This window comes from Pyrus communis, chromosome 1 (assembly GCF_963583255.1).
Source record: "Pyrus communis chromosome 1, drPyrComm1.1, whole genome shotgun sequence".
NCBI lineage: Eukaryota > Viridiplantae > Streptophyta > Magnoliopsida > Rosales > Rosaceae > Pyrus > Pyrus communis.
Window position 1 is genome coordinate 34966799 of NC_084803.1, and position 71680 is coordinate 35038478.

A 71680-nucleotide genomic window follows, 5' to 3' on the forward strand; every position below is an offset into this window, starting at 1 on the left:
CCGAGCATCTGGAGGCTACTAACAACTCCTAGAAGAGGAAGATCTAGTAGGCGAGATCAGTCTATCAGGTTTAAGCCATATATGCTGTACTTGAACCAATTGTCGGCTTCACCGAGTAGGATGTTGAGGGAATAGACTTTCCCCACGATGACGCATTGGTGATTTCTGTCCAACTGGCCCATACTATCGTTGACAGAATTATGGTAGACAACGGCAGCTTAGTCAACATCCTACAACTGTCAATCATCCAGAAAATGGGCTTGGAAAACACGATCCAACGCAAAGCAGAGGTCTTGACCAGATTCAACGGATTCACCTCAATTGCCATTGGCACTATCACACTCGATGTAACTAGCCCACCGATCATCTCATCCCAGACTTTCATAATTGTCAGCGACTTATTTTCCCATAATGGGATATTAGGTCAAACTTGGCTAATGAAGATTGGAGCTATGACCTTGATCGAGTACCAAAAAATCCTATCTCGCATCCCGGAAGGAACAGTTGAAGAGATTAAAGGCGACTAGGCCATGTCTTGGAGATGCACTGTACAAGTTCTTAAGGAGTTGAAGAAGAAGTCTTTCACCCAAGCAGTAGCAGCTGAAGTCAACAATGCCCTGGAAGATGAATTAGGATGGAAACTCGAGGATGACGCCGAAGACACCATTCTTAACCCTCATCAGTTGGAAAAGACGGCTAGAATTGGCTCACGATTAAGCCTGATAGATAAACAGGAACTCATGGTTTTCCTTAGGGTACCTTGTAACCCAATGAAGTGCACTTTTGGCGTCTCATCAGGCCGATTCTTAGGGTACCTTGTAACCCAACGAGGAATCGAGGCTCATCCAAGACAGATCAGAGCGATCTTAGACATGAAATCGCCCATAACTCTGAAGGAGATCCAAAGTCTGATTGAACGAGAAGCCGCACCTAATCGTTTCCTTTCGCGATCCACCGATCGATGCAAGCCTTTCTTAAAGGCAATCAAAAATATGCAGAAGGAAAAATGAGATGATGAGTGCAAGAAAGCATTTCAGGACCTGAAGCAGTACCTAACATCACCTTCAGTACTATCCAAGCCGGAAGCATCGGAGAACCTGTACGTCTATCTGGCGGTATCAGAAGTAGCAGTAAGCTCAGCCCTCATACGAGAAAAGCTAGGGGCCCAACTGCCTATATTCTATACATCTAAAACTCTTATCGATGCGGAAACCAGATACTCGAAGATTGAAAAGCTAATTTTGGCGCTAGTTGTTGCAGCTTGGAAGCTCAGACCCTACTTTCAAGGGCATCCAATCATCATTATGACCCAGTACCCACTGTGATAAATTTTGCATAGTCTAGACGCTTTTCAACTAGTGATGAAGTGGGCGTTGGAACTCAGCCAATACGGCCTAACATACCAACCCCGCATGGTAATAAAAGCCTAGGCATTGGCGGACTTCGTAGCGGAATTCATCCTAAGCCTGAAGAATGCATCAACTCAGCCCGAAGATGCCCCAGAGGCAGCTAGGCACGCCGTAGTTGCACCAGCCCCTCCTACATGAGATTTTTGGCATTTGCACGTCGATGGATCGTCCAACTACTAAGGATCGGGGGGCAGGCCTAGTTCGTACTACTCCAGATATTTTGATGCTCGAGCAGGCGATCACTCTAAGCTTCAAGACATCAAATAATGAAGCAGAGTATGAAGCCCACTAGCAGATCTCCGATTGGAAAAACACCTAGCGGTGAAGAAGCTTGCGATCTATTCTGATTCCTAGCTGATCGCCAACCAAACCTCAGGATAGTATGCAGCGAATCATCTAAGGATAGCCCGATACCTCGAGAAGGTACGAGATTAGCTAGCGACATTCCAGGCGTACACATTCACTCATGTTCCACGAGCAGAAAACGCCTATGCAGACGCACTAGGAAGCTTAGGCTCCACACTAGACCATCAACTTAGGCGCTTTATCCCAGTCGAGTATTTGGAAAAGCTAATCATAGATGAGGAACCAGCAAACGAGGTGGCGTAGATCAACATAACCCCGAGTTAGCAAGATCCCATTATTGAATATATAGTCAATGGAACGCTCCCCACATATAGAATGAAGTCCAGGAAACTCTAGATGAAGGCAACACGCTATTACATGTGGAATGACATGCTCATTCAAAGATTCTTTTAAGGACCATATCTCCGCTGCCTATCGTTTCCTGATGACTTGAAGGTTCTTAGCTCAATCCACGAAGACGTATGTGGAAACCACTTTGGAGGCCACTCCTTAGTGCAAAAAGCTCTTAACGCTAGCTATTACTTGCCTAACATGCATTAAGGCGCCAAAGAGTATGTACAAATGTGCGACAGCTGCCAGTGCTTCAAGCCTATGCTCGCACCACCTGCCAATAAACTCCATCTGCAGACGGGCCCTTAGCCATTCATGTAGTGGGTAATTGACTTGGTAGGACCAATGCCGCCTGCTACTGGGGGCAGAGGCATGAGGATCGTGGAGATCGATTAATTCATAAAATGGGACGAAGCCGAACCCATGACTACAACTACCCAGACGGACATAGAGCGTTTCATATGGAAGAACATCATTTGCCGCTTTGGCATCCCACACTCCATCGTCACCAATAATGGTCCGCCGTTTGTGGGTAAAGACTTAGCGAAGTTCTTCGAAAAATATGGCATTAAGCATCACATGTCCACGCCCTGGTACCTGCAGGGCAACGGGCAGGCCAAGGCGTCCAACAAGATAATCTTCGACTGCCTTAAGAAGACCCTCTCAAACAATAAGGACAAGTGGCCAAACGAGCTCCCTGGTGTTCTATGGGCATATCGCACCACCAAAAGATAAGCAACCGATGAAACTTAATTCTCCCTGATGTATGGTTCTGAGGTGATCATTCCTCCCAACGTCGTGGTGCCAAACATTAGCACTGTACTGCCGAATTTCAAGCAGAATGAAAAAGAGATGGCCATAAACTTAGACTTGGCAAAGGAAGAGCGCGAGAAGGTTATCACCCGCATTACGGCCTATCAGCAACAACTCCACTCCAACTACAACAAGAGGGCAAAAATCTGGCAGTTCTAGCTAGAAGACTTAATCCTCAGAAAGACCTTCATCATTGCCCGATGGGAAGGCTTCAAAAAATGGCTCATATCTGGGAAGGTTCGTACAAAATCAACCGAGTAGGCGGAAGGGGCAGCTACACCCTTACTACCATGAACGACAAAGAAATCAACAAGCAGATGAATGTCTACAACCTGAGGAAGTACTACGTGTGACTTCCTACCATTCTTTGGACTCTGTTCAAGATGAAAAAAATTCAATACTCAAGCAGCTTGACAAACAAAACCTCGCATGCCGAGGATTATCATTTGTTATACCATTACTGCCTACGAGCAAAGTTAATAAAATCCTCTATTCTCAATGAAGATTGAAAGAATTATTCACAAGCCTCGGCTGAATGCTACATATATGGCGTGAGCTCTCTAGCGCAAGAAGGTAAACTAATTCCTCCAACACTCATCTGGGTAAGCTCTCCAGCACAAGAGGGTAAACTAATTGCTCGACCACTCCTGTGACAAGTAGAAGACTCCTTCTACCCTGTAGACATGGCATGTGCTCTCCAATAAGGAGAGGGTAAACTAATCTAAAATATCCAGACGTGGATGGGTGGTACAACTGTTTAGTTTCCCCTAAATGCAATGACTACCTGAGCCGGACGACTCCTAGAATTAGCCAATATAGTCCTTCCCCTAGAATGAACTTAGTCGAATGAAGGATTCAATTTCGTGGGATCCCGGGTCTCTAACCGGAAGAGATGTTAAGTACAGGACACCTGCCCATGGAAGAGTTGGCGTGACAAGATGGTCTGTCCCCGACGTATAAGTCTTCATGAAAGTGGCTTGGTTTTGAAATGTTACAATACTAGTTAAGCGACCTGCGGAATCAAGTTACAACTAAAAAAGATGTGGCCTCTGAAGCGCGATTCTGCCTACACTTCACGCCTAAAACACTTCCGAGAGCTAGGGACGACACCTAAAATGGTTATGTGGGTCGTCTGCTTCTGTAAGTAAAACGCCCATCCGACGACCTGAAGGCTGGCAGCCCAAGGCAATATGTAAACCGAGATAAACACCTTATATGACTATGTGGACTCGTTTGCTTACTTAAAAGCAACGATTTTGGCCGATAGTCTACGGTTTAAGTTTTGCTGGGATAAAGGCGAGGTACGACTATATCAACTATGCAGACCTCTTCTGTTTTCTACTAGAAGCATGAGTCCAACCGATGACTCTATAAGTTAAAAACCTCGCAACATGCCCTATCGACTTTTCTAAGGTATCTGATTCATGTTTGCTTGTTGCCCTTAGGAAATTTTATTCAATTTTGTTAGGTCTGTCATCTGTTTGTGTTAAGAGAGAGACAAAGACAGAGACAAAGATTTTAGCTTATTTATACTATTTTTGTGGTTTGATCTGCAGGAATTTGTTTTTCTGAAACCTTTGTTTGGTAAAGTTTGGAGCTTTAAATTGATTTCAAGTGAATTGACTATATTTTTGTACTGCGATTTTTCGGGTTGATGAACTTAGCTTGGGCAGCCAATGATATTGTTTATATCATATTCAGTCAATAACGAAAATGGTGTATTAAGATACATGGATGCATAAGTTTTATGTGACAGTTCTTGTGCATTATATTTACTTTATATGTGATGTTAAATTGTTACATTTGGTTTCGTTTGATATCTGAAGGCCAAGGCTCAAGAAGCTACTCAAAGCCGAAATACAACCATAGTGGCTATGCGGACTCTTTTGCTTTCTACGAAAAACATGTGTCCGGCCGCTGGCCCTATAGGTAAAAAATTTCGCAATACACCCCGGGAGGGCTAAAGCTTGTGAAGCCATCCAAAGCCAAGATTCATAGCTATAGTAGCTACGCGAACTTGCCTGCTTCCTACAGAGGCAACGAGTTTGGCTGCTAGCTCTATAAGTTAGAAATCTCATACTTTTTCCTATTGCTGGTAAAGCTTTAGAAGCCCCGAAGATAAAGCTAAAACCTAAGTGACGATGTCAGATCGGCTGCTTCATTGAGGCAGCTCACCCGGCCGACCGTCCTAGGATAAAATTTTGCAAAAAAAACATGGCGAAGTAGAAGGATGAAGCAAAACAAGGAAAGTTGTTTATTAAATTTCTAGCAAATTGGTAAACCAGCTCGAAGGCCAACAATGTTCAAATAAAGCAGAACAAAAAGGAAATGAAGAAAATTCCTACGTCTAAGCAAAAATACTACTTTTTGGCAACCTGCGCGACCATTGGTTCCTCGACTGCCAAGCCTTCAGCAGCCGCACTGCTCATTGCAGCCAAAGCTTCCATTAACTCATCCTCAATCGCCTCTGCCTGGACTGCTTAACCCTCAGCTGCTCTACCAAAGGCAGCCTTAAACGAGAAATCAAGCAGATTAATTGGGGAAATGAAGAAAGTCTTGAAGCTCTTCTCGTAAAACTCATAATCCGACGGCCTACCCCGAAGATGGTCTACATAGCCAAGCTTGTAAAAATTAACCTGAAAATAAGCAAGTGCCACTTCGTGACCATCTTTCTCATTCTTCGACTACATATTCTCCTCAATAAGCCCAATGTGAGCACCCTGCAACTCATCCAGTTCATTTCTCAGGTTCTCGTTAGCAGACAACGCACCTTGTAGATCAACTTCCTTGGACTCAAGCTTACTAGCAACCTCATTGAGACGAGACACTACAACACGCATGAAGATAAGCTCCTCATCCTTGGCAAAACAAGTAGATCGTAGCTTCGAATTGACACATTCAAGGTCCTCGACCATTGGAGAAACACGATCGACTTCCTTCTCTGTAGCTTCCAACATTGCTTGAGTCGCACTAAGCCTAGTCTTCAAGTTGACGACCTCTTGATGGGCGATCTCCAGCTACACATAAGTGGGGGCAAAAACATCAGAGCCCTTCAAAACAGCGAGTTCTGATTCAAGCTTCTCGGTCTTTTTAGCAGTTGAGCCAAGTTGAGCCATCAATGCCACTTCAGCATCCTTAGAACACTTAGACAACATCCTGATCAACGCGTATAGAGTAAGCATGACGTTTTGCAAAAGTGTCTGAGCGGATGACAACTTTCTTGACACTGTCAATGAACTTGGCGCAAGCATCAACATCCTCAAGCAGGTCAGCCTTCAGCAATGCACAAACCTCGGGAAACTCACTAGCCCCAAACTTGGTGGATCTCTCACACTTACCCTTGCAAGCAGATTTCCCTTTCTTAGCAGATGAGTTAGTCATGGCAGAATGAGGAATAAGCCCATGTGCCACCTTAGCAGCAGAATCCACCTATCCACTCTTCATAGCAGTGAGCCTTTCAGAAGCCGAACTAGATTTAGCTCCCGTTGGACTCTTTGATACAAACCTGGACAATAGGGGCACCACCGAACCCTTCCGTTGGGTAAGCCTCTCAGTAATGGATGTGGTCACTTTAGAAGTAGCAGATTTTATAGGCTCAAGCTCAACGATTTTCTTCACCCCCTTAGGGGAAGTTAGATCAATGACAAGCTTCTCAGCAGCATACGAGCTCCCACGGGCAGCAGAAGAAGTCCTTGGCTTCTTCTCGGCCAAAAGCTCACAAACAGGTGAAGAAGATTTATTTTTTCTACCCTCATTGGCAGCAAGCTCTACAGTAGTGATCGAACGAGCCAACGCCTTGTCATTTATTTGTCTTATCTATTCATTCGGAGGCAGACCATCTTTCTCCCGACGAAGAAAGCTGAGCAGCCAGCACTAGTCACGGTACTCAGCAGGAATGCCCAAGGCAATGTGCACTTTCTTCATATCTGCCAAAGTCCTTGGGGTTGAGCCAAACTCCGAATCTACACAAAGTGAGAATGACGATTAATAATTACGATTAATAATTTGAAGTCATGGAGCAGCTCGACAAAAATTCAAGCAGGATAAGAATGAAGCAGTTCACTTACCACTGATAAAGGTAGTCGGGAGACGCAGCTTAGGAGAAGAGTTAAACTCCCACTCCCCGCTCACTTCTAATGTGTCTCTCACCCACTCATGATCGCCTTTGTAAGAAACATCAAGCATCTTAGGGGGAGACCTCAGCTGCCCTACACCTTCCTTGTGGCTAATCTCGAAGAAGTATCATAACTCATTTATGGTCAAGCCAAGATCAAAGAACCTGCTCAAGTTCGAGAATCCCACCATCGCATAAACTGCATTTGGGGAACATTGAGCAGACGCGCATTTCATGGAGCAGATCACCTCCTGGAAAAGACGCGGCATGGGAAAAGTAAATCCCAACACGAAGTAATACATATGGAATTTGATGGCCCTTTTCTTAGCAGTAGCGCCCTTGTCGCATGGTTCGTGGCCGCTATCATATTTCACTCGTTTGACACAAATCCCTGACGGAATCATATGCTTGTACGCCTCAAGAAAATCCTGAAACAGCTTCTCAGAATTGATCTTGACATGCGCAGCCTTGAAATAGCCCACCTTGACAGTACAAACATGGAGGATATTCCTCACTTTTGCGGTCAGATGAAGATATCTCAAAGTCTCTGCAAAAAGCACGAAGAAAAATATTTAGAGAGTAGCTCGCGAGAATAATAATAATAATAATAATAATAATAATTGCAAGCCTAGTGCCCCTGCACCAGGCCTCATAGTCCTCACATTTCCTTGCAAGCAGCTCGACCCAACTCGGGTGGAGGCCCACGCCTTCTCTCCTATTCTCCTCAGCGCGCTAGGCGCCCCAAGAAACAGGCCTAGGCCTTACGACCCAAGCTGCACGAGATGGTCCGAGATGGTCTCTCCTACTCTTTCGCCTTACAGCTGTACGAGCCTATGCCCAACAGTGCTCCTAGCAGGCCCTATGGCCTACTACCCAGTCCAATAAAGAAGGGGGGCGAGTGCCTATGCCTATCACCATCTCTGCTACACTCTAGCAAGGCCCAAGGCATCTCGACCCAGTCTCCCTTTCTCTCTCTCGCCTACCATAGCAGACCCAAGTCTGCTCTAACATGATTGACCCATGCCGAACTCACCTAGATGGGCTAGAGCCTCAGGGTTCGCCCAGCCTAGCCTAGCGTTCCAGCGCACCACGAATTGCATCGTGACATCCTTGCCATGCGTTTCTCACTTCCTCGGCCCCCGCCGAGCCAATTTTTTAAGTCCCAAGACTCCCAAAAAATTCAAGCAGAAGAAAATTCAAATTTTTCTTACCTTGGTGAGGCATAAAGAAGAAGAAGAACAACGAGAGACGACTCTTTGCAAGGGCAAAAAAAGAAGAACGCTAAGGGAGGGGGAAGAAAAAAATTTCCTATGGCTTCTGTTCTTTGTTGGAATAATGATTGCTCTCCAAATTTATTTAATCCACTGCTTAAGGCAGAATTAAATAGGTATTGGGGGCAATTGGTTTCCCTTTCCTATAAGAAGTCTATCTCCAAATCAAGAAAGAAGATCAAGTTCAAATTGGGAAACAATTCTACAAGCCTAAGCAGCTTGGGATTCCTACACCTATTATGATTTTCCTATGTGCAGCCTAGTAGGTGTAGGGGCATTTGTGGAGCCTAAAATAATCCCAAAAGTTCTAGAGCCGACACATGGACTTTTATTCAAGAAAGACAAGATTGCCCTCAAATAAATAGGCAGGCTTCCCAGATGCTTCCACGTGCAGCTCACACCCCTCAAGGTCTTAGCAGCTAAATACGACTGCCCATAGCTCACCTGCCTTTGGCAAGGAATTAAAGATAAGGATTAATTACCGAAATCCTATCTTTAATGAAGGAAAATTTATGTCCTAGCTAAGAACATGTAAAGAACATTTGAATACATAGGCAAACTATTAACAAATTAAAGTAGGCATGCATCCAAAAACAATTCATAAAACCCATGACTTTCAAAGCCTAGTATATGGTGAACCATAACTCTTTAACAACATTAAAGAGAAGAAAGGCTTTAGAGAATCATTACTCTTGTAGCTCATCCTTGATTACACAAGGGATTCACCCAAGTGGAGGGCCTTCAAGTCACCTCCTTTGCTTCCTTGAGGATTTGAGGATATGTTCTCCAAAACACCAAAAGCTTGATGTCTCCAAGTCTCTACACCAAAGATTAATTGTGAAGATAAAAATATATGACTTAGGGGAGAGGAAATTGCTAGATATCCCTCCCTAAGTGGCCGGCCTCCCTTGTTGAAATAGAGAGAATAATTTCACCCAATTTCATCAAGAAAAACCCTTGTATCAAATAAAGTTATAATTTTGAATTTATACTTCATTTCTTGTGAGTGGCAAACTTGTAATTAACACAAGTTTGATATCCCTCACTATTCATGGCCGGCCTCTCTAAGTGTTTGGGCTAATTGCCCATTTTGTTTTAGTTGTCATACAACTTAAACATAATGGGCCTTGTGGACCAAAACACTTTTGGGCCCCTAAACCCAAAACCAACTTAGAAGTCCAATACGAACGTTTCGTATAATTAATTAACTAATTAATTAACTTTTACCATACTTCAATTAACCATTTAATTGCTTATCCATTTCATTTAATTACTTCACTTTCATCCTTACTCGGTGTACGATCCATTAGGTTCCAATTAGCGAGGCAGTGGGCGATGTTACTCTTAACTATCGATTGTGAATTGAAACCATATTTCAATTCTCCCTTAAGATTAGTGTTTGCTAATCTTTAGGGCTTCCACAAACCATGAGTGACACCTAGCAGCATGTCATGGTTACCCAAGCTAAGTAGAAGTGGTTGGAGAACCTATCCAGTTACAACTACAATGCAATACGGTCATTCTCTAATACAATACTCTTAAATCACATTGTTGGAGTGATAGTTTGTTTCATGTCTACTATCCAATGTGATACTTCCCTATATAATTCGCTTGAATAAGATTTGGAACAAACTTCCTACGTCATATTCATATGCTTTGGCCAAAGACTCTTGAATCATATCTTAGAGTATTCTCCTTCCACCATGGAAGGTTAGAGATCCCTTGTTGTGCATTCATATGCCTACATGACTAGATAGCTTGACCCCAACCATGCCGTGGACACTCCAAAGGAATGCCATTTGACACGATCAAAGATCAAGGACCTAACCATTAGACATCTATGATGCCTCAGGTCAAAGGACTACTTTGCATATTGTAACCATCGAGTTCTTACATGACATGTATGTTTGAACTCTCTTTTGATCATAGTTCAGTGTACTCGATTATTCTTTCGAGCACCTATGTGTTTGTCTTAGTGTCCAACACTAAATGACTTGAGACTTGTCATATCCATACTTGAGTCAACATAACACATACTAACCTTAGCGGATTGTCAATGCCCAATTGGCAACCCTATGGCTAGGAACGTTTTAGGAATGAACATAAGAGAAAGGTCTCGAAAATCTAACTTACTTAGATCACTTATCTCTTAGATCAAATACATTCCTTGGATTCCCTTATTGCTTAAACACAAGATACAATAAATAGTGATTAACAATAAGCTTTGCCTTCCATTAAACATATAAAAGTTTAATACATTAAGTATTCCAAAAAAGCTATTACATCAAATGAGTGGCTTTGTGGGCATACTTCCAACAATCTCCCACTTGCACTCAAAGCCATCCTCCCATGTATCTAATACCCATCTTTTCCATATGGCGGTCAAGTTGGATTTGAGACATTGGCTTCGTTAGTGGATCTGCTACGTTATCGGCTGAAGCAACTTTGAGGATGTTGACTTTCCCCTCGGCAACATATCTTCTAATGATATTAAAGCGCCTATCAAAAGGCTTGTTCTTTTGATGTGCCCTGGGTTCCTTGGCTTGAGCTATCGCCCCACTATTATCACAGTACAAAGTTACTGGTGATGTAATGGTTGGAACCACTCCAAGTTCAGTGATGAACTTCTTCATCCAGAACGCTTCTTTGCCGGCTTCAGCTACAGCGACATATTCAGCCTCTGTCGTGGAATCAGCAATTACACTTTGTTTCTTGCTTTTCCAGCTGACAGCCCCACCATTCAGAGTGAATACATATCCGGAGTTGGAACTTCTATCATCGACGTCAGATTGGAAATCTGCGTCTGTATAGCCTTCCACTCGCAACTCTGTCACTCCTCCATAAACGAGGAACATGTCCTTAGTTCTTCTTAAGTACTTAAGGACCGTCTTGACAGCTGCCCAGTGTTCTGATCCTGGGTTAGATTGATATCGACTAGTAATGCTCACAGCATATGCGATATCAGGCCTTGTGCATATCATGGCATACATGAGACTTCCTATGGTGGAAGCATAAGGAATAGTATTCATTTGCCGTATCTCTTCAGGAGTCTTAGGTCCTATGGACTTAGAAAGGTGAATTCCATGTCTCACAGGAAGAAAACCTTTCTTAGATTGTTCCATCTGGAACCTACTTAGCACCTTATCAATGTACATAGATTGGGATAATGCAATTAGTCTTCTGGTTCTATCACGATAGAGCTTTATCCCAAGTACATAAGATGCATCTCCTAGATCTTTCATGTGGAAGGTTTTGGACAACCACACTTTTACAGAAGAAAGTACTGCAGTGTCATTCCTGAATAGTAATATGTCATCTACATATAACACTAGAAATACCACTGCATCGCCTACGACCTTTTGATAAACACAATTGTCGTATTCGTTTTGAGTAAAATCAAACGATTTGATTTCAGTATCAAAACGAATGTTCCAGCTCCTTGATGCTTGCTTAAGTCCATAAATGGACCTCAGAAGCTTGCATACCTTAGTCTTTGCAGACTTGGACACGAAACCTTCGGGTTGAGCCATATAAAGCTCTTCCTCTAGGTAGCCGTTCAGAAAGGCCGTCTTCACGTTCATTTGCCAGATTTCATAATCATGGTACGCAGCTATAGCAAGCAAAATCCGAATGGACTTAATCATGGCTACAAGAGAGAAAGTTTCTTCATAGTCAATCCCTTCTCGTTGCCTGTAACCCTTGGCTACAAGTCTAGCCTTATAAGTCTCCACGTTCCCATCAACGCCTATCTTCCTCTTGAAGACCCATTTGTTTCCAACAGGTACTATACCTTCTGGAGGGTCTACAAGAGTCCAGACCTGATTTTGATACATGGAATCCATCTCGGATTTCATGGCCTCTTGCCATCTCTTTGAATCAATGTCGGACATTGCTTCTTTGTAGTCCCTAGGGTCCTCCTTTGTGTCATTGTCACCCAGAAGGTACAATTCCACAAAGTCATTGTCTAAGCCATACCTCTTAGGTGGCTTACTAACCCTTTCAGATCTACGTGGAGCTTGGGGTCCAGGAATAGGGTTGTCAATATGTCTTGTGCTTATTTGTGGTTCATCTTTAATCTCATTAATTTCCATCGTTTTACTTATAGTTCCTTTGAGAACAAATTCGTCCTCTAGAAACTTAGCAGTTCTGGCGACAAAGACTTTCTGGTCGTCAGGATGGTAGAACTCATATCCCATAGTTTCTCTAGGATATCCCACAAAATAACACCTTACTGATCTCGCTTCAAGCTTAGTAGCTTCAAGCTTCTTGACATATGCTTCACAACCCCAAATCTTAATGTGATTAAGACTTGGCTTTCTTCCATGCCATATCTCATAGGGCGTTTGTGAAATTGATTTGGAAGGTACTCTATTAAGCAAGTAAGCTGCTGTATATAGAGCGTATCCCCAGAATGTTACTGGCAGATCAGCGGAACTCATCATAGAACGAACCATGTTCATCAAGGTTCGATTTCTCCTTTCAGAAACTCCATTAAGTTGTGGAGTTCCCGGTGGAGTCCACTGTGATATTATTCCACACTCTTTGAGATAATCTAGGAATTCATTACTCAGATATTCACCCCCTCGATCTGATCTTAGGATTTTTATCTGTTTCCCAGTTTGCTTCTCAACTTCATTCTTGAATTCTTTGAACCTTTCAAAGGATTCTGACTTGTACTTCATAAGATACACATAGCCAAACCGAGAGTGATCGTCGGTGAATGTGATATAGTAGGAGAAACCTCTTCTCGACGTAGTAGACATAGGTCCACATACGTCAGTGTGGATTAACCCTAGAATTTCAGTGACACGCTCTCCTTTCCCAGTGAATGGAGATTTGGTCATCTTCCCTTTCAAACAGCATTCACAAGTACCCATCTGGTCATTACCTAATGGGCGGACATATCCGTCTTTCGACATCTTGCGAATCTTTTCAAGGTTCACATGTCCAAGTTTAAGATGCCACATCCTTTCTTGGTTAACTTCTTCTCTAGCCCTTTTGGGTTTTGAGGTATTCCTGCTTTCAATACAGTGCATCCCACTATTCGTCTCTAGGTGAAAAAGTCCCTCTATCATATTACCATGAGAGATAATACGACCGTTCAAGTATAAAGTGCAACTCATTTTGTCAAACAATACTGAGTGCCCATCTCGTAAAAGCTTAGAGATAGAAATCAAATTCTTTATACATGAAGGAAAATATAAACAATTTTTAAGTTCCAGGACTTCCCCAGAGGGTAGGTTAAGCATGTAGGTGCCTATTGCTTTTGCAGAGATTTTAGCGCCGTTCCCAACTCGCACAACCATCTCCCCATTGCGCAGTGTCTTGCTCCCTGCTAGTCCCTGTATCGTATTACAGATATGTTGACTAGAACCTGAATCAAATATCCAGGAATTAGAGCTCACTGTAAAAGCACTCTCTATGACAGAAATAGTCTCTTCAAAAGTTCGTGTCATAAGGCTCGCAATGCGCACCCTGTATTTCTTCTTCCAACGTCCATCCTTTCCACAATGAAAACATGTTCCTTTGGATTTTCTTGCCTTCTTCTTATTTAACCTTTTCCTTGTGTTTTCATTCTCACTCCCACTGTCCCTTTTGAAACCTTTTTCAAATTTACAGCACATGTCAATCATCTCGTTAAAAGTATGATCGAATCTATTCACTTTATAGTTTACAATAAACTTAGTGAAATCATCCGAGAGAGATGCAAGGAAAAAATCTTGGGCCATTTTCCCATCGATGGAAGTTCCTAAACTTTCAAGATCTTGAAAGATCCTTTCCATCTTTTGTCCATGTTTATGGACCGATGCCCCTTTTGCCATTTTGGCATTTAATAGACTACAAATATTTGAGAATCGTACTTTACTAGTCTCAATGTCATGCATCTTATGCAAACTTTCAACCATGGCACATGAAGTGTCCATGTGCTTATGTAGCTTCATAAGCTCCTCACGAAGTGAAGTGAGGATTAAGCATTTGGCTTGTAAGTCATCCTCATAGCGTCTTGGCATAATCATGACACTCTTCCTTCGAAGCTAGTTTCTTAGGAGGTACATGAGGAGGGGATTGCTTAAGCACATACAATATGTCTTTCACCTTTGAGACATTCTCAATGTGGCGATACCAAGCAAGGAAACGTTGGCCCCTAAGGCCCCTTTTGTCAAGTATAATGGTGGGTATAATTTTAGGCATGTCGTTCACTACATAACATAACAGAAATCGTATTAGATTGTTGATAAACTACTTGATTGGGTCTTGAATCAAATAGTACCACCCACTATTTTTGGCAAATTCCATATCCCTCAATAGAATCCGAGAGTTATATTGAACTCTTAGCGGGGTATGGGAGACTCACCATTACCAAGCCCACCTCACGATGATACGATGTTGGTTAGCAAAAATAATGATGAGAGAATAACGCTTTACTCATTTACAACGTTTGTAATTACCCATCTTGTTTGTCCTCTAGAGAATGTTGCCTCACGATGATACGATGTTGGCACCATTGCACTTAGTTAAGTTATTCCCACCATGCTTAGTTCGTGTAGGGGTTCAAGAATAACCTCACGATGATACGATGTTGGCTATCCTCGTTGCCTACCTCACCACATCATGTATGTACATATGGACTCCTCCTGAATGTAAGCACATACTTTGAACTTCCCCATGATAGGGTGAAGCCAGTGTAGGAGTCATAAACGATTGGAGTCCACCACGGTGGAAGGCCTACGAAGAGATGTTCAAAGCATCTCTCGCTTATCAACTTAATATCCATTTTTATTTGAGGGAGTAGTGTTGGGCTACATCAAAAACATTTTAATCATATTAAAAGAACATGGGCCTATCACAACTATTGGTCCAAGTTAATATGAATTAGTAGCATATAATACTCCCACTGTTTCGTTGAAACAAGCGAGACTATATGGAACTACTAACGAACGCATTGCATCCTCATATGGACTATATAGTCGTTTTAGGTTTTAGGATGATTATGAACCGATTGATTTGATCCAACACGAGCCTTGTGTTGGACCTTGGGTTTTAGGTAGATAGTTTGTTGATTTTAGTTACGCGTTTAATCTAATTAAACCGTTATTTCCTATTGGGCGTTGGACCCAACTATTCTAATTTGCATACAATTAAACAAATAGGAATACATGAAATAAAGAGAAGGGCTTATGCCCTTTTACAACACATTGGAGGACTTATGCCCTTTACAACAAACTTGAATTAATCAAATTACATTCAAATCTATACTACTAAACCCAAACATTCATAACGTTAAGCGGCCAATCACATAGCTCAATTATCGAGGCATTTGGTTCATAATCACCCTTTTCTTAATCAATCAAATTAACTAAGAAAACAACTTTAAACAATTGGTTTTTGGATCCATAGAATTGATTTAAATGGAACTAAATATAATGAAAATCCAATTCTCATTAAAGAGACAAAACAATTTTTGTTCTCATTTTATTTGGGCCATTTTGCAAAAACACAAACTTTTGGGCCAAAATACAAATATACAAAAGTATCAAAACTTTATATAATTGCACAAAAGTACCCCACTAGAGGGGTGGCCGGCCAAGGATAGAATCATTGAGATTTTTGATAAAAAAAAAAATTTTGTAAGTGGATTTTGGTGGGTGAGATTAAAGATGGTGGGGATGGATTGAAAAGAAAATATATCTTTGACATAATTAAAGCCATTTAATCATTTCTCACAAATAATCATCACCCATCAACTAATAATCAAAATTTTATGAAAAACAAAAAAAAAAAAATTTGAATCAAAACTTCAAATTTTTTTTTTTTTTTTTTTTTTTTTTTTTTTTGTTCTTGGCAAGAACTTCAAGAACATTGAAGAACACTCATGAAAACTCATAATAGCTCCATGAATGTTTTCACTTACCAAAACTCAATTTTTCACAACTCAAAAGAGGGTTAATATCCTAGGGTACTTAGGGGGTTCCAAAAAGCACTTTAAAACCATTTTAACAAGCCTAACATGAACCCAAAAAAATCACCCTTTGGATTTGGCCGAAAATCCCAAAATACTTGGCACCAAATTTTAGTTCCAATATTCATGCTTATATGAACTACATCTACAACATTTGAGATGCTAAATTTTCAAACAAAATTTATATTCAAAGCAAGAATAAAGCTTGTAACATTTACAACATTTAAATCACATATTATGAAAAATCACAAAACCCAAAAGGATCCACCATAAACTAGGCCTAGGCTCTGATACCACTTGAAGGAAAATTTATGTCCTAGCTAAGAACATGTAAAGAACATTTGAATACATAGGCAAACTATTAACAAATTAAAGTAGGCATGCATCCAAAAACAATTCATAAAACCCATGACTTTCAAAGCCTAGTATATGATGAACCATAACTCTTTAACAACATTAAAGAGAAGAAAGGATTTAGAGAATCATTACCCTTGTAGCTCATCCTTGATTACACAAGGGATTCACCCAAGTGGAGGGCCTTCAAGTCACCTCCTTTGCTTCCTTGAGGATTTGAGGATATGTTCTCCAAAACACCAAAAGCTTGATGTCTCCAAGTCTCTACACCAAAGATTAATTGTGAAGATAAAAATATATGACTTAGGGGAGAGGAAATTGCTAGATATCCCTCCCTAAGTGGCCGGCCTCCCTTGTTGAAATAGAGAGAATAATTTCACCCAATTTCATCAAGAAAAACCCTTGTATCAAATAAAGTTATAATTTTGAATTTATACTTCATTTCTTGTGAGTGGCAAACTTGTAATTAACACAAGTTTGGTATCCCTCACTATTCATGGCCGGCCTCTCTAAGTGTTTGGGCTAATTGCCCATTTTGTTTTAGTTGTCATACAACTTAAACATAATGGGCCTTGTGGACCAAAACACTTTTGGGCCCCTAAACCCAAAACCAACTTAGAAGTCCAATACGAACGTTTCGTATAATTAATTAACTAATTAATTAACTTTTACCATACTTCAATTAACCATTTAATTGCTTATCCATTTCATTTAATTACTTCACTTTCATCCTTACTCGGTGTACGATCCATTAGGTTCCAATTAGCGAGGCAGTGGGCGATGTTACTCTTAACTATCGATTGTGAATTGAAACCATATTTCAATTCTCCCTTAAGATTAGTGTTTGCTAATCTTTAGGGCTTCCACAAACCATGAGTGACACCTAGCAGCATGTCATGGTTACCCAAGCTAAGTAGAAGTGGTTGGAGAACCTATCCAGTTACAACTACAATGCAATACGGTCCTTCTCTAATACAATACTCTTAATCACATTGTTGAAGTGATAGTTTGTTTCATGTCTACTATCCAATGTGATACTTCCCTATATGATTCGCTTGAATAATATTTGGAACAAACTTCCTAAGTCATATTCATATGCTTTGGCCAAAGACTCTCGAATCATATCTTAGAGTATTCTCCTTCCACCATGGAAGGTTAGAGATCCCTTGTTGTGCATTCATATGCCTACATGACTAGATAGCTTGACCCCAACCATGCCGTGGACACTCCAAAGGAATGCCATTTGACACGATCAAAGATCAAGGACCTAACCATTAGACATCTATGATGCCTCAGGTCAAAGGACTACTTTGCATATTGTAACCATCGAGTTCTTACATGACATGTATGTTTGAACTCTCTTTTGATCATAGTTCAGTGTACTCGATTACTCTTTCGAGCACCTATGTGTTTGTCTTAGTGTCCAACACTAAATAACTTGAGACTTGTCATATCCATACTTGAGTCGACATAACACATACTAACCTTAGCGGATTGTCAATGCCCAATTGGCAACCCTATGGCTAGGAACGTTTTAGGAATGAACATAAGAGAAAGGTCTCGAAAATCTAACTTACTTAGATCACTTATCTCTTAGATCAAATACATTCCTTGGATTCCCTTATTGCTTAAACACAAGATACAATAAATAGTGATTAACAATAAGCTTTGCCCTCCATTAAACATATAAAAGTTTAATACATTAAGTATTCCAAAAAAGCTATTACATCAAATGAGTGGCTTTGTGGGCATACTTCCAACATTTAATACATTCCTAATTGAAGATTGACTCCAATCAAGTAAGTAATTCCAATTTAAATAAATTAGGGATAATTACATCATTATCTCAAGATATTATTTCCTATTTAATATCTTGAGAATATTTTGAGAATATTTCTCCATAAACACCTTGGCTAATAGGATGCCGTCATGTGTAGGGTAAAACTCTAACATTGTGGCCGACCTTATCCCTATAAATACTCCATATTCTATCAAAATTTCAGAGCTTTTGCTACCCCTAAAAAAGGCCTAAACACTTTACTCTCTCAGAGAAATTGACTTAGGCATCATAGATCCATAGGCCTAAACCCCCCCACCTCATGGGCACGTGAGGCTTAGGTCTTTAATCAAAGGTGTTGATTGTTTTGCAGGTGCATTTTCGTTAAGACTAAAGACGACGAAAATTTGCATCGACAATATCCATACAAAGAGAGATTGTTGTATCTATACCTCATGATGACCCTTTTTACAAGTTTTTTGCAAATTTAATTTTACACTGCAAAAGTGAGAGACCATATCCACCTTTCTCTTCTATACAACTCGATAGCTATCAACACAACATTGACACTAAGTTTATGTCTTTCTCTCTATGCTGTTGCAATAGTCACCAAGAGTGACATTTTCTATGAGCATATCACACTGCACAAGCCATTCACCCGATCTTGAAAGGTGTTCTGTACGGAAGGCCACGATATGGAGGATCACGAAGAGAGAAATTAGCCAAGTGTCAACTCGACGTCAGTTGCGGAAGGTAAAGAAAAAGAGCTTGGGTTCTTGGAGAGTTTCGGGAGCTGATGAGGATTGATGTCGATCTGGGTCTGAAGCTTGGGTCGGTCGGCGACCATTGTCGGTTGCTCTCTTTCTCTCAGCAAGAATGTGAGGATATGGGGTATCGGGGTTTTCTTGGAAAAGATGACTCAGTGGTTTCTAGCTGCTATGCGGTTGGGGCTCTGGCGGGAAGGCTCTTTGAACCCTTTTTTGTAGCGTGCTTAAAGAGTTGAAATGACGTTGCCCAACATATTTAAACTTAGGATTTTACATATTAATAAGAGATGATTAATAATCGGATCCGTGGCGCAATGGTAGCGCGTGTGACTCCAAATTAGAAGCTTGCGTGTTCGATTCATGTCGGGTTCAATACCCTATACCGGTTTAATTTTTTTGTTATTTATTTTGGTTGGTACTATAAAAATAAGTAAAAACTCCCCACATTCTTTGTTTTCCCCAATTTCCATGATATAATTAGGTGCATTCTCCTAAATCTTTTAAATTGTTATTCTACAAGAATTAGTGTTTTACGATGCTATTTGATATAGATAAAAATAAAAATAAACACACACTTTCTAGAGAAGCACAAGCTAGACGATTTTTCAAAATTGTTCACTCTTATCAAAGATAATATGTTTTTAAATTTTAATTCTTGATATTCACGTTTGAATTTTAAATAGATTTTATGCTATCTTGTGTACTATATATAATTTTACATAAAACATCTAAAGAATATGACAAAAGTCTGTACTTGAGAAAGTTATGAACATTATTCGCCCTTAATATGTTTTTCTTTTGAAATAATTAGGACTCAAACTTAGAAAAATTGCCAATTCTCTTTAGGGTGCGTTTGTTTGGCCTCGTTACTGGGACTGAACTGGATTGGACTACTTACTAATGTAGTCCTATGTTTGGTTTGTAACTTTGTATTAGGACTAAATTAAATGGGACAAAAGGATACTCACGTGGACTAGAGGCCTCGCTAGAAGTTCTTAGCAAGACCCTCCACAAACCACGAGACTCGCTAAGACCATCTCCGTTAGCCCCTTTCGCTTCACCCCTGCTTCTTCTTCTTCGCTCCCACATCCATTTTCATCTTCTTCCTCTTCTCTGCTTCGCCCCTTTGCGAATTCTGGGCTTCGTTCTTTTGGATCTCTAATGAATTTTCTTCGATTTGCAGATCGTTGGGAGGAAATGGGCATTGTGGCGGCGATTTGCTTCGAGCGTCGTCGTGATCGCCATGGATGCCAAGCCCTTGCAAGCTTCAATTCCCAACGCTTTAGCCCATAACGCATTAAGGCCTCCAATAGCCACTCCCGATTTGGTCTCCCCCACCACTTCTAACATGCCAATAATTTTTTTCCGATCAAATTCTTGAAGAAAACTGCTCCATCCTCTCCAAGTTTCTTATTCTTCTGCAACCTCTGCCATTAGGTAAAGACGATTGCCTTTTTGTTTTTCCTTCAAGTTTTTAATTTTTTCACATGGGTTGCTTGGTGCTATGTTGTTGCTGATTAGCATCATAAAAAACTGGGAAATTCCAATGGAAAATAATCAAAATATATGGTTTTCTGAAAAGAGAGTAAATTGGGATTGTATATTGTGGATGCAAATTTCCGCCTTCTTGATCTTGGACAAAATTGCACCTATAAAACAATTAACACCTTAGGTCAAGGCCAAGAGCCTTACGCGCCCACATGAATTTGGAGGGGGGGCTTTGGCCAAAGAACCTCCAATGCCAAAGTTAGAATTTAGAGAGAAAAAGTGTTTGGAGAGTTTTTGGAGTTTTACAAGAGTGTGGAACTAGGTTTTTAGAGAAAAATGGGTAGTATTTATAGGGCATGCCCGGTCCTCTTTGGAGAAAAGGTGGCCGGCCTTTGAGATGCTTTTTGTGTGCATTTTGTGGTTTAATGTGTGAGTTATTTGGCAATTAATGGATTAATTAGGTAATTAATCCATTAATTAGCCAATTAACACATTTTGGGAATGAATATTTTGGAGGTTATGTAATTTATGTGGAATATTTTGTAAGTTATGGAATGATAGCTAATTGATTAGCAAAGAGGGGAAAAAAGGTAAAAATATATGGAATGAAATAGGTTTTGGGAGTTACCTTGTAGAAGGGATTTGAGGAGATGGATTTTGAACTTGTTACCTATTTTGGGCACTTTTGACTCAGTTGATGGATGATTCTCCACTACTCGCGTGTAGGAAACCCGGTGTGTCTCAAGGGTAATTTTGTCCTCTTCACCTAAAAATCCACATGTCGTCTTTTGATTATTTTTGGCTCCACAAATGCCCCCACACTTGCTGAGCTACTCGTAAGAAAGGGCAGCAGGTGTAGAGATCTTCTTGCTCTAGGAAACTTAGGACTGCTTCTTATTTTGATGTAGATTCCCTCTTTAATATGAAATTAGATCTTTCTAGGAAAGGGAAATAAATTTCTCTTAAAGCCTATTTAAGTCCACCTTAAGTGGGTTGTTAAATCAACTTTGGAGAGCGATTTATTCTACCCTACAAGAGAGAGAAAGCTTAGAGGATATTTGTTCCCCTTCCCCTAGTAATCTTCTACACTTGCCCGTGCAAAGGATCGTCTTTCGTTGCTTTCTTCGTTTTCTCCATGCCACACCGATGTAAGAAAATTTGATTATCCTTGTCTTCTTCTTGGGATGTGCTGCCACGAAGCAATCGTCGGGGTGGTGCGACATGTCGGTTGGCAAGGGCCAGAAGTCGGTCTTGTCATAGGCTAAGGAGGTGGTGTGGCAGGGGCCATTGCTTCTGCTGCTCGGCTTGATTAAAGCCAAGGATTGGCTCGGCATGGGCCGAGGAAGTGGCGTGGCATGGGCAACGGTTTGGGCTGCTTGCGAAAAATGAGGAAACTGATTGAATTTGATTTCTCAACTGCTGTAAATGGATCAGTCAAGGATAAAGCTGCCAAGATCGGAGCTGCTAAAGATGAAGTGTCAGATGAGTGAACTGTTAAGTGAAAAAGTGGTTGCTGCCTTTTGACCATTTGTTGCCTAGTTGATCTTTAAGCATTTGATCTTTTAAGCTATGTGGCCTTCTCGCACTGGAGAGCTTACCCAGATAGGTGTTGGGGAATTAGTTTACCCTCTCGCACTGGAGAACAATTAGTTTATCCTCTCACACTAGAGAGTAAACTCATACGAGTGTCGGGGAATTGGTTTACCCTTTCGCACTGTTTATCCTTTTGTATTGGAGAGCAGACCCATACGGGTGTCGGGGAATTGGTATACCCTCTTGCACTAGAGAGCAGACCCATACGGGTGTCGGGGAATTGGTTTACCCTCTCGCACTGGAGAGCAATTAGTTTATCCTTTCGCATTGGAGAACAGACCTAGAAAGGGCTTTTAGCAGTTTTTGTGGACAGCAGTTGAGCCAGGCTTATGAATAACTTCTTGAATCTTCATTGAGAATAAAGAAATAAGTCAATTGTGCTGGAATGTAGAAACTGCATAACAAACTGGATAATCTTCAGCTTGTGAAGCCTTATTCGTCGAGCTGCTTAAGACTTCGAAATTATTTGGAAAAAAAATCAAACGAGGTTTAGGGGATGATGAAGACTTCCCCTGCTTATGTAGGCCATTTTGTTGACCTGTCAAGATACTCGTCGCATCGGCCCTCATTTGTCAGCTTCTCAAGGTACTGCTTCCACTTTAGGCAGTCGTTGGTAGTGTGGCCCGGTCCTTGATGGAATGCGCAATACTTTGTATGATCCAGCTTGGTAAGATCGCCTTTCATGGGTGACGGCAATTTGAACCAAGGTTTTTTCTTGAGCTTGCAAAGAATTTGGCCGATTGGAACTGTGAACTTTATGAATGTTTCAGGCGCTGAGTCTTCTTTGGTCCGGGAATGTTCCATGTGCTTCTTTTTCGACTCGTTTTTGTTAGACTGCTTAGCCTCATCCTATAGTGCATGCTTTTCTGCCAAAGCATACGAAGCTGCTAAGGTCAGTTCTTCTCCTATGATCAGTTTTTCAAATAAAGGATGTTCGATGGGAAGCACATTTCTGAATGCTGCCGTTGCTATATCTTCGTTGCAACCAACAATCTTGGCTTTCTCCACTTTGAACCTCTTGACATAATAGCGAATTATCTCCCAAGGGTCTTTTACAATGCTGAAGAGATGGTCGGATGTCCTTTTGATTGAGCGGTTAGCCGGATACTTCTTAGTGAAAACAAAGGAAAGTTCGTTAAAACTCCAGATTGATTGTGGCGGTAGAGTGTGAAACCAGTCTTGCGCCTCGTCTTGTAGAGTTATGGTAAAAAAATTTCACATAAGCACATCGTTGTTCCTGTAGAGGATCATGGTACTGCGGTAGTGCTTGAGATGTCGATCTGGATCTTCGTCTCCCTTGTACGAAATAAAGTGAGGTATAGTGAACCAGCGAGGTGGATCTGTCTACTTGATCTCATTCGTGAATGGTGACATGCTTATGTTGGTCATGTCTTGTCGAAGCTCATCGTTAGCAGCCTCATTATGTTGGAACTTACCCAATCGTTCATAAAAGATCTTCTTAACTTCTTCTTGAATTTGCCTCTGTTGGGGCAGTGGAACTTTCGGTTGCCCTTGGTTATGACCTATGGGTTTGGGCTGCTCTTCCTTATGCTCGACTCATCTATGTCGCAGTTGCAGTGCATATGGCATGTTCCTGGCAGGCGAACGAGCTGCTCGCAGGCTACCGGTTGAACTTGAGTCTGATTGAGTGACTGCTTCTCTCCAACTATTGTGCTGCCTACTCCAATGTGAGGTGGTGAATACTCTTTGCGAGCCTAGTTATGAATGAACACTTCGCCTGAAAAGTTGTCCATGTTGATAATTGGAGTGTGACCTCAACTATGAACGTATGCTCGTCCATAGGCTTAATTGGGAATATACGCTCCTCCGCATGCTAAGACGAGAATATACGTTATCCCAAGGACCCAAGCGGGAGTGTAAACTGCTAGAACGCTCAGATCGTGGCTAGTTGATGGGCTACTTGTCTGGATGCTGGTGGAAAGGTTCATCTGCCCTTGTCTTACTTCGGGACACTTCGTCCAGGGCACGTTGGATCTCGGTGCGTTGCAAGAGTTGATTCACCAAGGTTGTCTGTTGTGCAAGTGCGCTCGTCAACTCTATGACTTGTCGAAACAAGTGTTGTTCACCATTTGAATTGGACGAGCTTGGAAGGAATATGCCTCATTGAGCAGTGGAAGTGTGGTAGGCTCCAGGCGCGAGATTTGAGTTGAGAAATGTCAAATCCGTGAAGAAATGTGGTGAAAATGCCCTCGGCTTGATGGTAGGTTCGGATGGTTGAGATAGTCTTGGGCCAACTTGGGCTGCTTGAGAGGCCACGAGAGCAGGCTGGGCCACAAGAATGGGCTACTCGGTGGGAGTCACTGGAGCAGGCTGGGCTGCAGGAGCAGGCTGGGTCGTGAGAGCAAGCTTGGCCACGAGAGCAGGCTACTCAGTGCATGATGCATGCAAATGCGAGGCTTGGGCTCCGCTTGGTAACACATTGGGCTCGCGTTGGGCTTGGAGTGACATGGCTTGGGTTATGGCCTTTGCACGCTTGGATGGCATGGCTTGGGCCGTGGTAGTGGTGCCATGGACCTTGCCACGGGTGGTGGCCGTGGTGGCCACCGCGGTGGTTGCCATGGTGGTGCCGCTCCACCTATGATTACATTTAGCCTCGTGGATTGCCGTGGTCCCATTTCTTGAATATTGGAATTTTCACTTGCAGAATTTTCTAAATCTCTAGCCATTGTATTTCTTTTTTACGTTTTATCAAAGAATCTTTGCAAATAAAAATTTCTAATAATAAGAATGTACAAAAATATACAAATGGACAAGAAAAATAGAGAAAAACCTTTTATGCGAGAGTCTTCTACGAGTGTGTGTACTTCAGCTCTCAATGAAAGCACCAATTTGTGGATGCAAATTTCCGCCTTCTTGATCTTCGACAAAATTGCACCTACAAAACAATGAACACCTTAGGTTAAGGCCAAGAGCCTCACACACCCACGATGAATTGGGGGGGGGGGGCTTTGGCCGAAGAACCTCTGATGCTAAAGTTAGAATTTAGAGAGAAAAAGTGTTTGGAGAGTTTTTGGAGTTTTACAAGAGTGTGGAACTAGGTTTTTAGAGAAAAATGGGTAGTATTTATAGGGCATGGCCGGTCCCCTTTGGAGAAAAGGTGGCCGGCCTTTGGGATGTTTTTGTGTGCATTTTGTGGTTTAATGTGTGAGTTAATTGGCAATTAATGGATTAATTAGGTAATTAATCCATTAATTAGCCAATTAACACATTTTTGGAATGAATATTTTGGAGGTTATGTAATTTATGTGGAATATTTTGCAAGTTATGGAATGATAGCTAATTGATTAGCTAAAAGAGGGAAAAAGAGGTCAAAATATATGGAATGAAATAGGTTCTGGGAGTTACCTGGTAGAAGGGATTTGAGGAGATGGATTTTGAACTTGTTACCTATTTTGAGCACTCTTGACTCGGTTGATGGATGATTCTCCACCGCTCGCGTGTAGGAAATCCGGTGTGTTTCAAGGGTAATTTTGTCCTCTTCACTTAAAAATTCACGTGTCATCTCTTGATTGTTTTTGGCTCGACATATATGGTTTACTGATTGCATAATGTTCTTGTAAGGAAGGGTGGTGTATAATGTGCACTCGAGTAGGAACGACAGAGAGATGGCAACAATGTTCTTAGATCCTACATTTTACATGTTTTTCAAACGTTGTGGAACAAATGGGCTTTCCGCTGTTTGTTTTTGAATATTTATTATCGGTTTGTTGCAATGAGTTCTCCATGCATTTCAATGCTTGTCGTATTAAAGTTTTTCAGGTTCATGATGTTGTGGTTAACTCCATGAAGGAGGCAGCATCCAAGAAGCTTCTGAATGCGAGCCAAGTAAAATGATAATTAGTTGTCCTGTGAGAAAAGTAAAACGATAATTAGGTGCAATTTGTGATTGAAAAGTAGTATTAAGGACAAAGAATTGTGTGCCCCAGCATGTGATGCTCGTCTATTTCCTATCAAGTCAACAATTTGATGCAGATGCAAGGCTTTGGATGCAGATGCAGAGCCTTGGAGTTTGAGTGTTGTTTTTGGTAAATTATTAATAAATTATCTTAATAGAAAAGGAATTAAAATGGAACTTTTTTTTTTGGTAAAAAAAATGAAACTATTTTCATTATTATGTTTCTTAGTCCGACACTGCATCAAACGCTTCATTAAATCAGTCTAGCTTAGTCTAGTCTAAGCCAATCCAACTTAGCCTTTGAAGCTAGTCCAGTCCGAGATAATCCGATACAACAAACGCACCATTAATGTCTAATTTCTACTCATTTCATCCAATTTTTTTATTTTTTTATTTCTAATACATCAATATTTTTACAGTAAAGGGAGGAAGAGTTAGGTTAAACCATAAAATGAACAGCCTAATTTGGTAACGAGTTCAGCATGTACCACTTAGCCTAAACCCTCATTTCATCCAAAGTCAGCATGTACCACTTAGCAATGTCCTGTGTTTTTTTCCTTTTAGAATTTTTGGTGTCTTTGATGTATTGTAGACGTTTTCAATGTAACTATAGGTCTAATCAATAAATATTAGTCTGTGTTAAACTAAATAGAAGGAAAACTTACTCAACTAATTCTTTTTGTTTTTTTTTTTTTTTTTTTTTTTTTTTTTTTTTTTTTTTTTTTTTTATATATTTTTTTTAAAGGAAAACAACTGATGACGAATTATGATTATTCACCCTTTTTAGGTCTTGCAACGCATCGAACTCCGTACCTTTTTTTTTTTTTTTTTTTTTTTTCTTTAGGAAGCAGGTGCTCACGCTTTACCATTGGGCCACTTATCGTGGTTTATCACTTATAAGTAAAGAGAAATACAAATTGTAGTATTAAGAGGAATACCAATAAATTATTTTTGGACTATTTTACTACAACAACTCACACTCATACACCCAGCACCGCATCAAACCTTATGTTTAAAAAGTTGGAGTATTTTTGCCCACTATCATAACTATAGTGTATGCTTATCATACATTTAATTATTTGTCATATGTCATTTCACTTAACTCTAGTTAACTTTCATATTAAATATTACTTTTGCAATTTTGAAAAAAATTAACCAATGTTAATTGAAATGATGCGTGACAAATGATTAGGTATATGGTGAGTATACACCAAAGTTTTAGGGTGGTGAACAGTATCCCGTGCTTTTTTCCTTTTAGAATTTTTGGGGTCTTTGATGTACTCTAGACGTTTTCAATGTAAGTATAAGTTTATTCAATAAATATTAGTGTGTATTAAAAAAAATTGAAAAAACTTAACTAAATTAGTTTTGTTTTTTCTAAACAAAGAGACAACCGGTAGGGAATCATGATTATCCACCATTTTTTGGTTTGAAAGAATCAAGTTTGGAATTGCACTCTACTTGTGGCCACGATCAAGCAGATTCACAGCTTACAAAGTATCGAACTTATGACCTTTTTCTTTAGGGACTTGTGGTTCGCAATTTTCCATTAGGCCACCTGTCTTGATTTCTCACTTATAGTAAAGAGAAATACCATCTAATCATACTATTAAGAAGAATACCACTAAATTACTTTTCGACTATTTTACTACAACAACTCTGGTCACACTCACACATCCAGCCAACACCATAAGACCATCTCCAACCAAATGGTCCAGAGGGTCAAATAGCCGAAAATAGCCAAAAATTGTCTCAAACTAAGGGTCAAGCCAAAAGGGCTCGTGGACCTCACGAGACAAGAAAGGGCCAACCAGCTGGCCCAAAGGAGCTAGCCAACTAGCCTTGGGCAAGGTCATAAATTTGCAACCAACAGCTAGCTGACATCAGTTATCGTCATTTGAATTTTTTTTTTTTTGGACCAATTTTTTTTTTTAAATATTTAATTATAGGCCCAAAAAGTATGTTTAGTTAAATGTTTGGGTGTTGTTTTTACAGGCTTTAGTACTTGCTCAAATCTCTCTCACAGCTGATGTGGGACTCCCACCCACTTCCATTTTTTTTTTTTAGTTTTTTTTTTATACTTTCTCTCCCACAGCCGATGTGGGACTCTCCCACCCACTTCCTTTTTTATTTTTTTATTTTTTATACTCTAAATAAAACCTCTTACATTTGATTTGAAATATATAAGTTGTATTTTTTAAATTTTAGATGTAGTTTTTAAATTTAAATAATAAATTATGTTTGTCCCTTTAGCCCTTGATTAGAAATGGTTTTTTGTCACAAGGCTATGTTTGGCATGTGGTCCTCTGACCTCTCAGTTAAAGATGATAAGAAATATGACCATGCATTGTTCGTTAAAATATTAATTTTTTGAAAAACTAAAGGGCTAAAATGAGCTCTGTGCAAACCTACGGTTGGAGATGGCCTAACAAAATCAAGCTCGTCCCTCTGCCCCCAAGAAACATCCGAACACCGCTGCTTCAATTTCAGGTTTCTTCGGTTTTCTCATTTTATTTTTTATTTTTTATTTAATTGTGGTGCTGTTTAATTTTTATTTAATTTTCATCACATTGACCTTGGATATTTTACCCTCCACTGTAAACAAAAAAAAAAAAAAAACTTTGTTTTTATCCTTTATATTTTCGCGGGAATCAACGGCTACGAAACGTTTCACCGTTCGATACTTCCCAGAATATTGAATCACAGAACCGAAAGACAAACCCACTTCGATTCGATTTTCAGCAGCTGCTCTCAGCTCTCTCACTGTAGGTAGTTTTTGTTTTGGGAAATTTTTCGAATTGGGATCATTGCTCTGCTTTCGAATTTTGAATTTGCTCTCAATTCAAATATATTGTGGAATTTCATGACTAATTTTTTATTTTTTCTGATTTGTAGTGAAGTTCTGGTTTGAAATCCCACATACATATGTGGGCTTTGGGAATTTAAGGGGTATATTTTCCCCAATTTACAGTCACCTACCATGATCCTTGGGTTTTTTTTCACACTTTGTGTAGTCAATATTTATCTGAAAACAATGGGTTTTATTCCGTATCATTTCTAACATGATAAAAATCTGATCTTTTAGTCCTTTTCCTACTTATATATGGTTATTAATTATGTTTATGTGAAAATTGAGGGTTTTTTGTGGGTTTTTGACAAGGAATTGGCTGTTGGGCAACTTCAAATGGCTTTATCAAATGGGTTGGAAGCTCAAAAAGACATACCGGATGCTGAAATCAAGTCATTTTTCGACTCAGCTCCTCCTTTGAAGAACAGTGATGATATCAGTGGAAAGCTTGAGGGATTTGTGAAGAAGAATTCGACACCTTCTGGTATGTTTACCTTTTGATTTGTCGCATTTATATTTGTCATTTCTTTTTCTGGGTGATAGAGTATGGTTAAGTGGATTTTGATTGATTTGAAATGTGATGTAGGAAGTGGAGGAGCTAGGAGGGTTGTGTGTGTGACATCAGGTGGCACCACCATTCCTCTGGAGCAACGATGTGTTCGCTACATAGACAACTTCAGCTCAGGTCACAGGGGAGCAGCATCCACAGAGTATATCACCCTGCAAATCAATAAATATGCATTCTTTAGTAATACTGACTTATGGATTAGACTTATCTGTAACGTTGCAGGTACTTTTTGAAGGCAGGTTATGCTGTTATTTTTCTATATCGAAGGTAATTTCTGATTCTACCATTTTACATATCATTTGGTCATTTCAACAATTTAACACGATAGAAGAGAATTGTAACTAAACTTTTTGGATTATTCCACAATGTTATGCAGGGGTACTTGCCAGCCATATTGCAGATCACTTCCCGCTGATCCTTTGCTTGAATGTTTTGAATATACGGATGACTCAAATATTAACGGTTTGTAGTTAGTGTTTGCAAAATGATTATATGTGTCTTTTCTCTTTCTATGTAGAACAAACAATGGACATGGATGACGGGAGAGAAACTTATGTTTCCTTCTCTCTAGTTTAGGGATCAAGAATGATACTTAACTTCTTGAATACCAGTACATTAGCAACAAATTACTTCTACCTTGAGGAAAGGCATGAGATAGAAACACGGTCATTGTGCAATGGATATTTAATTACATTTCTCAAATAAGTAATATTGATGCCCTAGCTAACAATGAGTCTCTTACAAACCTTAAAGGCAAGTAATAAGCTTTTGACTCCTTGATGGCAATAGCTTTTGAGTACTGGTTGATTCTTGACTATTGGCATTAGAGCCAACCGCAATGTGCAGGTTAAATTTCCATAAGATGCTAGTGGCTTGATTAAAATGCCTAGGCATACATTCGCGTAGTGCTAAGTCATTAAAACTCTTAGATGAGTGACTATACCCAAAAGAAGAGTGTGATTGGTCTCATATCATAGAGTAGGCTGATTTAACTCAGCTTAGAAAGCAGGCTGGAAGGTTATATCCAAAAGGTTAGAGTAATTAAGCCCTGAAGACTCTAGCTTTTGAGGCTGTTCTTGAGGAAAAATTTAAAAAACAAGAACTCAATTATCAGAGGAAAACCAAGCTGTTTTTGTCTGCATTAGTAATAGAGATGTCAAACTTTCTGCTTGTCAGCTACATTGATGTTTCCATTTGTTTTGACATGTTTGTGTGAGTAACTATGATATTAGATTTTTGTATGCTATTATAGGATTTGATTGTAGAGTTTAATTATCAGAGTTGGTTTTGTGCTTGATGATTGGGTTTTGGGGAGATGGGAGGCAGGAATTTTTGAAGTTTTATTTGCAGCTTTGTGGTGATGTCGAAAGTTAAATCTGACAATATTATACATATTTCCAGTGTGCCAGTCACATTCGGAAGCAGTGAGGAATGCCATCACTGAAAGTCATGCCGTACGACCACTTATATTTATCTTTCATTGAGTATTATATGTATTTACTTATTGCATATTTTTACTTCCTTTATATGTGGGGATTTATTGTGTTGCAGGCAGTAACAGGAGGCCTCTTGTTAAAACTTCCCTTCACAACCATATTTGAGTATCTTCAGGTTCGCTTCAGTTGGTTATTAACTTCCCTTCACAACCATATTTGAGTGTCTGGTTGTTTTAGATATAACAGTTATCCTCCTATGCTTGACTAATCTGTCTTTGCATTTTGGGCAGATGTTGCAGATGATTGCTTTTTCAATAAGAAGTCTCGGGCCACATGCAATTCTTTACCTTGCAGCTGCAGTGTCTGACTTTTATGTTCCTTGGAAAAGCATGGTAATGGTTTAATATATTGAAAAGTTATGTCATACTTGCTCTGGCTGCATTCTGTAACTCAATCGACAGATGACAAAAGCTACCCCTTTTAGAAATTGCTAGAGGACATTTTTTTCTCGATATTCCTTGAAATGCGTAGAAATGACTTGATTGTGAATTTTGGAAGCTTGATAGCATTTCTTTAAGGGCTTATATATGAATCTCTGCAGTTAGATAACATAATCCAGTCCTTTGCAAATTTATACAGGACATGTTTATGATCACAATATTCCTCTGAATATATAGGAATGGGTTGACATGTGAATCTTGGATGTTTAATTAATCGCTTGTTTGAATGAAAAAACTGTTATATAAGGAGATCAGTGGTCCGAAAGTTGCTTATGAAATAAAGGAAAAAGAATCATAATACTCCATCTTGTGTCGTGTATAAGTTTCATCCAAGTCTAAGCATTAGCTGCACCATTTCTTAGCAAAGCATGATTGTGCAGGCAGAACACAAAATTCAGTCAGGATCTGGTCCATTGGACATGCGACTTGTTCAGGTGCCAAAGATGCTATTAGTGCTGAGGAAAGACTGGGCGCCAACGGCCTTCTGTATATCATTTAAGGTTAGATAGAAGCTTCTGCTTATTTCTAATTACTGGCATTTCCATTCATTAGTTCACTTGCTGCACTTTAGCGGAAGAGCTATTTTTTACTTGCATCCATAGACTATCTATATGAGATTTTTTTTTTTTTTTTTCGGTCGAGAAGGGTTGAGGGGCGTGGCTGGGTAGCAGTAACCTGAAAATGACATATTTCTGGTAGGGGCTTTTCGTTTAACAGATCTTCCTCGACATGCATGATGCAGTCATATATGTGCACCTCTAAATAATCAAAATCATACCCCTTACCCTTTTAGCTTTGTCATATAATTTTCATCTGCTAAAATTTTTTGACAGATTACAAGATGCAGTATTACTTTTTGGAGTTAAAAACCTTTGACATGCTTGCCTAAACAGCTAGAGACGGATTCGAAGATTCTTTTGGAGAAGGCTGATATGGCTCTTAAGAAGTACAAGGTGCATATGGTTGTAGCAAATGAGCTTTCAACCCGCAAGGAAGAGGTTGTAGTTGTCAGACGCAATGAAAAGATATCAGTTTGCCGAAACCAGTCTCTGGGTGTTGATGATGTGGAGAAACCGCTTATTGACCTTATCGTGGGAAGACATTCGGCTTATCTCGAGAATCCTGATTTATGATAAGTATGCTTGATTTCATCCGACAGCGGACCAGTGCAACAAACAGTTCCTATTCTGTTCAAGGTAGCTGTTTTATGTCAGCTGTTTTATCACTTTATGTCAGCGTAGAATGTAGCTGTTTTATGTCAGCGTACTACGTTCGAGCAAAAGATTGCAGAACAAATTTGCTCTTGAAAGCAATCAAATTACTTGTACTTACTTTTGATGCAGAGACCTGGTGAACTTTTGATAGACCTATTTGAAGCATATCAACACAGGTGCACGAGAACGGATGCACTGATATAATTAAATGGGATTTTTTTCATTAATTTCTATAAATTTCTTCAACGAAAGATATATACAGATTAATTTTTTCTCTCGTTGTTGAATATAAGTATGGACGGATTTGTCTTCAGCGGCCATTACAAAGTGTATTCTATAGTACAAATTACAGAGTCAGAAGCCAAAGAGTAAATCTTGCTCTACCGTTTTTCTTCATCCTGTGTGTCGAGCTCAAGTCCCTCCGCGGCTAAAAGCTGACCGATGAGCTTTTTCTTGTCTTCCTCTGCTTTCTTTCGCATTAGGTCCCTTTTCTTTAAGACTAGTGTGTGTCGCTTGAGGGTACTGGAGAAATACTCTGCCGAGGCCTTTTTTTCTCTTGCCAGGATTCTCTTCTCTTCATCTGGGTCAACCTGGATGTCAAATACATTGATCTTAGGCCATAAGACGAGAAACGCAGCCAAAACAAAAGAACACAAAAGCTTTACTATAATTTCAAACAATAGATCACAGAGAGAAGCACGAGCTTCTGAACATAGTGTTTGATCAGTAATGATAAGAGACAGATTGCCGTCGATGTTTTGCGCATCCGGCAAAGGGCAGAGCTTTGCAGCATTTATCAAACCGTTTGAATACAGAAATTCCATTTTTATTTCCGAACTACCGAAACTATTCTTCACAGCTGATTCGTGTACTAGGAGAATGATTCTATACCTTGGAACGAGAAAGTCGACGTGCACGAATATTCATCTCACGCTGCTGTTGCTCTTGCCAAGCAGCTATTGCCATATCACCTCGCTGATCAAAAGCTTTTCGCTTCTTTATTAGCCACTCCATCCATGCTTGAGATGCCTGATATAACAGTGCACACAAAGATTCCGTTACTAAAAAAATACAAGCTGATCTGTTTACAAATCATGAATCTACTCTACATTTTCCTGTATCTATCCTAAAAATATAAGCAAGAAACTACAAGGCAACTTATATGCAAACTACAAATCTTACTTTCATTGGGTTGAGTCGGTTATCCCTATCATATTGTCCCCTCTTTTCGTCATCCATGAGCAGCTCATAAGCAGCTTGAATCTTAATAAATCTAGCTTCAGCTGTTTCCCCCTCCTCTAGAGTCCCTCTACCATCATAGACTTGAAAACGGAAAGAAATCAATTTTGAACGTTCAAGCAAAAGCTAATAGACCAAAGGAAATGGCACAAAATATTAGGAAGAGCACATTTACTGATAATCTAACTTTTTTACACCTAGAAACCAATACATGCAGCAATCTAACACACAAGGAAGGACGACAAGCAATATGCCTGATATTAGTTTTTTTTTTAAAAAAAAAATCACGTGAAAATTAAACCACTCTTGGAGACTAGAATTGGATTCAAGGCATATGAGGGAAGAAATGGAGGCCAACTTCAAAATTTGAACAAGTTGAAAGAATTAGATAGATTAGTCAGAAACCTTATCCCTCCTTCAACTTGGACAAAATTTGGAATGGCCTTCGTTTCTTACTCTAGTCAGTTATCCAATTCCAAATCTAGGCCTGAAACGCAGCCGTAAGGAATAAAAACAACTTCCAATGTCATAAGCCCTTTTGCACAATAACTTTGTTGCACACAAATTGCAAAGATTCTTCAAGTTGAAATTAATGACGATTTTACTGAAGGGTTTCACCATATTAAACCAACAATTGTTTACATACATTATCTTCTTACAAAGTATTTCTTTTGATTTGTGATTAACACATAACACCACTAGCAAAGTAGCAAATTACAGATATGAAATCGAAAAATTTGAAAAGAATTTCGAAACAAGACAAGGGAGTATACCATCTGGATGATAAAACTTGGCCAACCGTCTGTAAGCAATCTTTATCTGGTCATCGTCAGCGTCCCTCTCTAATTCTGATTTTCAAAAAACAAAATCCAAAAATTAGAAAGTTAAAGACAATAAATATGTTACAAATTCCAGATTTTTTTTTTTAAAATCAAAGGTTGAAGCTTTATCCAATTACCAAGAGTTTCGTAGGGAGATTTGGGATGGTCCCAACTGGAAGCCCTAACCACCGTCCTTCTCTGATTGACCCGGGACCACGAGCCGCCCCAATTCAATCTCGCAAAATCGGACACCGGCGGAAAGCGAGGACCGCAATTTGGGTTTCGAAATGAAACCCTAGAGCCGAAGCGAGCTTGGTGTCTGCAACACACGAAGGACGTGAAGACCGTGTGCGGCCGACAGATGGTTCTCAAATTGCTCATTGTTTTGTTCTCTTCAGGTACTATCCCAGTCTTGTCAGATCGGAGATCCGACCAATTTGGGAAGAATTGGACACAATCAAATTGGAAATGGAAATTAGGGTTTTCAATTTGGGCTGCGAAGGTCGAAGGCGTCAAGGAAGTGGAAAGGTTCTGAACTTCTGATAATGAATATTTTTCAGAATCTGGGTTTTTTTTTTCCTTTTTTTCCTTTTTTTTCATTTTAATTTGTAATTTTGGTTTTTATATTTTCCGCTTTTATTATATTTTTCACGGGAAATTTTTGTGGACAGAGGCTTCCTGCAGCATGACAGTTAGGATCTTGGACTCACCCGCCAAAAGTGAAAACAAAAATAAACACAGTACCCCAAAACTATGGTATTTTACGAATTATCTTTTATTATGTCAATCTACACTAGGTTAGTCATAATAATTTTGTTTAAAATATACCATTAACGAGAATCGAATTTAAGACATATCACTTACAATGACGATGAATACAATTATATTGTAATACTAAATAACATGATAATTGTTATTAAACTATTGACCAAGAATACACATTCATATATAATTTTTCATGTATACATAAGTCTACCCTCAAAGAAATTTTTTTCTATTGTAGTTGTATACGCATCTCTTTTCGCGTCACACAAAAGAATGTTTCATACAACAACTTCAACTAAGTTTTTCTCCTAATCTTGCATGGCATTTCATGTTCAGAGTTCAATTTTTGAGCTCAAAAGCGGAACTTTTAGCTAGACTTAAAATTGTGTATCTAATGTTCAAAATAATCAGGCAAAGTTCCCAATAATAATAAGAAATGAGGTTAAAATATAACTCAACAAACCTTGATACTTCAGACAAATTTACACATTTATTTAGTGTTAATAACTTAATATCCCTCCCATTTCAATCAAACTATAGTATATGCTACAAGCATTGGACAATGGAGATTTGACTTGAAAACCTATATGTGTGTTTTGAATTGGTGACACTCAAGCACTAAAACTTCTTCACATTTACAGCTTCTGTAATATATGTATCAATGGAGACTAGGTGGTAGCTGACTGTCGGTTCACGGGGGGCAAACGGTCCAAAGAGAATCGAAGGCACGTAGCCGGTGAAAGTCCTCCCTCAGTGCAAGCAAGCCTCGAGCTGCTTGGTGCCCGTCTTTTAGGATCTGAGACATTTTCTGCAAAGTTTCCTACCGGAGATGATATTCCTGCAGCCTTGGACAAGAGCAACGTATACAGTTCAGCAAAGTAACAAGGAGTCCATTGTCACAGTGGTAGTTGATAATACGATAATCTAGATGGGAATAGGTATTTCCTGCTTTATGCTTATTAACAATTTCTCACCTCATCTAAGTTTCAGTTCAATAAGTTCAAGAAGTTATATAGCAGAATTATAGTTAATATTAAAATGCTGCATTTTTACAAGGCAAATGTAAACAAATAGAACTTGTTCCGGTTACAAACTTTTAATCAACACTAGAACTAGACCGATACATTAAACGGCACCAAATCTTGGTTTATATATGACTTATTCTCTGTTTAGATCCTTAGCTCTATTTGTGATTAAAAATTGGTAACTATATATGTAGTTTGAAAGCATAGTTCTCACATGTTTGACCCAAAAAAAAAAAAAAAAAACGTGGTCCTTATGAAGCCACAAATACCTCAAAACAAATAGCACAAATATTTGGTCTTTTTCAAAACCTGAATTTCATAAGAATATTTTCGTCATATCGCACACAACATGTATTTATTTTTCAGCAGCACATTCGTGTGATAATAAACTGCATAATATTTAGTGGTAGGTGTTTATTTTATATTGATGGATGATTGTAAACAATGAACTCTAATAACTTTGAGGTATAGGAGAAAATTAAGAATTCACTGCATAGTTAAGATTCAGTCAATTCACAATATGCTGATCATCAAAAGTAACATGTTAACTATAAAGATCACTAGTGCTCAAACTTTAGAACAAGGGCTTCCTATTCGACCCAAAAAAAAAAAAAAAAAGACCAAGGGCTTCCTCACCTCGTACATAGGTTAAGTAGTGAGACCAAACTATGATACAACAACTCTTAACCTGGCATTCTCGGAATTCCAACATATTGTTTTAGTATTTATTTTACCCTTCCCGTGCGAAAGAGAAAATTGTTGGATGCAACGGGTCCTCCATGCATGACTTATGTGGATATATTGTTCAGAATCATCAAGCCATATACAGGAATATATATATCAATTGTGGCCACAATCTAATAACTCGACAAACTTAGTATATGCTACCCTTAGAGAAACTTAGTATATGCCACATTCATTGGAGACCTAACTTGAAAACCTACATGAATAGGTAACACTCATGAACTGAGCTTCTTCATATTTACACGGTTACACCTTCTGAAACAGGGAGATAAAAGTTCATAATAATGGAACAAAGAATACATATAACTACGGAGAATACGTTGCAGCTGACTATGTTGGTTTACGGGGAGGAGCAGTCCATAGAGAACTGAGGGCACGTAACCGGTGAAAGTACTCCCCCAGTGCAAGCAAGCCTTCCGCTGCTTGGTGTGTTGTGAGGATTCGAGACATTTGCTGCAGCGTTTGCTGCCGAAGGTGATCTGCCTGCCATGGACAAGAGAAGCATACTTTCTACTTCAGCAAACTAATTAACAAGGAGTCAACCGTCAAAAGGTATTTCATGCTTTATGCTTATTAACAATTTCTCACCCCATTGAAGTTTGAATTCTTCAGTAAGTTCATGAACTTACATGGCAGAATCTAAGTCAAATTGTGTTGGGGCATTTTTAAGGGAAAACGGTTCGGTTACAAACTTTTACCAAAAAATAGAACTGAAGGGACAATGGGACACTAAACATAGACTCAAGGGCTCTAAACGTGAGTTTATATACGGCTTATGCAGTTAGTAACCATTATATTTGTACATATTACCCATAATCTAAATATAATTAGTGTTGAATATGCAATTTCATTAAATCCCCTACACTTATGAGACTAATTGCAAAAACCATTTGGAATCTGATGTCACCTGGCTCACGAAGATCTCTAGTGCTTCAAGCTTCTCAAGTGCAGAAGCCATCTGACACCCAAAACTTTCTCCACTCGTTGGATCAGCTGCTATGCTCAATGCCAGAGTCTGCTGCAGTTTGTCCATTCCCTGTGATAGCGCATCCTCCGCTTGCTGTGACGATTGCTGCAGGTTATAGAAGTCCGGAAGTTGTTGATCAGTCAATGGTTGAAGCTGTGGCAACACAATCTGAAAAAGCGAAACAATATGCACCATGTTACACAATAAAAAAACTGTACTATAACTCATCAGAAATAATGTGAACTAAGTTCAGCGTTACATTTAGCAGCTCCGACGGGCGAAATCCACCAATCCAATGAAAATGGCGTTCGACTGGTGTTCTCCATATGCCAGACAATAAGTAAAAGATATCAGCCCTTGCAGCATCTGCCTTCATTCGGAAAAGAATGGCATAGTGGTTCAAGCCACTGTCTACGAGTTTTCGAAGTTCTATGTCTGTTGCATGATCATGCAGTGCATTTCTGAGTTCAACAATTTGTCTGTGTTGTTCTTCAACCCAGTGTACATATTCCATCTCAAATGTAGTGATCCCTGCAAAGATTTGCAGATGGAATTACAGATGGAACCATAATCACAATAATCTACGAGAATCACTTAAAAATTCTCAAAAAAAAAAAAAGAAAAGGAAAATAGTGATCAGGTCATTAATATAAGGAGTTCAGAATCACAAACCTGAATTCAAAGCTCCATTGTATCCCATATGGCTAGTACCTAATGAACTGCTTGCATAGGCACCCTGCAAATCAGGCAGTTACGGGTTCATCCAATGATACTAATTCAATTCTGATTAATAAGGAAATGCATCAGGTAACATGAACAAAGATGAAAAAAGTTTCTTCTTTCAACTCACCCGTTTTCTAACTCTGTCAATTTCCAGTTCCAGCTGTGCCAATTTTAAGCGGCTTGTTTCGAGTTGTTGAACATAAACCTGTGGTAGTACAAGAAATCATTCAAATAATTTCACAAGTTGTAGCAATGAAATAGACCAATAAATCAAGACATGTGATTCCTACTCACCTTTTTTCGCATACGACTCTTTCGTGCAGCTTCACGATTTTGTTCTAACCGTCTCTGCACCTGTGTATATGTGCACTTCATAATCAACTTACACGAAAATGAATACAAAAAACAAAAATTGCATCGATGATAGTACGATCTTCTTTATAATTGATGAGATAAATGAATAAATAACAAAAACATGACACAAATATGTTGCCTTGCTTGGAAAGAAAGACAGACAGACAGTAGGGAGAGCAAAGCTATATCACCTTATCAGCAGATCTGCTCGGTTCGTGATCATTTCCGTTTCCGGAAGGCAGCATGGGTTCATGAGAAACAAATCCAATCTAGAGGAAGCAAAATCAGAAAATTAATTGAAGTTCATCAATCAGAACAAATAAAGTGAATCTAACATTGAGGAAAAAGGGAACAAAAGATTGGTTTTTCGGTTTCACCTTGTTTTCGATACCAGAATCCTCTTCTAGAATTGTGGAAGCAGCTGTGTTAGAGGTGTGATCACCTCTGAAGGTTTCTTTCCACACACCAATTTGGCGGAATGGCTCGTATATCCCCATTTGTCTTGAGGTGGCAAATTGAGTTGATGAATAGCTCATACTCTATCAACAAATTCAACAAACGAAACAAGTAAACAAAGAGATTTCATAACCACTCTGCTGCAAATTCACAGCTCCATGAATAAGACCAATAAATATGGCCCATAGGTATGCGCAGATAGAATCGGTTACAAACTTTTAATCAAAAACATAACTGCGGTACGCTAAACAGACAAACTTGACTACAAAATGGCCTGAAAATTCAGAAATTGAAAACACATAAGGTAACAAGCAAAATCCAAACAAATTATAACTTGAAATTGTCCTAAACTTCTAAGTTAACTACAGTATCAGAAAGTTGGATGATTGGGAACCTTCAAAACTTGGAAACGATTTGCATGGTGAAGTAGAAGCCTCCACAAAAACCAGAAGAAACATCAAAAAGCAAAGGAGAAGCATGAAAACATGAAAAGCTTACACTTTAAATAACCACAAGAAGTGGATAAAGATCAGTAAAAAGTTGGGGAGGGAAGTAGATAATTGCGGCAGTAATATTATACGATATAAACTCCTCGCAAGAAAAAAAAAAAAAAAAAAAAAAAAAAGGATGACTTTAATTACGTTATAGAAAATAACTCGAAATTTCAAAGCCTTCAGTCATTCAATCCGACCCAACAAATTAATCTTGATTAATTTCTTCAAATGTGGGAATTAATGGAGGAAGATGACGAATTGGGTTGTCTGGGTTGGGTTGGGAGGACCCTGGCAATTCAACACTCCCACTGATCATTTGGGGAGACCCAAATTTGCAGGAATCATTTGTCACAAAATTTCTCAGAGGCTTTTTAAGCACAAGTTTGCAGGAACCCATAAGCCGTCTGTCCACCTTAAAATATTCATTATTTTCCCAAAGAGCACTAAACGTTAACGTCGCAACATCCCCACTAACGTCTTATTCATTACTTTTTTTTTTTCCCTTTTCTTTTGCTTTTGCCGAAAAAACAAAGAAAAGAAAATTGAGCAAAAAAGAGAAGAAATAATTGTGTATTTGGAAATTTTTTTTATGGGTGCTAGCACATAGTGTATCCTGAATATGCTATATAATGAGGGTAGACTATAAGATTGATATATTACCCCTTTATGATATATTAATAAATATTAAGTTTATTTGTTATAATTGGAATGAAATATTAACGTCATGTGACCGTATTTTTAATACATGAAAAAGTTAGTCGTGTGCTAGACATACACAACGTAAGTTGGCTAATGAGAGCATCACTGCATCAAGTTAAACCTTAATTGGTGAACCGATATGCAATACACCATACAAATGATATAATACAGGTAGATAGATCATATATATGAGTATAATTATGTTACATAAATACAGTAATATTTCGGCATGAATGACGTCAGTTACATTTGGAAGGACAGGTGGAAAATTGTGGATGGTTTGCAAATGGAATGGTGACAGGTGAGGATAGAGAAAGCAATGTATGTACGTTTAAGAAGGGACCAGGGGCAGTTTTGTCATTTCAAGAACATGAGTTGGTGAAGTTGGGAGTACCGTCTTAGTGTCTCAGTGTATCCTTCGTACCAGAAGAATTGTACCTGCGACTGCGAGAGGCCAGAACTTCCAGCCACCAAAACCAAACATGGATCATGGATGGGATTTTTATGTGTATGGGAGAAATATTTTCGTTTTAAACTACTTTTGGATGCTAAAAATTACAAAGTAACCAAAACAATATTTCAAGTACAATTAATCACATTTATATGACTGATTTGCTAATTTAGCACCTCAAACGCTAATCATTCAATAACTTAACGAACCACTTATTTAGGCACACTTTATAAAGTAATTCATGATCTTAACCATTTATTTTAGATCATCATTCTTAGATCATACAAAATTTCAAGTACGATTAATCACATTTATATGACGGTTTTGCTAATCATTCAATAACTTAACTAACCACTTATTTTGGCACACTTTATAAAGTAATTTCAAGAGCTGAACCATTCATTTTAGAACATCATTCTTAGATCATACCTGTAAAAATTCACTCAAATTTGAAATCGTTTAGTCGTCTAATTATTATTTTGAACATTTCAATATTTATCGACAATATTGTGTTTGTCTATTTATCAAGTCAAAATTGGAGGGTTAAACATTTACTGATTTTAGTGATTTTTTGCAAAGTTGATCTTTCAATGATAAACTAAAATAATGATTCCTTTAGACTATGCGAAACACAGTGAAGCAAGCCTAGAAGAGTGGCTAGCATTTTATTAATTGAGTTAGCGCTTGAGTGTTCTTGATTACAATCAATCTTGTATTTGGTTTTGTAATTTTCTCCCAAAAATAGTTTCTATTATTTGATTTGTATCGTAATATGATTTGTAGAGGATCTGATTATAATATTTTTTTATCTTTAAATAAAATACAAAATAAGGTATTGTAATAGTTCGTGAAATCGTATATTAAAGAATTCCAACTTAGATCCTAGAATGATTATTATAAGGCTTGAAAAGTGAGAGCATTTTTATGTACGAGAATGATGGTAAGAAATGTGTATCATTCTCATTTATGTCATATCTGATAACAGTACTGTAAGAACTAATGGATTGTAGAAGAATGAAAGAAAGGAATGCAGTTGCAGAGAGAGAAAGAGAGTTATGAATTTCATAATATTTCACCGAGTGAATTACAATGACAGTTTACACACTTATATATATCTCAATAGCTGCATTGCGCTCCAAGCTATTAGCACCACCAACTCTAACTAATAGCTGCAACAATTCTAACTAACTACCACATCAGCTAGCTAACAACCTTACTAACTGTTTTGCCATATCAGCACATCTAATCTTTAGACAATACTACCATTCAATCAATACTGGGCAATATCCCCCCTCAATCTTAACTTGGGTTGCCAAGTTTAAGATTGTAACAGTGCTTGACAAATGAAGGACCATGTAACCCCTTGGTTAGTATGTCAGCAGATTGATCTTTAATAGGAATGTAGCTAACTTCCAAGTCACTTTGCTACACTCTCTCTCGAACAAATTGGTAATCGGTATCCAAGTGCTAAATTCGAGAATGAAACATCGGATTTGCACTCAATGCTATCGCAGACATATTGTCACAATTAATGACTGGAGATGTAGGCAAAAATAATTCCAAATCCTTCAAAATATACCTGATCCAGGCTATATCAGCAGCAGTGTGAGCCAATGCTTTATATTCGGCTTCTGTAGAACTCCTGGAAACTGAACTTTGTTTCTTTGACTGCGAAGATATAGGATTGTTGCTAAGGAAAACAATATATCCAATCATAGATCTTCGAGTATTCAAGTATGCAGCCCAATCTAAGTTTAAGAAAGCATTAAGAGTTGTGTTTGCATCTGATGAATACACAATACCATACTTCAATGTTCCTTTAAGATATCTCAGTATTCGTTTCACAGCCTCAAGATGAATATCAGTTGATGTTTTCATAAATTGACATCCTGAATTTTATTGCAAATGCTATATCTGACCTAGTGAAGGTCAAATATTGCAAGGATCCAACTATACTTCTATAAAATGTAGGATCACTGAGAGGAATTCATTCTGTCACTAACAATGAGTTATGTGGTTTACATGGTGTTGAAGCAGGTTTGCAAGAATTCATACCAGCTTTATGGATTAAGTCTTTAATATACTTTGACTGGTTGACAAAGATGTCACCACTTGGCTGATATGTAATTTGAAGACCCAAAAAAAAAGGTAAGTTTACCTAGATCCTTTAAGTCAAACACTTCAGATAACTCATGAATAACCTGATGTACTTTTATAGAATTGGAACCTATCAAAATGATATAATCAACATAAAGAAGGAGTATGATGATATCAGCCCCATCTTTCTTCATAAACAAGCTTGTATCAAACATGGAAACACAAAATCCCATAGCACTCAAATAGCTTGTAAATTTAGAGTTCAACCCTTGGTGCCTGTTTAAGGCCATTCAAGGATTTGATGAGTTTACAAACATGATAAAAACATATGGAATCAATAAAACCCTGAGGTTGTTTCATATAAACTTCTTCCTACAAATCTCCATGTAAGAATCCATTTTTAGTGTCTAACTGTTTCAATTCCCAATGGTTCATTGTAGCCATTGCAAGAATAATTTTCGCTATTGTGTGTCTAACAACAAGACTAAAAGTATCAAAGTAATCAATTCCATACTCCTGAGAAAACCCTTGAGCAACCAACTTAGCTTTGTATCTGGAAACACTGCCATCAACATTTTTTTCACCTTGTACACCCATTTACTACCAACAATTGACCTATCAGTAGGAGGTGAAACCAATATCCAAGTACTTTGTGCCTTAAGAGAGTCGTAATCTTCTTGCATAACATTCTGCCAATGTGATATACTTGTAGCTTTTCAAAAATTGGATGGTTCTGTGTTATCAGTAATCTCAGTGACAAATGAATAACCACCAGAGAATGGTTCATCTTCAATGATTTATAAGGTTTTCAATTCTAGAAAGTTGTTAGATATGCAGCATAATTTTGCCTCTCAATAGTCCCATTTTTCAATCTTGTAACCATGGAATGTTGAGGAAGTGAATATGTAGCTGATACATGATTTTTAGAATTTACATTCAATTGAGATGAGAAGGGAAGAATTACCTCAAGTTGAGAACTGTGATGGACATGCATTAAAAGTGATTTGTTTGTTGTAGGAGTAGAGTCATGGTGATGAGAAGTTGATTCTGAAGATAATTGCTGCATATTTTAAGCACTGAGAGGTGAACTAGAAACTAGCATATCCCTAATATCAAACCCTTGTTGCATATTTGAAGATTGTTGCTGAGAAGTATTCCCTGACAAGTATTCTGTTTGTAATTCCTGAATTGAAACACTATTTGATGGTGGTACCTGATCATGAATTGTGGGAACTAGCATTTGAATCACAATATTATTAATTCTTGTATTCTATGACTATATAGAGACATTAGAATCTTGAACTGATGCAGTCTTTATGGAAATTCATCTTCATTGTGAATTACATGTCTTGACAGAACAATCCTTTTGTTTTGCAAATCATAACAAATGGCTTCTTCATACCCCAAAGCATATCCAAGGAAAACACATTTTAAAGATCTAGCTTAAAGCTTATTCACAGTGTATGGTCTCAGAAGATGATAGATTGCAGTCTCAAAAACTTTGAAATTATGAATATCTGGAATTTTTCCAAATAAAAGATGATATAGAGATTTCGAATCCAAGCATTTAGATGGCATTCTATTTATTAATAGCACTGCATGAGAACAAGCATGATACCAAAACACCTATGACAAGCTTGTTTCTTTCAATAAAGTAATAGCAGTCTCTATGACATGTCTATGTCTCTTTTCAGCAATTCCATTTTGCTAAGGAGTATATGGGCATGAGACCATTTGTGTAATACCCTTTCTTGCTAAAAATTCCTTAAACACTTTACTCATATACTCAACTCCACCATTATATTGAAAACATTCAATTGAAGCATTAAACTAATTAAACACAAATGCAGTAAACTTGACAAAGATTAGAAAAGCATCTAATTATTTATCATAGGAAATATCCACATGAATCTTGAAAACTCATATACAAATGTTATGTAGTATTTATACCCTTCTACATACTATGTTGGAGATGGACCCCATACATCAGAGTGGACTTTCTCAAACAGAAAACTAGCCCTATCATGTCCAACAGGAAACACTTGCCTACACATTTTCCCTTTAATACAAGAGGAACACATATTTGACATGAATCTTTACTAACTGTAATATCAGCACTCTTCAACATTTGATACCAGATTGCAGCTCTCACTTTCTATCCCAAGAATGAAGCACATTTACTCAGACTTGCAGCAAAAGAATTAGCAAACACATTCACTGGAATCTTGAAGAGTTCCCCACCATCGCTCATTCCTTAGTACAAAATCACCCTTGTTGCCTTGTCCTATATAAAGAAATCCACATCATCACAAATAAACCAACATCCATTATCTTTACATAATTTCTTAATAGAAATAAGATTCACAGTTATTTGAGGCACATGCAAAACATTATGCAATATTAAAGCATTTGAAGAAGTAATAATGGATAAGGAACCAATATGCTTAACTGCCAAACCCACCATTTCCAATAGTGATTTTCTCATCTCCATTGTAAGGATTGACTTAAGATAGAGCATTGACATTTGCTGTCATATGGTGTGTAGCACATGTATCCAGGATCCATGCATCACCATTTGAAAAACCATGTCCATTGTTCTGTGGTGCACCTTGTTCAATGTGAGCTTATGCAATCATTGTAGTAAGAGATGATGATGAAGCATTTCTCTAGTAAGTGAAGTCATTTCGATGACAGCATTTAAAAGCAATATGCCCCATTGTTCCACAAATCTGACATATAATGAACCATGTGTTACCATTATTAGACCTATGATAACAATTGGCAACATTGTGTCATCTTCTAGAACATATCTGACACTCATGTGAGATACTAGACCTGTAATTTGAATTACCATTCCAATTGTTACTTTTCTGAAACTCACTTCCAGAGAAATTACCATTATGTGACTGAAGACTCTTCCCATTTCCAGATAAATTAGCACTAGTGTTCCCATTACCATTCTTGTTACCAAAGTTGCTCGAAAAAGATCTTGAATTGTTACTATCGCTCCTATTATACTTTCTATTCCCCAACTCCCCCCCCCCCCCCCCCCAGAGAAGTTATTCCTTTGAAAAGACTTGTTTCCATTCCCCATGAAACTAGATCCTCCTTGAAACCAAGATTGATAACCATGTGATTGACTTTACCCCTATTTACTTATCATGATAGATTGCCTAAACAAAGGAAAAATAAAAAAGAAATCGCATTGAAATATATTTTTATTGACTAATCAGAATTGCTCCCTTCATAACCACCAATTAAAGCTCTCACCAGTTTCAAAACCATTGTAACCACCTTGAAATCCATTGGAACTAGATCATTCTCCTTGAACATACATTGTTGCCATAGATGTGCTCAAAGATTTCATCCTTGACTTAATACTTGCTTCTGCTCCAAGAAGTTGAGCCCTCAAATCTTTATATGATATAGTTGAATCCTTAGCAAGTATTACAATTTTAATCATCTCAAACTCAGGTGGTAATCTAGACAAAACAGCTATAAGAAAGTCATTCTCAGTAATCTTTTCTCCAGCAGATAAAAGTTGATCTTTGATAGCCTTGACTTTTAGAAGAAATTTATCTATTGACCTTTCTGAATGGTGTGAAATTCACTTTTCAACTGATTGATTTGCACCATAGAAACATATGCAAATCTTTCTTGTAGACAAGTCCAAGTCTCATGTGAGGTCTTGCAACCAATTATGTGCTTTATGGCATCATCAGGCAATGTAGCTAGAGTAAACTAAGCAAAGCCAAATCTTTCTTTACCCAATCTTTGTAAGCCGAAGTGTCCTCTTTTGTTAATCATGCCTTTGTATTGATCACAAATCTTGGAGGACATGGAGCTTCTCCAGTGAAGTAATCGAAAAGATCATAGCCTTTAAGAACTGACTGAAACTGAAAACTTCACTTGACAAAATTGTTATCTTGTAACTTTACTGTGAGCATACCAAATAACCCTTCAATCTTTACAGTTGATTCTACCACTTGAACAAAATCACAACTAATTTTGATCAAACAATTCTTCTTTCGTCATAGAAAACTGTGTTCTTGAATATCAAGAACAAAATCACAAATTTCTCAATAAACCACTCTTTGGCTATTGGTTTGAGTGAAAAGTAACAATCTTCAAAACTTTAACAAGTTGGCTATTGACTTTGCAATCTTTCATAAAATGGCTATCGACCTTCCAATCTTGAACAAAAAATACAGACTTTTTCTTACTGAAGCATCAAAACAAATAGTTGGTGTGCACAATAAAATCAGAAATGAAGAATCTGATATACACTGCAATCTTGAACCTCGACGATCAAGAACTTCGATCAACCAACAAAGAACCTTCAATCAGCAAAGAACTTCGATCGATCAAGAGAAATTGCACAGCATAATCGGCACCGAGGATCGACGGGCGAGTTATACCATGATAATAGTATTGTAAGAACTAATGGATTGCAGAAAAATGAAAGAAGGGAATGCAGTTCTAGAGAGAGAAAGAGAGCTTTGAATTTCAGTAAATTTCACCAAGTGAATCACAATGACAATTCACACATTTATATATAGCTCAATAGCTACCTTGCACTCTAAGCTATTAGCACCAACAACTCTAACTAATAGCTGCAACAATTCTAACTAATTGCCACATCAGCTGGTTAACAACCTTACTAACTGTTTGGCCATATCAGCATAACTAATCTTTAGACAATACTACCCTTCATTCAATATTAGGCAATAATATCATGTGTTTAATTATTGAGAATCAAAAGTACAATAGAGTAACTCATAATCTTGCCAACTTGATGAGGGGTCTGTAATTGGCTGTCTTCTCTCTTGCCTGATGATTTAAATGTGACTTTACTTAATCAAACTACATATTCATGCATAGTAATGCTATGGAGATTAAATTTGTAAACAAAATTTTTGAAAACTGAAGGACATGAAAGTTGATGATTGTTTTATTACTTACACGTTGATAAACGTGCTTATTCTTATTGGTGACACATCATTCAGTTTGTAAATTTAGTTTCCAAATTTAGTCTCACTAGCATTACCCATTCATGCATTATGTTACATCTACAAGATAATATTTCACGTACATTTTAGCATATTATTGTTCCACACAAAATATACAGCTCAATACTCCGTGCTTGAAAGTTGAAACATATACTGTTAGTTAAGTTATTAGCATGCATACTGCATAATATTAGTAGTTGAGGTGATTTGGTTTGGGGAACCTCCGGATTTAGTTGTAGATGCCTTGTTAGAGGATAGTGCTACATAGCTTTCTTTCAAGTATTTGATGTATTTGGTGGCCCCTTCTTTCCTTGATTCCGGGTTGGTAGACTCGGCTAGCAAGGCCTTTTCAGGGATCACTCTCTTTTATCCTGCTATCCTCTTGTCATGGTTCATTTTTCTCAATAATATCATATCTTTGATCAAAAACATAGTATTAAAGATTACCAAATACTTTCCGACAACAAATTCCCTAGCTTGTCAATCTAAAGGAACACAATAGGGACTATTCACGAGTCATGAAAAACAAGTAGATAATTAAAATGAAGAAAGATGGTACTTTCCCATCAACTAGGAAGCAATATATATATAGACACACACACACATATACCACGGTAATAAGAAAGTTGAGATTCCACCATAAACTAATTGGCAATATGAAGAGTAGTTTGGATCACATATGGCGAATTTTCAAGCTTAACACGTGAATAACACAATGGAGTGACATGGAGCGCTTGTGGCTGTTTGGCTTCACATGTGAGACAAGCTGCTCTGATACCATAAAGAAAGTTGAGGTTCCACCGTAAAACCAATTTGCAATATAAGGACTAGCCCAACCTCTTATAAGCTCATGCAAGATCCTTCTTTTCATCAATGTGAAACTCATTCTCAACAGGTAATGGGTGTAACTTAAGTAAGCATTTTGCCAAAGAGGAATGTAAACATTATGTACATTCACAAGCAATTGCATGGCTTAGTCAGTTTTTAATTAACTTTGAGGAGGCGTAAACACACGCTTGGTTGCTTGAGGTTATGTGATAAGGTTAGAATAATGAGTATCTAACATTTATTTTGTTCAACTGTAAATTTGAATGATTGATCGTATAATCTTAACATACATACCATCGAAATTTACAATACACATCAATATAAAAATTTGCCCACTTAGCAACAGAAGTCTAACAAAATAACATTACCCTACGCAAATTGTTGAAATATTGGCTGTCATATTCTATTTTTTTGGGTCTGGTAGAGCATGATGGTGCACTGCCACTGTGTTTGCCATGCAAGACAAAGAAATGCTGCGTCAACCTAGCACAGACAATGCAAGAAAAAAGCAGGAATAAGCCAAAATAAAAAGAAAGATAAATATAGAGAAGTGATACTTGGCCATTTGGTAATGTGGTCTCTCTTTTACATGATAGCCACTAGGTTGATAACCAATTATTGAGGTGCAATACTCAAATCGTTGGTTCAAAATAATACTAATTACCACAACTAATCATCAATTAATTAGGTAGCCTTACACAAATAGATTTTTCTCTAATTAATTTAAGAACTTTCTGTGTTCATACTGTGGTAAATTAGCCAATATAATTTCACATTACAGTAGTTTAAGGTTTGTAAAGTTATTAGGTTAAGCTACACTATAGGGGGAGATTAATTAAACAAATACACGGCTGAAACAATTAGCGAGATACTATACGTTTTGATAAGTATAATTAAAGGAGTTTTTACCCAGCTTTATTTTAAATTAAAGAAATTATATATGTAGTTCGAGTGGATAAGAGTGTTTACTTACAACTCAGTTGATGTTCAACATTCGAAAGTCTCTTCTCTTAACTTCGTTAGTATTGTAAGGCTGAAAAAAAATATCACCAAATCTAGCTAATATCTACTATAAGGATCTGCTGTTGCCATCACATATCATAAACAAATTTTTTAAGTAATTAAAAATCGCAAGTGTTTTGGGTGCACAGAATTCAGTTTTAAAACGAAAAGACTGCATCATCTTCATCCATATAACTTTACAAAGGTAGCTAGGTAAGATTACTTGAATAAATTAACAGAGGGCTCACTTTAGCTTTATTTATATACTAACCTTTATGCACGTGCTCACGTGCATGCAGAAAATATTTTTTGAATCACAGTATGCTACACGTGACTTACACATTTTAAATCATGTTAAAAGAAAAGTCAAATATTTGAAGTAAATAAATAATCTTAGATCATGCTAGAAGAAACCCCTCATAAACCAATTAAAGCAGTTGAATTCACATAATAAAATCAGTCTCTATAGAATTTACATTAAGAATAGAGAAAATAATATTTAATAAACAATTGATTGAATCACATTATTGTTAGCTCATTGTGAGGCATAGCCTTCCCCCTTCCTCTTAGTGTAGATAATATCGTTTGTTTAAAAAAAAAAAAAATAATAATCATTTGACAACTAATTTAATCACATTATTATCCGCGTGCAAAAGACTTTTTTATAACCGGCATTACATGTCTCTTAAGATATTTTGAACGAGTTTAAAATAGAGAGAATAATATTTAATAAACAACTAATTGAATCGCATTATTGCTAGCCCGTTATAAGACTAGCCCACCTCCTTTTCTCTTAGTATAGATAATATCCTTTGTTACAAAAAAAAAAAAAAAAAAACAATCATTTGACTACTAATTTAATCATATTATTATCCGCATGCGAATTTATAACCGGCATTACACGCCTCTTAAGATATTTGAACGTGTTTAAAAATAGATAAATTGAATCACATTATTGCTAATTAAAAAAAAACCACAAAATCATTAATCCTTAAAAAAAAATACTATTAAAATGACGAAAATATCTTACCTTATTTAATGCATTATTTTGAAATGCCGTTGAAGTTTTTTGTTTTAGGATCATTTTGGTCCAATTAATTTTAGTAAAATGACACCAAAACACTATTCATCTTTTGTGTTCTCTTTATATATAATAATAGAAATAGATAGATAATGCTTCAGGATGGGATTGGGACCTGGATTTCTTTCCACCTTTTTATAATTATTTGTTTTCACGAGGTAATGGCATCTACTTCCCAACTCCAATCTAAAGTGATTATCTAGTGCTTATACCGAACGCATCTCCAGCATAAGGTCACTTTAAGAAAATCATTTAACAAAAGGTATTTTGTTTGGACTTTGGCCTCTCCCGCCCACCTTCTGTCTCTTTATTTCTTTCGCTTTTCATTCCTTCTTCTTTTCTTCTTCTCAATTTCTAATAGCCAAATAATATATGAACCTAAACATGATTCATTCCCTTACAGCTAGCACGTGTACAAGCAACGCTTGACATTCTCAACGCAAGATTTATATCCTGAATTGTTTGAAAAGTTAGCTAGTAATTGATTTATTTTTAGGGAATTTTCATGAAAAGAAATTCGCCTAATTTTATTTTAATAAAAAAATTATGCTATAACTTTATTTAATTAAAAAGACTTAAATATTAATGAAAATTCTTAAATTTTAATAAAAAGGACAAAAGAACTTAAATTTTAATGAAAAAGACATAATTTTAATATTTAAAAAAAAAATTTAACGCGCGGATCCACACATCCTCACACAAACTGTTTATAAAGCTTTCTATATTGTTTATGAAACTTAACAGTACTACATTGTTTATGAAACTTATTACACTGTTTATGAAACTTACTACACTGTTTATGAAATTTAACAATGCTACACTGTTTATGAAACTTAACAGTACTACACTGTTTGTGAAACTTTACGGTAGTACATTCTTCTCTCTCCTTCTTGAATTTTCTTGGCACATTCTCACCTTCCAAACACATTTTCTTCTTCTAATTTTCTTCGATACTCTTCAAATTTTCTCTATATCTCTTCAATTTCTTAACTTTCTACACTAATTACTTAATTTTCTTCTATTGTCTACCCATTTGTGGCTGCCTCTTCTCCTCCACCTACAATCTTAACTTTCTACACCACGTGTTATTATGTAAGTGGTGGGAAATTTTATTTTTAACAAGAATCTCACCACTTATATAGAGACGTGGTGTATCACTCCATGTTCTGGACACATTGAAAAATCTCTCGTCATCTTGACTACTATTGGGAAACAACACCACAAAAATAAAATTGGGAAAATGTAATTCAATTTGAAGTCTTTCTCTTAATAATAATGGCTTAATGTTAGCTAACAATGGGGAGAAAACAAAGTGGAAATGGGGGGTGGGGTGGGGTGGGGTGGGGTGTCTGCACCAGCTCATGTGGTATTTTTTATGCTCTTTTTATTTTCTTTTTATTTTGTCCCTTATCATTAAATAAAGTTAGTGGATGATTTTTGATTAAAATGTAAAGATTTGAAACCCCTTTTTATTAGTTTTCCTTTATTTTTATGCATGTCAGAGTACTTTCGATTTTTTTTATTTTTTATTTTTATGTATTATGCTTTTCTAGCAGGATAAAAATTAAGATTGCTTTACTATACCTAATCTTTTAAGGTTTAGGATTACTTTCCTGTTTATTTTATTGTTGGCCTTGGTTTGAGATCGAGACCATCAAACCCTTGCATATTAATATTCGGTAAATCTATGTTGTGCATGGGCATTAAATGAACTTGCATTAGCCCTAATTACTTGTATACAAGGCTAACAAACCTAACCTGAGTTTGTAGCCATCTTTAGCACTCGATGAGTTAATTCTTATGAGAATGATTAGCCTTCTCCTCTCTTGTGATCACGTTAGGATTCTCTGGTTTTTAATGGGACAAACCAATCTAAATGGAACAAAGGATAGATCATTGAGAAGAGGGACCAAGCATCACTATATATACATTGCAATTGCTTCCTCCCATTAAGTGAGCAGTTGCAATTAGTTGTCAAAGAAACCATAACCGCATCATTCTAATTTCAAATTAGTTTCTTATATTTTTCCTCCAAATAGTTGTTATCCCTGGAAGGGAGATGAGTTTAGCCTCACAATGGGCTAGCAAAAATGTGGTTCAAATTCGCCTTTGGCGAGAATCGAACATAAGACCTTTTATTTACAAATGAAGAAGAATACTATTAGACCGTAGTACTAAGTAGAAACCCTAAATAAAGTCTTGCTTCATATATAACTCATATTACTTATGTTATTGCACGACTTGGTGTTTGATCATGCTTACTAAAGAAAACCTTATATTTGTTGCTTTCTTATTTGTTTCGTATTTATCTTTATAAATACACCGTTGTAACACAATAATTAAGTATAGCAGATTCCTTAGCCATGTTACCGTCTTGATAATTTATAGTCTTTTTTTTTAATTTTTTTTTTTGTGTCTATAAAATAAGAATCAGAATTTGTCTCTGTCTTTTGAATTTGTTAACATGAGCTACAATCACACATGTACAAATGCTTAAGCAATGTAACGTATGCAATTCAACATGGATCCATTTTTTGACTTGAGGTCAAAGCATTTGGAATTTGTGGCTTTCACATGAACAAGTTTCCATTTCTTCATATTCCTTTTTATAATTTACGTGTGATGTATTTCCAAAAGATGGCACAAGGTACACGCAAAGTGCAGCAGAATATGGCCTAACTAGCCAGTTGATTAGTCCTGCGACGAGATTCTAGTCCCATGTAATTTTGTGAACCAAGCGATCCACACGAATGGACCTTTGAAAATTCACTAAATACAAAAGCAAGAGCATTTCAGAGAATACCAACCATTTGGGTCTCAATAGATCCCTCCATTTATACCTACAACCCATTATAAATGGCCTAAAAGATTCTCCACTAGCATGTTGGTGATTGTCGAATTACTCAAATTCCTATTCGTTGTGGGGAAATCATAGGAATAATTAATTGAATTGATGATCATCAACCCCGCGCTGTGAGTTCTATCACAAACTCACTCGTACACCAAACATGTCGATACTCCTCTTAATTAAATAATTTAAGTTATTGGCTCTAGTTTGCGGTTTAGTAAGATATTGTAGCTGTGATTATCATGAATAATGAGTTTAATATCAATTCTTATGACTGCACATTGTAACATATAGCGCAAATTCTCCAATCTCTCGCCACTAGTAAGAAGTATTTTCTTAATTTATCCAAGCCACTTTTTATCACCATTTGGCATAGAAAAGAGTTAGACATTGCTTTAATCTAAGCCGCTTTTTATCAACGTTCCTTTCTCTTTTGATTGTCATGGCATATATATATGGAACACTAGGACCCTTTGACGTCATTCACTTAATCAATAAGTAGCTAGGGTTTAAAAAATAAAATAAGTAGCTAGAGTTCATCGGGGCTGCAATAATTTGGCACTTCATACCCTTTGTCCCCCCTCCATTCTTTTTTCTCTACTTTCTCCAGAGATATTTGCCTCCAAAAAAATTGTATAAATAATCCATTCAATTTTAAAACGCCAACAATAATTGAAAAAAAATAAATGATTAAAATGATTAGATACTAAATTTTAATTGTTGATTTGATTAAGATTAAAGATTGACGACTTAGTGATCAAATATTTGATGGTATAACGATGGGATTTTGATGATATAGCGATCATATTCCAATGACATATGAAAAGATCATTTTAACCATTTATTTTCAGGTCCAAGTACCATGAGTATGATCCAAATTGTGTTGGTACTTGGTACTACTGTTTGGGAATATAGAGCAATTTGGTACAACAAAGAAGGTGTTCAACAACAACCATACATGTTTGCTTGATTCTGTTGATCTTTTGCTCTGTCCTCGTGCATTATGCTTATTTTGGTGGTGTAAGAGGAAGACCTTTATGAACCATATATACTGGTTTGATTTGGTTCCCCTAGGCCTAAGTCAAGTGGCACTACACTACAATTTGGATTCCTTAGTGTAAAAAGACAATAAAACAACAATAGTAAGGTGTTAACGCACTTTTTCATACAAATGAGACACATACAATAATATGATTCACTTATATTATAAAATGTATCAATAAATATGTCGATTTCCGTGACCAAAATTTTATTGCAATAGTAATAAATTAATTTTAGATGCATTTCTTCCTAACAAAAGTGAATTGGAAGTTGTTTTCTTATTTGGTTTGAATCTATGAGCTTAATATATTCATTTCTCAGAGATCAAACTTGGGCTGAAAAGGGACAGTCCATGTGCTAAAAACAAACCAGCTGAAGTGTTCTCTTAAAGTTATGGACAATAACTTATCGAACTGTCACCCTGAGGAAAAGAAACTTTTTTAACTATTTCCCATAGCTGAGGAACAGTCTTTTCTTTATCCATTCTTCATATTACCATTTAGCATAATATTAGGTAGATCAAATTTTCTAACTAAAATTAGAAATTATGTGACGTATCACTAATAGGAAATAAATACGTTAATTAACACTTAAGTAATAGTTCAATTATCAACAACCATGTCATATAATTTACAAAATTTAATTTAAATAAATGATCTCTTTAACATTAAGGTAACTCTTATTGCAATTCAGCCTGGAAAATGAACGAAAACAAAAGAAAATTTGAGTGGTGAAATTGTCAAGACCACGTTGGCAAAGGGAAAAGACAGAGTCTTTTACTGATGGATAACCTAATTTATTTTTTCTTTTTTCTTCTGGATAAATGCATGTAACTTTTTTGAAGAAAAACTAATGAAAATAGCTTGAAAACTTTGAGTTTTAATGATAAGGACAAAATAAAGGGTAAAGCGAATAGTACCAGGATTGACTTTTTAGTGTAAAAATGTGGTTTTTCATTAAAGTGAACAGTATCAGAAACTTTTCGTTAAAGTTCTCATTTCCTGATGAAGTTGAAAGTTAGGGAGGTACAAGTGCAACAACAATAAATACTTATACAATAATGAATTTTGGGATATATATTTTGTGATTTTCAATTTCAACTTATTGACCAGTATTCCGCGAAAACAAATTCACTTGAAAATTTTCCTACTACCTATTTTACCTAGAGCATATCATTAATTTCACCGAATCTTAAATTTGTTAGTTTATTTTTGTTCTTAGTTTTTATGGTCTTCTACGGAGATTAATCAAATAAGACCATCTATGTACCACACTACTATATGGCGCAGACTCGATACCACATAACTTCGTGACACAAAGATAGCGTTCCTTTATAGCACTCACATTTCACAATCATCTTAAATATGCATACGATAAATCATTTCATAAAATAAATCGATGACTGAATTTAAAAACAACAATTTAGTAGAAAACATTTTATAAGTTACCCTTTCAGAAATTCTCTTTACTTGTTTCGAAGTTCCTTGTTAACGGTTTATCACAAGTTCATGAACTTTGGGCTTAACCAGCTCAAATAAACCTGGAAACCCCAATTCTAGTGGGAGAATTCAATTCCCAAGAGAACCCAAAAGAAAGCCCATTCTGGAAACCAAATTCTAGAGATCCACCCTATACCGAATTAGAGATCCATCCCCCTTCACCAAAATAATATGAGATCCATTCTTCTCTTTTGAGATTGATCCAATATTCTTTATATGATTGGATTTCTTTCTGTCTGCTGTGTTCTTCTCTTTGCTTGTTCCCAAGTTCGCAAATCAGAATTGAGTTGTTCATCCGACTCCAGTTTTGTTGTATCCTAGAGGAAAGACCGTCATAACCTGCGAGACATTGTTTTCACGACAATGACTAACATGCCTCAACTTAAAATTTTGTCAATTCCGGCATCAGGAAAGAATAGTTTTTACACTATAAAATTAGTATTTTAAAGTTATTTTTTGGCCTTATTTAGCACTGAAAATTATCATTAACTTATATTTATTGTATGTGAGTACTTGCAGGAGAAGTAGCTCCAACAAGAAGTGTGTGGGATCGTTGGGTCTCTCTCTATCCCACAAAAGTGGCAAGCAAAAATGGTATGACTGTTGAGAACTTGTTGAGTCTCTCTCTCTCTCTCTCTAAAAATAGGATCCTCTACAACAAATCAACTTCATCCAGATCATTTCTGGCGGCTCAGAATTCGCTCCTAAAACTTCATATATATCGGCTCTCACTACTCCACTTTACACAATCTGGCCACTTTTCTTTAGTCCTCACTCACACCTTATGTATCACTTAACTCATCACACTTGCTTTCTTCCTTACATTTTTTTTTCTATTCTTCAACAATTTATGATATACATGTACATATAAGAATTTAACATTTCTCTTTTGGATTGGGTGAAACTTAAATTTGATCATGTTGGAGAACAATTCAGAAAATAAATAAAATAACATAAGTTGAAATACTAATTCTTTATTAACGAAGTATACTTGCAATACATAATGAAATAACAGAAATAAATACAGTAATTAAATTGATACTAACTTGGTTGAATCACAGATAGAGGCTTGTGAAAAGATATGTCATTTGAACAGTATTTACGTCTCACTCTTGTGCTTGTGGTTCTACGACGTTTACTCGACCAGGATACAATTATCTAATTCTACAACCCGCACTGGATTATAGAATTCTGGCGGATTGTTTTGTGTGTTTACTCTCTGTAAGGTTTAGTATGGAAGATATGGGAAAAAGAAAAGGATGATGTACAATGGAATTGAGACTCCAGTTATATAGGTTATTTCATACCTCTTCAAATACCTTTTGGATGTATTTGAAGAGTTGTGTCTATTAATCAAAACATTTTTAATTAATTTAATTAAAAACTTAATTCGAAATTAGGCTCCAAGGCCCAAGGTCCTTGTCTTGATTAATTAATATTAATTTGGTATAATCGTCAAGCCTAATTCACACAATTAGTGGCCCAAACCTCAATTCTCATTCCAAATGATCCAACACCTAATCACTAGTAAAGGTGACTAACTTAATATAAGGACCTCAAGTTTCCTTGAGTTCCCTGATGTGGGACTAAAGGAGTTCAAAACTCCAACAGATCATGCATGCTTCTTGGTATTGCATGCACTACTGTTACTTTTCCTCTCTGTGAACAAATTATTGGGAATAACTTTCTTTTTAGAAGTTTTCCAATAATATTTTTAAACAAATTTAGGTTTTGGGAGTAATGGATGACAGGTCTTTGGAGTCTCGAAATGGCAGTGTGAGGCCACAGTTTCCCCCTCTGGCTAATTTGGATAAGGTTCAAAGCTAGCTAGGAGGTAGCAAGCCTTTGAATAGTACACATTTTGATGAGTTTCTTAAAAATGTAATATCATATGAAGAAGGGTAGTTGCTACAAAACCCTAATTCTTCCTCTTTTCCCACTTTAGTTTTTATTGGGAATTTGAATAGAGCATTGAGTAAAAAGAGTGCTAATGAAGTATGGAAGGAGAATTATCACCATGATCATGTTACTGCCGCGGCCAACAAATTGTTTCGCCAGCGGTTAAGTACTATTGGGAGACTTCTATGCATGAACATTTTTTAGTTCGCGCCGGTGTCATTAACCTGGGAAACCAAAATGGAATGATGAATGCTCAACCAATTATGGGTATTGATCCAATGGTTATGAGGTCACAGCCAGCAGATTGGTTTCAATTTCAAGTCGCTGCTGTTCATCAGCGAATGACAATGATCGATCCAAATTTCAAGGTTGGTGAATCAGTGTGTTTGGGTTAATATTTGAATATTGGGCTTACCATAAAGGAAGTCCAAAGGCGCCAAAACAAGTTGAACTTGCCTGAAGCCCAGCGATGAAGCTTGAAACAAGTTAAAGCCTTCTCAGCTAAAGAATAGGCCAAATGCTTATGATTGAAGTGACAAGTGACAAAGACCAGCTCACTACCAACTAAAAAACACTTTCTGATGGCATAAAGGTGTAAATACAAGATGACTCATTGCCCTTGGAAGCCCTCGATCAAGAACAAAGTCCAGACAGTCAGGCCAAATTGCCTATAAAAGCCAAGAAAAACACAAGAGATAAGGACACTAAAACAATCAAACAAACCACATACAAACTCTGCTTTTAAGCCAGATTTGCACCCAGAAAGCAGAAACTCATCCAGATTCAGTCATTTTAGCAATAGTTCGCTTAGAAAAACTATTTTTTGTCTAGTGTAAAAGCTCTGCTACCTTCCATAGTGTTGTAGTATCGATTCCCTCGTGTAAAACCTGTTTACCATACATCCTTTTTAGCTTACAACCTCTGTAAACTCAAAGAGAAGTGGCTGCGAGAAGTTCAACCTTACTCGACAAGGTGAAATCTTGCCCAAGTCTCTTTGTCCGTCTTTTAAATTAGTAGATATGTCGCTTAAATGTACTTTTTGACATATATTCAAGTTATTTCCAACTGTTTTCTACCTAACAGTCCCATTTGCATTCGAATCTGGTTAACTTAACAAACCTTTTTTGGGTAAGAATAAACTGGGATCAAGGAAATGGTTTAAAGGGCTCTAGATTCCCTCATTTTTGGACATACAAGATTATGAACTAAAAGTCCTTGTTTGCAAGGTAAGAAAAAGAATTTAATACAGACTTAATTCATCTTTGACAATCATTTGATAAACAAGAAGTTTAAGTAACTTGGGGCGCAAGTAATTGACTTAAAACACACTTGTTCTACATCTGTTATACTGAGATAGCAGTGGCACGCCAAGGTCCCTGTTGGTTTTGATTGTGAGCCTCAAGGGGTACACCTAAGGTCCCATAAGGGCACTTTTCAAAACTAACTACTAACCTATCTTGCAGAACACCAAGCAAGAGTAGGCCCAACAACACATCATTACACGCCAAATCCCATTTACCCCCGGGGAGCTATGCTAATGGACAATTCCATCTTTGCCTCAAACATAGTTTTGGCACGCCCGGTAGGATCTTGATAGTCTTGTATGCTAAGAAAAAGAAGGAATGAGCGAACTTTCAGGTGGAACATAGAGTACAGACCACCCTATTGTCTATCAAGATCAGACATGACAGATCACCTAGAAGATTTTCCCTCCATACAAGGTTCTGTGATTTTAGAAAGCTTAACTTCTTCTAAGAAGTTGGGTGAAAGGGTTACGAACGAAGACTTGCAAGCTATCATGGTGTAAGTGTTGAAGAGTATGAAGAAGATATCTTTGGAGACTAAAGGAGACGTCAGCAAACTTTGTTCATTAACTGGAAGTTTGCAGACAAGGTTAGAGTTGAAGTATTCTACCCCTAAAGATGGTCATGTGAGGGAGGTAATGAGAGAGGCGAGCCCTAAGAGAAAGAGCCAGTAATTCCCCTGTTTTCTATGCTTGAGGATATAAGGAAAAAGAAAAAAGAGCCTAGAACCAGCCAGCCAATAGAGGAGGAGATCCAATTGTGTACAATTTAGGGATTGAACCCATGACCTAATAGTTAAGGGAAGCTGTTGTTGAAGAAATCCTAGGCAAATATGATAATTGACATATATCCATTCCCAGAAGCCCCAATTAATATGATTAACCTTAACTGGGTTGAGAAAAGAAAAGTAAAGGCTACATGGGAAGAGATGAGTGAAAGAAAGCAAGCTATTAGGCCATCTAAAGGTACTAGGAGGTTGATCGATAGACCACAAGCAGTTGTGATTAAGGGAGTAGTCTTATGCAATAAGTGTCTATGTGAATATGAATTGGAGGTGCTCTCATGGGCATCATTATTGACCAAGAGTCAGTTAGAAGGAAAGAAATAGAGGAACAAGATGCCCGTAGAAGTGTTATGCGGGCAGTAGAGAAAGAAACCTCCAAGAATGTATTCCAAAGGTTAGGTGAAGACTCTAAACCTAAAGGCTTATCTGAGGTATTCAGGAACGATGAAGTCTCTGAAGAAGCTGAGGATAAAGAAGCCAAGATGCCAAAGTGGGTAGAAGTTAAACCTCCGCAGCCAAGTTATCATCATAGTTCAAGGCAAGGATGGAGAAAAAAGACCAAAAACTCAATTCCCCCAGTTACTAAGAAGGATTCAGCTCGACTTGGTCGTAAGTGGTACATAGTTGGGAAGTATGGGAAGCTTATTAGAGAAATGGGAACATCTATGATCAAGAGGGTCTAAAGGCAGCATAAGGTTCACATGAACTCATTAAAGATCTTTACCATTTCAGAAGCCTTTGGAAATGTCAAGTTTGAAAAGGCTACGCAAGGTGGACAACTCTAATAGGGGAGTAAGAATGAGGTAGAGAAGACTAATAGTAAAATGAAGGGTGAATGAGATCATGTACCTCAGAATCCTCATCCAGGAAAATACAGAATGTTGAGGAGAGCTTAAAAAAGTGTAGTGATGATGCATACACCAGATTAGAGACCAAAACCTCTTTGTTTTGGGACATCTTCCTTAAGAGGGGGATACCGACACCTTTACTAGAAGATACACCATGTCAAATGACTAGACAATTACTCAATTTTGACATAACAGTAGAGGAGGTGCCTAAGTTACTGGTGCCAGATGATGCACAGACAGGGATAGATGAATTTGTAGTCAAATTGGAGGAAAGAAAGAAAAAGCACTGGACCCAGCAACTTCCACGTAAACATGACTTATGTTTTATCAACCATGTTCTATGCCGAACCAGATCAACCTACCACGATGAAGGGTGATTATTTGGCTACAAAACCAGTGATTGTTAGTGTTAAGGAAGTTAGGAGAAATGAAATGAGCATGGTAGGTTTGCCCGAACCCACAAGAAAGGAGCCCAAGAGGATATATTCGTTTCAGTAACCTAAGTATGGCCTTAGCCAACCATCTCATACCCATATATGTAACTGCTCATCTAAAGGGAGTACCCTACAAGAGGGTGTTGATTGATGGTGGAGTTGTGGTCAATGTGCTTCCACTTAAACAAATGAAGAGGTTATGTAGAAGTGAGGAAGATATCTTATTCTCACTGATCTAACAGTTTCAAGTTTCTTTGAAGCCGTCACAAGAACACATGGGATATTTCCATTGGAAGTTGACTTGGGGTCTAAGTAAATCATGCTAGCTTTCTTTATGGTGAATAATAGTTCTACTTATGGAGCATTGCTTGGCAGAGATTAGATTCACCAAAGCATGTCTGTGCCATCCACCCTACATCAACAAGTTACTATCTACCACGAGGCAAGAACCAAGGAACCAGGATTTTGGGAAATTGTGGAGGTCGAGGCACGACCATTTCTCCTCACGACCAATGTGGCAAAAGCAAGCTTCTACAACTTCAGTATTGGGATCTTGGAATGTTTAGGAGTTGATGAGAACGGCCGCCCGACTAAGGTGACAACCTAAAAGCTTCTAGAATAAAAATTGACTCTCACTCAGGAGGAATGGGATAGACCTCATATTGTCGAAGCTCCTCAACACCAATGATGTTAAAGCAAATGAGGAAGGACCAAGTAGTTGCAGTCAAGTCCTTAATCAAAATATTGTTGGTGTATGGGAAAGAAAGAAAAAAGTAAGAGAGAGCTCGATTAAGGAGGAAGCAGAATGGGAAAAAGAGGCTTTAAGTGCCAAAAACAAAGAAAAAGAAGAGTTTTTGGAAGAAAAGACAGAGGCAACCATTCACATAGCTGAGTGTATATATGACTCGGACTGGCCAGATGATGTGCCTAAGGCTTCAAAGTTAATTGAATTTTTGTGTACAGAGCCTGATGAACCAACACCAGAGGTACAAGACCCCTTGGAAACCATTAATTTGGGGACTAAGGAAGATCTAAGGCCAATACAACTCTGTGGCTTATTGGAAACCGAAGATCGGGCAAGAATAATAGACTTTTTGCATAATTTAAAGATTGTTTTGCATGGCATTACACAGAGATGCCTGGATTGGACCCCATTTTAGCAGAGCATAGAATGCCTATCAAGGAAGGGTACAAACCTGTGAAGCAACCTCCAAGGAAAATGTCCAAAGAGATAGAAGAAAAGGTTAAGGAAGAGATCGAATGGCTGGTAAAGGCAGGATTTATTAGGCCCGCCAAATATGTCGAGTAGTTGGCCAACATTGTACCTATAGTAACAGCTGTAACTAATGCTATTAGATTTTGTGTCGACTACAAAAACATTAATGAAGCCACACCTAAAGATGAATACCACATGCCCATAGCTGACCTATCCATTGATGCAGTTGTAAAACACAAACTTTTATCCTTCATGGATGGGAATGTTGTCTATAATCAAATAAAAATGGCTAAAGAAGATATCCATAAGATAACCTTTAGGTGCCCAAGACATGCATAAGCATATAAATATGTTGTTATGCCATTCGGGCTCAAAAATGCTGGTGCAACCTATCAAAAGGCAATGAATGCCATTTTTCACGATTTAATTGGCCATAGCATGGAGATGTACATTGATGACATTGTAGTCAAGTCTAAAACTGAAGAGCACCACTTATGAGACCTTAGACAGGCCCTAACTAGAATGAGGACCCATAGGTTGAAAATGAATCTTAAAAAATGTGTTTTTGGAGTTAGATCGGGCAACTTTTTGGGATTCCTGGTACATCAAAGAGGTGTGGAGGTAGACAAGAATAAGGCTTGGGCTATAATGGAGTCACCTTCTCCCACCAATAAAATGCAGTTGCAAAGGCTACTGGGGAAGATCAACTTCTTAAAAAGATTCATTGTTAACTTGACGGGCAAGATTTAACCATTAACCCTTTTGCTAAGATTAAAGAATCAAGAAGAGTTCGAATGGGGCCCACAACACCAGGAGGCTTTTGACAAAGTGAAAGCTTACCTAGCATCTTCACCAGTACTCATGCCCTCTCAGAGAGGGAAGCCTTTAAAGCTTTATATCTCTGCTTCTAAAAAGTCAATAGGAAGCCTGCTAGCTTAGAAAAATGAAGGAGGGAAGGAGCAAGCAATATATTATCTCAATAGGATCCTTACTAAGGTAGAAACAAGATATACCGTAATGGAGAAGCTGTATCTGGCTCTATATTTCATTGCCTGCAAATTAAGGCATTACATGTTACCTTGTCATATTCATATCATTGCCAAGACCGATGTGATTAAGTATATGCTGTCAAAACCAACGTTAGCTGAGGGAATTGGAAAGTGGATTCTAGCACTTTCAGAGTTCAGCCTTCAATATATACCTTAGAGAGTAATAAAAGGACAAACATTGCAGATTTCTTAACCGGGCACCAAGAATCACAAGATGAACTTGTTAACATTCCAGGAACTTTGGAGGTGGCCAGCATTTATATCCCACCAAGTAGTACTCACTTGGGCAAGGAAGAACGGATTCAACAAAAGGTAAAGAGAATAACCAGCCTCTAGATCACTCATTGGAGGTTGTATTCTGATGGATCTTGCCCTTAGCAAGCTGCTGGAGCTGGGATTGTCATCATTGATCCCTAAGGGGTTCATCTATGTTATTCATTCCTTCTAGATTATCAAGATACTACCAACAATTGGGAAAAATATGAAGCACTGATAATTGGCTTAGAAATCTTGATAGAGTTGGGGTCAACTGAAGTTGAGGTATTTGGTGAATCAGAGTTAGTGATCAATCAGTTAAATGGAGATTACAGGTGCAGACACATCACCATTGCTGGTTTTTACTTGGCAGCTACTCAACTATTGAGTTATTGGGGTACTGAGATTTCAATTAACCATATTCCCAGATAGTCAAATTTAAGTACTAATGAAATGGCACAGTTGGCTTGAGCACATATCCAAGAAAGAAGGTTTGAGGTTGATGTGAAAATACAAAGAAGAAACTTCTCATCTATCTTTGAGAGAGAATTTAGCCTAAATGTAATGACTAAGGAGGCTAAGATAGAAGATTGGAGAACACCCATCATCCAATACTTAAAAGATCTTTTTTTCCCCACAAGTAAGAAGATTAAGCAGCAAGCAACTAAGTTTGTCATGTGGGATAGAACATTGCTAAGAAAGACTCCAGATGGGCTTCTGTTAAAATGCTTAGGCCTACAAGAGTCAATGAGAGTGATGGTTGAAGTGCATGAAGGCATTTATGGAGCTCATTAAGCTGGAACCAAGATGAGGTGGTTGCTGAGAAGATATGGAGAATGATTATAAAGCTTATGCTAGAGGTTGTGAAGAATGCCAAAAACATGGACCACTTCAACATGTATCCTTAATACCCTTGAATCTAGTAGTGAAGCCTTGGCATTTCAGGGGGTAGGCAATGGACTTCATCGGGAAAATTTACCAGGTTTCTAGCAAGGGACACACCTTCATAATAGTGGCAACATACTACTTCACGAAATGGGTGGAAACTTCAACTGTGAAGACTATCACTTTAAATGCTGTGAAGAAACTCATTGAAACTAAGATCTTACATAGATATGGGGTGCCCGAGACAATTGTTACAAACCGAAGACCATCTTTTATCCCGAAATAAGTAGATGAATTTGCAAACAAGTTCAAGATAAAGATGATCCAGTCTAGTCCTTATTACCCCCAATCAAATGGCCAAGTAGAAGCTAGCAATAAGATCTTGGTGAATATCATTAAGAGAATGGTAGCAGATGGTATAGAGAAATGGCATGGAAAGTTGGGGGATACTCTTTGGGCCTACAGAACCTCCAAGAGGGTAGGAACTGGAACCACTCCTTATGCCTTAACCTTCAGGCAAGATGTTGTGCTTCCTATGGAAATCAACATGAGTTCTATTAGACTTCAAAACCAGTTTGTGGTCTACACAATGAAGAATAAATTCAAGCTATGTGTCAGGAAGTTGAAGATTTGGATGTAGCCCAAATTGAAGCCTTGAACAAAATTCAAGAAGGGAAGAAAGTTGTTGCCTGAGCTTATAACAGGAAAGTAAAGTTGAAAACCTTCAAGGAATAAGAGTTGGTATGGAAGGCAATTCTACCTTTAGGAGCTCAAGTTAGAGGCTTTGGGAAGTGGAGTCCCACTTGGGAAGCTTCTTTCATTATCAACCAAGTGTTGGATAGAGGAGGATATTACTTGGTAGATTTGGAAAGAAATTTGCAAAGGCATCCAGTCAATGCTAAGTTATTGAAGAAATATCACCCAACTTTGTGGGATGTTAGAGATTGTTATATTGAGGAAGTCTAAGCATTTTGAGAAAAATTGAAATTAGTTTGTGCATTTACCACAGTTAAGCTTTAAAGAACAATAAGACAAGTTGAAATGAAGAAGGAAGTCATTTCATTTCATCAAGAGAGAAAGTTACAAAGACCTTAGCTCAATAGTTCTACATCTTTTGCCAAAGCAGCTATCCTAGAGTAATATGTTTGCATAATAGTAAAAATTTTGCTAGGCTCTTCTAAGGCAATGTTACTGTTGGCTAATTGGGCTTCAGCATCTTCTACTTCTAGATTAACTTTCTTCATGTCCTCAATTTTTTGGTAAAGCTTGTTGGAAAGGGTCATTTGCTTAGCCTTCAATGCAAATAATTGCTCCTCTAACTTCTAAATCGAAGAAGTCACCTTCATGATTTTGGCTTCCATGGCCGAGACCTTATCCACCAGTCAATGCAGAGAGAATGAAGTTCCGGAATGTTTCTCTTTGTAGCACTTTACCCTGTTGGCTTGCCTTTCTGCCCGAAGGTGCTGATCTCTCAAAGCTTTTAGGTTCTCAAAGAAATTGAGGAAAGGCTCGTACTGGACCTTCGACATTTGCTAAGCCTTGTACAGCTCAATCAAAGCCTTCTCAGCATCTTGGAAACCTTTAAGGCTGAAAGAGGCTATGAAATCCCTTTGCATCCATTCTTTGAAGATCCGACGCTGATCTTGAAGGTGTTAGGGCTCAGAATGATACCTCGGAGACCTCAACTTGGTTCTAATTTGCTTGAACTCTCTAACAAACTCGGGCAACGAGGTCGTGGCCGGAATGAATGCAAGGGGTGGGGGCATTACTCTAGCATCCCCGGAGGCAGCAGCAGTGGAAGCAGTTTCGGTTGTAAGTGAATGAGGATGACCAGAAGAAGATGAGGCAGAAGCAGCAGCAACGTTGGTCTTCTTTAGTTGAGGGATAGGAATCCCTATGATCCCAGAGGCCTTAGGAGAACTAAGAAAAACTACCTTGCACACCGTGGGCTGGGGAGACTTACTGGAGCCCTGATTAAAAGCTTGTTTTACAAGGAAAATAAGAACTTAGAATCTTAGTTCATATTTAAACTAAATAAAAGACAAAACTAGGAATACTTATATACATGTGATGGAATTTAAGTGGGAAGATGAGGCACCTCTGTTATTGCAGCAGCCTGAGAAACCCGCGGGCTAGTTACTTCTGAAACCATAGGGATCTCAAGGACTATTAGCTCCCCAAAAGTGGTTGGTGGTGGTTGGTTGGCCTTATGCACTGGATAGGACTGAAAAAAGAAAAATATAATGATAAATACAAGTTAAGGAAAAATCTGGATGAGATTTTAGAAGAACTTAGGGAGAAAAGAGCTTGCTAAGGTGTTGTTATCCTCAACATAGTGAAGCATCTCCCCAGTCCTTGGATTAAATTGGGAAGTGAGAGCCACCACCATCGCCGAAGTAGGAGAAGGAGTAGGAGAAATGAGGACTGAGCTTTGCTCGATAGTAGGCATGGGTATCCCAACCTTTGCGTATGAAAAGAATAAAGATGTTTATTAATTTCAAGATTAAGAAAATCCCAACTTTAACCAAGGATGGAGGGAGGTATACCTTTGAAGGCTTAGCCCGACAAGGAGAATGATGCGCTGCTCGGGCTGAAGAAAAAGAAAAGGGCTCGTGTTTGGTGGTCCATTCGCCTCTAGTGTCCTATTTCAAGAGAACAAGTAAAGAGTCAATGCAAGTATAGACGACAATGAACTTCAAGAGTAATTTCATACTTTAAAAGAACAAAAGTTATACCTTCAACTCCTCAAGAATTGTCTCAATGACTGTTTTATCCTTAAGCTGGAATTCCCTGCCTGACTGCCCCTCTTTGAGAGTAGGGGTAAGTTTCTTGGTTGCTGGATAACTTAGTTACAAGAGAAGAAATAAGTGTTACTTCATGACCCAAGAAAACAGAAACGAAGGAAGAAAAAACTTAAAGTACTTACGAGAGGATTTATGTTTTTTCCCGCCCACTTCAACTAGAATGACAGGGAAGGATTTGGAGGCCTTGAAGGTTTAAGTTATGGTCATCTTCCTGGTAGAAGTCGCATTCGGGCCAGGCAAAGCAAGTTAAGTTGCAGGCTTCTCATCGGGCTCAGACTCCTAGGATTCCACTATGGTTGCCCTCGCTCGCTGGGGTGCCCACGTCTCGACTTCGAGCCCAGCCTCGGCCTCTGAATCTCCAAAAAGCTCGGAGATGTCCCCAGCATCTTTGACATCATGGCTGGACCCTGCTTCTTGTCTTGCAGCCGCGGTCGCAGCTTTTCGGAGGACAAGTGCATCTGTAGCTTTCTCTTCTAGCCTGACATCCACCTCTTTAGTGTTGCCTTGGGCTGCAAAACCAAAACAAAAAAAATTAGTAAGTGATGAGTTATGAAGGCAACACAAGGGGAAGTGAGATAGAAGAGATAAGGCAATGAGGTATACTTATTAGAAGAAACTTTTTCTTCTAGTGGATCACTTTCTTCTAGTTTTTAAGCTCATCATTCTTAAGGTAGGATTTGAAGAAGAATTGCCCGAAGAGACGATTATGGGCTTCCATCAGGTCTCCCTTATACTTCTTCTGCCACTTGGCCTCCCACCAAGTGGCGAAAGAATGAGTGCACACAAAGTTAAGAGCCACAAGCTTATGGGTGGTGTGGCTCATCACCTCCAGGCTGCACAGAGCTGCTCAAAACGTCATTTTCAAGGAAGAACGGAGGCGGTAGGAAGTTCCACAATGCATCGAATCAAAGAATAGCACTGGGATGGCTTGCCTGAATCCCAACTGCCTACCATGGAAGTTGGGGTGGTAGACCTCTAGCCCATGCTCGTATCCCGTGAGGTCACTCGGCACTCCCCATGCCAGATCTCTCTGCTGGATGCAACTGATGAACTTTCCTTGCAGAGGCTACTGGTCTTTTCCTCAAATGTGTCCTGGAAGATTTGGTCCGAGAACCATGGATATCTTTGCAGCACAATGGCATCCCACTTCAAGTTCGCCCAAATCCAGCAAACTCTGAAGAAATAGAGGTAGACGAAGGTATAATGGTTAGTAGTAGACGTTTCGGCCAAAATGTGGGCTGGAGCCACTCCTTTAGAGAACTCCAGGTTGGGCCACCAAAATTTGGGGAAATACCACTAGACCCATAACTAGACCATCCAGGTTGGCCCGTTGAGATTGATCTCGAAGGGCTTGCCTCGGATCATTTCGTACAGTAGGTGGTTGAGGTGTGCAATGAGAAATGTCTCTTGGCCACATAATCAAAGGAATGGAGGGCTTCCACCAGAGAAATCCACTCCAGCTTCACTCCCTTGAATTTGTTAGGGAAAACATGCTTGTTCAGCCAGTACAAAAGAAAGTTCATATGCTCTTGGTCCCTATTGGCAGTGGTTGAAGGCGTGTTGAAGGTCTTCTTCATAAATGGGATGAAGCTCGCTAATGACGTCTCATAGCTTTTGAAGGTGGATGGAGTGTACTCTAGGCGAGTGATGGACTTAAGAGTGCCGAAAACTTCAACAGTCCGACAAAAAAGGGAAGAAAAATCATGGGTGATGTCCACACATATGCCCGAGGGCCTTAACCCGAAAACTTGAGCCATGTCAAGGATAGTTGGAGATATGGGACCCATTCTAAAATTGAATGTGTTGGTCCCATTGTTCCAAAAAAGAAGAGTTATGGTCAGGAGCTCAGGCTTGGCGATGACAGTGACCTTAGAGAGCATGATAAACTCGTAGATTCCATTGGCCATCCATTTTTGCTTCTATATGGACTCAAGCTCATCCACCCATTATGACCAAGCCTCATCTTTCATCAATGGGAAGCCTCTCCGATGAGTAGACCATTGAGAGGCCGAAATGCCAGCCTTTGCTGAGTATGGGTTAGGGGTGAACCAATTGGCAGTGGGCATGTTGTTCTCTGCTGCAATTGGGACCCTAGAGATCCAGGCAAATCCTAGAGAATGGACACATCCTTTTTCGAAGAAAATGGAAGAGTTTAGGCCAACTCAATGGCGATGAAGGTCGTTGATTCGGCAACGCATGGTGGCGATGCCCTCACCAGACTCATATGCAGGACGAGTTTTGGGTGCCATTGATGACTTATGGGTAGGAATTGAAGAAAGACAGAAAGCAAGAAAGAACTGCGAAAGCAAGAAAGTTATGGAAAATCTGGGAATTCTGAAAACTCGAAGAATAAGAATTGCTAAGGTATTTGGCCAAAGTGGAGGTTATATAGTAGGCTAAAGTTAACGTTGGAAATCATGGGTTAGTGCAAAGGAATTATTCGAAAACGACCACTTAAATGGTGCAAGTCCCAAGGTAAAGCATATGGTTGTTGTTTAATCATTATTAATGTCTTGCATTGTAGACTTAACAATGATTAAATGGGGCATTGTTTGGGTTAATATTTGAATATTAGGTTTAGCATAAAGGAAGCCCAAAGGCACCAAAACAAGTTAAACTTGCCCGAAGCCTAGCGATAAAGCCTGAAACAAATTGAAGCCTTCTTAGCCAAGGCATAGGTCACATGCTTATGATTGAAGTGACAAGTGACAAAGACCAGCTTACTACTAACCAAAAAGCACTTTTTGATGACATAAAGGTGTAAATACAAGATAACTCACTGCCCTTGGAAGCCCTCAGCCAATAACAAAGCCCAGACAGTCGGGCCATTGCCTATAAAAGCCAAGAGAAGCACAAGAGACAAAGACACTCAAACTATCAAACAAACCACATACAAACTTTGCTCTCAAGCCAGTTTTGCACCCAAAAAGCTGAAACTCACCCAGATTCAATCCTTTTAGCAATTGTTCCTTTAGAAAAGCTATCTTTTGTCTAGTGTAAAAGCTCTGCAACCTTCCATAGTGTTGTAGCATCGATGTCCTCATGTAAAACCTGTTTACCATACATCCCTTTTAGCTTACAACCTCTATGAACTCAAAGAGAAGTGGCTGGAAGAAGGTCAACCTTGCCCGAGTCTCTTTGTTCGTCCTTTAAATTAGTAGATATGTCGCTTAAATGTACTTTTCAGCATATATTCAAGTTATTTCCAATTGTTTTCTACCTAAGAGTCTCATTTGCATTCGAATCTGGTTAACTTAGTAAACCTGTTTTCATTAAGAACCAACTGAGATCAAGGAAATGGTTTAAAGGGCTCTGGACTCCCTCCTTTTTGGACA

General features: G+C 38.1%; 5 protein-coding genes across 8 annotated transcripts in view; 3 read left to right on the forward strand and 2 right to left on the reverse strand.

The window, feature by feature from the left end:
• Positions 1–2528: 2528 nt before the first annotated feature.
• On the forward strand, positions 2529–3077 carry LOC137726432 (uncharacterized). Its single transcript, XM_068465366.1, has 2 exons — positions 2529–2816; positions 2883–3077. The coding sequence occupies exons 1-2, from the start codon at positions 2529–2531 to the stop codon at positions 3075–3077; spliced, it is 483 nt and encodes a 160-aa protein (XP_068321467.1).
• Positions 3078–28778: 25701 nt separating this feature from the next.
• LOC137747921 (phosphopantothenate--cysteine ligase 2-like) lies at positions 28779–32947 on the forward strand. 2 transcript variants are annotated; one of them, XM_068488051.1, is made up of 11 exons: positions 28779–28927; positions 29054–29107; positions 29319–29490; positions 29593–29716; positions 29797–29841; positions 29951–30036; positions 30976–31028; positions 31126–31185; positions 31301–31402; positions 31891–32010; positions 32404–32947. In XM_068488051.1, the coding sequence occupies exons 3-11, from the start codon at positions 29343–29345 to the stop codon at positions 32641–32643; spliced, it is 978 nt and encodes a 325-aa protein (XP_068344152.1). In that variant the 5' UTR covers positions 28779–28927; positions 29054–29107; positions 29319–29342; the 3' UTR covers positions 32644–32947. The 2 variants fall into 2 exon arrangements, with proteins under 2 accessions (XP_068344152.1, XP_068344149.1); XM_068488048.1 differs by lacking the exon at positions 29054–29107.
• On the reverse strand, positions 32926–35356 carry LOC137747931 (uncharacterized). Its single transcript, XM_068488057.1, has 5 exons — positions 34922–35356; positions 34737–34811; positions 33907–34046; positions 33616–33753; positions 32926–33314 (listed from the first exon to the last, which is right to left on the reverse strand). Exons 1-5 carry the CDS (start codon positions 35163–35165, stop codon positions 33105–33107), a joined length of 807 nt encoding a protein of 268 aa, XP_068344158.1. The 5' UTR covers positions 35166–35356; the 3' UTR covers positions 32926–33104.
• Positions 35357–37193: 1837 nt separating this feature from the next.
• Positions 37194–40677, reverse strand: LOC137748898 (transcription factor TGA7-like). Of its 3 annotated transcripts, XM_068489108.1 has the most exons (10): positions 40213–40423; positions 40035–40092; positions 39740–39901; positions 39554–39631; positions 39303–39362; positions 39136–39213; positions 38958–39021; positions 38545–38816; positions 38226–38453; positions 37194–37801 (listed from the first exon to the last, which is right to left on the reverse strand). In XM_068489108.1, exons 3-10 carry the CDS (start codon positions 39896–39898, stop codon positions 37649–37651), a joined length of 1092 nt encoding a protein of 363 aa, XP_068345209.1. In that variant the 5' UTR covers positions 39899–39901; positions 40035–40092; positions 40213–40423; the 3' UTR covers positions 37194–37648. The 3 variants fall into 3 exon arrangements, with proteins under 3 accessions (XP_068345209.1, XP_068345202.1, XP_068345195.1); XM_068489101.1 differs by lacking the exons at positions 40035–40092; positions 40213–40423 and adding an exon at positions 40460–40677; XM_068489094.1 differs by lacking the exon at positions 40035–40092.
• A 29864-nt stretch (positions 40678–70541) lies between these two features.
• LOC137726450 (uncharacterized) overlaps positions 70542–71680 on the forward strand; it is a 1722-nt gene continuing 583 nt past the window's right edge. Inside the window, exon 1 of the mRNA XM_068465387.1 lies at positions 70542–70728. Coding sequence (XP_068321488.1) covers positions 70542–70728 — 187 coding nt within the window. The remainder of the gene's footprint in view (positions 70729–71680) is intronic.

Coding starts and splice junctions, on each gene's coding strand:
- LOC137726432 (XM_068465366.1), top strand. CDS start 2,529: ATGACTACAACTACCCAGACGGACATAGAGCGTTTCATATGGAAGAAC. Junction 2,817..2,882: donor AGCTCCCTGGTGTTCTATGG/GCATATCGCACC, acceptor TATGGTTCTGAG/GTGATCATTCCTCCCAACGT.
- LOC137747921 (XM_068488051.1), top strand. CDS start 29,343: ATGGCTTTATCAAATGGGTTGGAAGCTCAAAAAGACATACCGGATGCT. Junction 29,717..29,796: donor AGGGGAGCAGCATCCACAGA/GTATATCACCCT, acceptor GTAACGTTGCAG/GTACTTTTTGAAGGCAGGTT. Junction 32,011..32,403: donor CCTTCTGTATATCATTTAAG/GTTAGATAGAAG, acceptor TTGCCTAAACAG/CTAGAGACGGATTCGAAGAT.
- LOC137747931 (XM_068488057.1), bottom strand. CDS start 35,165: ATGAGCAATTTGAGAACCATCTGTCGGCCGCACACGGTCTTCACGTCC. Junction 34,812..34,921: donor ATCTCCCTACGAAACTCTTG/GTAATTGGATAA, acceptor TTTGAAAATCAG/AATTAGAGAGGGACGCTGAC. Junction 34,047..34,736: donor CAAGTTTTATCATCCAGATG/GTATACTCCCTT, acceptor TCCGTTTTCAAG/TCTATGATGGTAGAGGGACT.
- LOC137748898 (XM_068489101.1), bottom strand. CDS start 39,898: ATGAGCTATTCATCAACTCAATTTGCCACCTCAAGACAAATGGGGATA. Junction 39,363..39,553: donor CGAGCAGATCTGCTGATAAG/GTGATATAGCTT, acceptor ACATATACACAG/GTGCAGAGACGGTTAGAACA. Junction 37,802..38,225: donor TAGAGATCTTCGTGAGCCAG/GTGACATCAGAT, acceptor TGTCCATGGCAG/GCAGATCACCTTCGGCAGCA.